Source organism: Salvelinus namaycush, unplaced genomic scaffold, assembly GCF_016432855.1.
Source record: "Salvelinus namaycush isolate Seneca unplaced genomic scaffold, SaNama_1.0 Scaffold1457, whole genome shotgun sequence".
NCBI classification, from domain to species: domain Eukaryota; kingdom Metazoa; phylum Chordata; class Actinopteri; order Salmoniformes; family Salmonidae; genus Salvelinus; species Salvelinus namaycush.
Genome location: NW_024058183.1, coordinates 1 through 64,521, shown reverse-complemented (window position 1 = coordinate 64,521; position 64,521 = coordinate 1). Strand labels below are relative to the sequence as shown.

The window sequence follows — 64,521 nt, the reverse complement described above, 5'->3', positions numbered from 1 at the left end:
TGTTGTTATTACTGCCATCTGAATGTTGTTATACTGCCATCTGAATGATGTTACTACTGCCATCTGAATGTTGTTACTACTGCCGTCTGAATGATGTTACTACTGCCGTCTGAATGAAGTTACTACTGCCGTCTGAATGATGTTACTACTGCCGTCTGAATGATGTTACTACTGCCGTCTGAATGATGTTACTACTGCGTCTGAATGATGTTACTACTGCCGTCTGAATGAAGTTACTACTGCCGTCTGAATGATGTTACTACTGCCGTCTGAATGATGTACTATGCCGTCTGAATGATGTTACTACTGCCGTCTGAACGATGCTACTACTGCACGTCTGAATGTTGTTACTACTGCCATCTGAATGATGTTACTACTGCCATCTGAATATTGTTACTACTGCCATCTGAATGTTGTTACTACTGCCATCTGAATGATGTTACTACTGCCATCTGAATGATGTTCTACTGCCATCTGAATGATGTTACTACTGCCATCTGAAAGATGTTACTACTGCCATTCTGAATGTTTTTTACTACTTGCCATCTGAATGTTGTTACTACTGCCATCTGAAGATGTTACTACTGCCCGTTCTGAATGATGTTACTACTGCCCATCTGAATATGGTTACTACTGCCATCTGAATGTTGTTACTACTGCCATCTGAATGAGGTTACTACTGCCATCTGAATGATGTTACTACTGCCATCTGATGAGGTTACTACTGCCATCTGAATGATGTTACTACTGCCATCTGAATGAGGTTACTACTGCCATCTTGAATGATCTTACTACTGCCATCTGAATGATGCTACTACTGCCATCTGAATGGTGTTACTACTGCCGTCTGAATGATGTTACTACTGCCATCTGAATGATGTTTCTACTGCCATCTGAATGTTGTTTCTACTGCCATCTGAATGATGTTACTACTGCCATCTGAAAGATGTTACTACTGCCATCTGAATGATGTTACTACTGCCATCTGAATGATGTTACTACTGCCATCTGAATGATGTTACTACTGCCGTCTGAATGATGTTACTACTGCCGTCTGAATGATGTTACTACTGCCGTCTGAATGATGTTACTACTGCCGTCTGAATGATGTTACTACTGCCGTCTGAATGATGTTACTACTGCCATCTGAATATGGTTACTACTGCCATCTGAATATGGTTACTACTGCCATCTGAATGATGTTACTACTGCCATCTGAATGATGTTACTACTGCCATCTGAATGATGTTACTACTGCCATCTGAATATGGTTACTACTGCCGTCTGAATGATGTTACTACTGCCGTCTGAATGATGTTACTACTGCCGTCTGAATGATGTTACTACTGCCGTTTGAAAAATGCTACTACTGCCGTCTGAAAGATGTTACTACTGCCGTCTGAAAGATGCTACTACTGCCATCTGAATGATGCTACTACTGCCATCTGAATGATGTTACTACTGCCGTCTGAATGATGTTACTACTGCCGTTTGAAAAATGCTACTACTGCCGTCTGAAAGATGTTACTACTGCCGTCTGAAAGATGCTACTACTGCCATCTGAATGAAGTTACTACTGCCATCTGAATGATGTTACTACTGCCATCTGAATGATGTTACTACTGCCATCTGAATGATGTTACTACTGCCATCTGAATGATGTTACTACTGCCATCTGAATGATGTTACTACTGCCATCTGAATATGGTTACTACTGCCATCTGAATGATGTTACTACTGCCGTCTGAATGATGTTACTACTGCCATCTGAATGATGTTTCTACTGCCATCTGAATGATGTTACTACTGCCATCTGAATGATGTTACTACTGCCATCTGAATGATGTTACTACTGCCATCTGAATGATGTTACTACTGCCATCTGAATGATGTTACTACTGCCATCTGAATGATGTTACTACTGCCATCTGAATGATGTTACTACTGCCATCTGAATGTTGTTACTACTGCCATCTGAATGATGTTACTACTGCCATCTGAATGATGTTACTACTGCCATCTGAATATGGTTACTACTACCATCTGAATGATGTTACTACTGCCATCTGAATATGGTTACTACTGCCATCTGAATATTGTTACTACTGCCATCTGAATGATGTCACTACTGTCATCTGAATATTGTTACTACTGCCATCTGAATGTTGTTACTACTGCCATCTGAATGATGTTACTACTGCCATCTGAATGTTGCTACTACTGCCATCTGAATGTTGTTACTACTGCCATCTGAATGATGTTACTACTGCCATTTGAATGATGTTACTACTGCCATCTGAATGTTGCTACTACTGCCATCTGAATGATGTTTCTACTGCCATCTGAATGATGTTACTACTGCCATCTGAATGATGTTACTACTGCCATCTGAATGATGTTACTACTGCCATCTGAATGTTGTTACTACTGCCATCTGAATGTTGTTACTACTGCCATCTGAATGATGTTACTGCTGCCATCTGAATGTTGTTACTACTGCCATCTGAATGATGCTTCTACTGCCATCTGAATGATGTTACTACTGCCATCTGAATGATGTTACTACTGCCATCTGAATGTTGTTACTACTGCCATCTGAATGATGTTACTACTGCCATCTGAATGATGTTACTACTGCCGTCTGAATGATGTTACTACTGCCATCTGAATGATGTTACTACTGCCATCTGAATGTTGTTACTACTGCCATCTGAATGATGTTACTACTGCCATCTGAATGATGTTACTACTGCCATCTGAATGATGTTACTACTGCCATCTGAATGATGTTACTACTGCCATCTGAATGTTGTTACTACTGCCATCTGAATGTTGTTACTACTGCCATCTGAATGATGTTACTACTGCCATCTGAATGTTGTTACTACTGCCATCTGAATGATGCTTCTACTGCCATCTGAATGATGTTACTACTGCCATCTGAATGATGTTACTACTGCCATCTGAATGTTGTTACTACTGCCATCTGAATGTTGTTACTACTGCCATCTGAATGTTGTTACTACTGCCATCTGAATGATGTTACTACTGCCATCTGAATGTTGTTACTACTGCCATCTGAATGATGCTTCTACTGCCATCTAAATGATGTTACTACTGCCATCTGAATATTGTTACTACTGCCATCTGAATGATGTCACTACTGTCATCAGAATATTGTTACTACTGCCATCTGAATGTTGTTACTACTGCCATCTGAATGATGTTACTACTGCCATCTGAATGTTGCTACTACTGCCATCTGAATGTTGTTACTACTGCCATCTGAATGATGTTACTACTGCCATCTGAATGATGTTACTACTGCCATCTGAATGTTGCTACTACTGCCATCTGAATGATGTTTCTACTGCCATCTGAATGATGTTACTACTGCCATCTGAATGATGTTACTACTGCCATCTGAATGTTGTTACTACTGCCATCTGAATGATGTTACTACTGCCATCTGAATGTTGTTACTACTGCCATCTGAATGATGCTTCTACTGCCATCTAAATGATGTCACTACTGTCATCTGAATATTGTTACTACTGCCATCTGAATGTTGTTACTACTGCCATCTGAATGATGTTACTACTGCCATCTGAATGTTGCTACTACTGCCATCTGAATGTTGTTACTACTGCCATCTGAATGATGTTACTACTGCCATCTGAATGATGTTACTACTGCCATCTGAATGTTGCTACTACTGCCATCTGAATGATGTTTCTACTGCCATCTGAATGATGTTACTACTGCCATCTGAATGATGCTACTACTGCCATCTGAATGATGTTACTACTGCCATCTGAATATTGTTACTACTGCCATCTGAATGATGTTACTACTGTCATCTGAATATTGTTACTACTGCCATCTGAATGTTGTTACTACTGCCATCTGAATGATGTTACTACTGCCATCTGAATATTGTTACTACTGCCATCTGAATGTTGTTACTACTGCCATCTGAATGTTGTTACTACTGCCATCTGAATGATGTTACTACTGCCATCTGAATGTTGTTACTACTGCCGTCTGAATGATGTTACTACTGCCGTCTGAATGAAGTTACTACTGCCGTCTGAATGATGTTACTACTGCCGTCTGAATGATGTTACTACTGCCGTCTGAATGATGTTACTACTGCCGTCTGAATGATGTTACTACTGCCGTCTGAATGATGTTACTACTGCCGTCTGAATGAAGTTACTACTGCCGTCTGAATGATGTTACTACTGCCGTCTGAATGATGTTACTACTGCCGTCTGAATGATGTTACTACTGCCGTCTGAACGATGCTACTACTGCCGTCTGAATGTTGTTACTACTGCCATCTGAATGATGTTACTACTGCCATCTGAATATTGTTACTACTGCCATCTGAATGTTGTTACTACTGCCATCTGAATGATGTTACTACTGCCATCTGAATGATGTTTCTACTGCCATCTGAATGATGTTACTACTGCCATCTGAAAGATGTTACTACTGCCATCTGAATGTTGTTACTACTGCCATCTGAATGTTGTTACTACTGCCATCTGAAAGATGTTACTACTGCCGTCTGAATGATGTTACTACTGCCATCTGAATATGGTTACTACTGCCATCTGAATGTTGTTACTACTGCCATCTGAATGAGGTTACTACTGCCATCTGAATGATGTTACTACTGCCATCTGAATGAGGTTACTACTGCCATCTGAATGATGTTACTACTGCCATCTGAATGAGGTTACTACTGCCATCTGAATGATGTTACTACTGCCATCTGAATGATGCTACTACTGCCATCTGAATGGTGTTACTACTGCCGTCTGAATGATGTTACTACTGCCATCTGAATGATGTTTCTACTGCCATCTGAATGTTGTTTCTACTGCCATCTGAATGATGTTACTACTGCCATCTGAAAGATGTTACTACTGCCATCTGAATGATGTTACTACTGCCATCTGAATGATGTTACTACTGCCATCTGAATGATGTTACTACTGCCGTCTGAATGATGTTACTACTGCCGTCTGAATGATGTTACTACTGCCGTCTGAATGATGTTACTACTGCCGTCTGAATGATGTTACTACTGCCGTCTGAATGATGTTACTACTGCCATCTGAATATGGTTACTACTGCCATCTGAATATGGTTACTACTGCCATCTGAATGATGTTACTACTGCCATCTGAATGATGTTACTACTGCCATCTGAATGATGTTACTACTGCCATCTGAATATGGTTACTACTGCCGTCTGAATGATGTTACTACTGCCGTCTGAATGATGTTACTACTGCCGTCTGAATGATGTTACTACTGCCGTTTGAAAAATGCTACTACTGCCGTCTGAAAGATGTTACTACTGCCGTCTGAAAGATGCTACTACTGCCATCTGAATGATGCTACTACTGCCATCTGAATGATGTTACTACTGCCGTCTGAATGATGTTACTACTGCCGTTTGAAAAATGCTACTACTGCCGTCTGAAAGATGTTACTACTGCCGTCTGAAAGATGCTACTACTGCCATCTGAATGAAGTTACTACTGCCATCTGAATGATGTTACTACTGCCATCTGAATGATGTTACTACTGCCATCTGAATGATGTTACTACTGCCATCTGAATGATGTTACTACTGCCATCTGAATGATGTTACTACTGCCATCTGAATATGGTTACTACTGCCATCTGAATGATGTTACTACTGCCGTCTGAATGATGTTACTACTGCCATCTGAATGATGTTTCTACTGCCATCTGAATGATGTTACTACTGCCATCTGAATGATGTTACTACTGCCATCTGAATGATGTTACTACTGCCATCTGAATGATGTTACTACTGCCATCTGAATGTTGTTACTACTGCCATCTGAATGATGTTACTACTGCCATCTGAATGATGTTACTACTGCCATCTGAATATGGTTACTACTACCATCTGAATGATGTTACTACTGCCATCTGAATATGGTTACTACTGCCATCTGAATGATGTTACTACTGCCATCTGAATGATGTTACTACTGCCATCTGAATATGGTTACTACTGACATCTGAATGATGTTACTACTGCCATCTGAATGATGTTACTACTGCCATCTGAAAGATGCTACTTCTGCCATCTGAAAGTAAATCTGAGCTAGTCTTTAATATGGGGGCTGTGTATCACATCCCAGGTCCCCTAGACAACCCCTTTCGTGAGCTCTGGCCCCTGGCTGGCTGTCTGTCTGTCTGTGTAGAAGTAGATACAAGTGTTCCTTGTTTCCCACACACCCATTGAGCCTAACTTCTCTGACAAAATGATGTCAATGTGTTTACAGAAGAGAAGTAGATGTACCAATCAGGCCCTTCTGTAGGTCTCTTCCAGTCATTTTCCCACTCTTGTCTTTTAGATTGTTTACAGAAGGAAGCGCTTGGCATTCTCTCATCTGGCATTGAGAAACCATGACTTGGCTTGGGTTTGTTAGCAGAGCATCATTCACAGTCCCAGTGCCTGTTTCACTCTAATTCATGCACTACTGAGATCCATTCTTCCCCCAATAAAAGACATTTAGTTGATTGTTCAGTCTGTTTTTGATTACATCCTTGTTGGTGAGCAGAACAGGACCACAGTCCAGCAGCCGTCGCCTGAGGATTGGAGAATGGGGCCGATGCCACATCTACAGGCCAGATTTCAAGCCAGTACAGTAACTGTTGGGGTTTTCACTCAGTTGAACAATTCTCATTGCGTTCTTATGTTTGCCCAGCTGTAATGTAGGGTGCAGAGAGAAAGAGGATATTGATGTCTGAAGTGCAAACAGAAGGTGACACTTGACCTCAGAGAGGGAGGTGGCATGGTGTGAATAGTGCAGAATCTCCTGCGTAACTATTCCAATTGGTCGGTGCTGAAGTGCTAAGCCTATCGGGAGCCTTTGTGCCGTATAAGGCTTGTGTTCCCCTGAGCATGCGCCACCTGTCAACTTGTTTTAAGAAACGCAAGTGTTCTGTGTTCTGTGTTCTGTGTGTGTGTGTGTGTGTGTGTGTGTGTGTGTGTGTGTGTGTGTGTGTGTGTGTGTGTGTGTGTGTGTGTGTGTGTGTGTGTGTGTGTGTGTGTGTGTGTGTGTGTGTGTGTGTGTGTGTGTGTGTGTGTGTGTGTTTAAGTGCTTACAGAGACAGTGTGATGGTAGTCTTGGATGTTAGCAGGAGCTGAAAGTGCAGTATGTCTGAGAGTATTGTTCTAGGAAGGGGGGGGGCAGTATGTCAGAGAGTATTGTTCTAGGAAGGGGGGGGGGGCAGTATGTCAGAGAGTATTGTTCTAGGAAGGGGGGGGGGTTATGTCAGAGAGTATTGTTCTAGGAAGGGGGGGGGGGGGCAGCTGGGCAGTATGTCTGAGAGTATTGTTCTAGGAGGGGGGAGGGGCAGGTGGGCAGTATTTCAGAGAGTATTGTTCTAGGAGGGGGGATGGGCAGCTGGGCAGTATTTCAGAGAGTATTGTTCTAGGAGGGGGGATGGGCAGCTGGGCAGTATTTCAGAGAGTATTGTTCTAGGAGGGGGGCAGTATTTCTGAGAATATTGTTCTAGGAAGAGGAATGGGCAGGTGGGCAGTATTTCGGAGAGTATTGTTCTAGGAGGGGGGGGGGCAGTATTTCTGAGAGTATTGTTCTAGGAGGGGGGGGGGGCAGTATTTCTGAGAGTATTGTTCTAGGAGGGGGAGGGGCATGTGGGCAGTATTTCAGAGAGTATTGTTCTAGGAAGGGGGGGGGGCAGGTGGGCAGTATTTCTGAGAGTATTGTTCTAGGAAGGGGGAGGGGCAGGTGGGCAGATTCAGAACACCCAATAGGACTTTCACTTCTCCACTTACAGTAGTGATCCAAGAAAGGAATGTGTGTGTGCGTGTGTGTGTGTGTGATTACGTGCATGCACATTCACGTGCGTGTGTTTTCGTGTGTGTGTGTGTGTGTTTTCCAAGGGGGCCACCTGATCATATAACATCAAAGGCTGAAGAGCCGTCTGCCTCCTGTAGTCATTAAGCCCCTACGAGGGGCAGTAAATCAGCACTGTGTCTGCAGCAGCTGCTCTGATCACCTATTAACACTTCCAGAACGTGTGTGAGGACAGAGTGCTGTCTTGTAAGCTGATCCTATTGGACAGACCACTGATAAAGGCCATCTTAAACCCAGTACTCCGGCTCTGTGGTTTGGATACCAAAGGAAGTGGGAATCCGGGGGGTAGCGAGGAGGGGGGAAGTGGAGATGGAGAGGCGCTATCATTATGGACAACTGCCCCAGGCAGTTCAAGACAGATATGACGCTGTGGGTGTATTTATCAACTTTAAGCCACTGGACTCTCTGAGCCAAAGCCTCATCCCCCAGGTGGTTGGTGTGTTTAAACGTTAATACATTCAACGTCGTGGTGGGGGACTTCCTAGGCGAATGCCTGCAAGATCTTCAACCAGGAAGACTGAGATATCAGTTTCTCTCACATATGACTGACTATGTTACTCTGTGATAAGGAAAGAGAAGAGGACATGTTGGACATATGAAAGAGGTATTCTGGGATAGGGAAAGAAAAGAGGACATGTTGGACATATGAACGAGGTATTCTGGGATAGGGAAAGAGAAGAGGACATGTTGGACATATGAACGAGGTATTCTGGGATAGGGAAAGAAAAGAGGACATGTTGGACATATGAAAGAGGTATTCTGGGATAGGGAAAGAAACGAGGACATGTTGGACATATGAAAGCGGTATTCTGGGATAGGGAAAGAAACGAGGACATGTTGGACATATGAACGAGGTATTCTGGGATAGGGAAAGAGAAGAGGACATGTTGGACATATGAAAGAGGTATTCTGGGATAGGGAAAGAGAAGAGGACATGTTGGACATATGAAAGAGGTATTCTGGGATAGGGAAAGAGAAGAGGACATGTTGGCCATATCAAAGAGGTATTCTGGGATAGGGAAAGAAACGAGGACATGTTGGCCAAAACACTGCAGATAATACTTGGACTCTCCCTGAATTGACATGAATTGATCCTGTATGTGAATGGACAAAAGGATCAATGACAAATCAAAGAGCACGTTAAGGAAACACTGGCCTCAACCACTCTTCATTGCTGGGTTTTGTGTCCGAGGTGATCTTGACCACAGCCTTGTTTCTGCCGTTGATCTGATCAGACCAGAAGAACATAAACAGTATTCAAATGAATACCAGTCATGAGTTGACGTGAGCAGTCAGACCAGAGAAAATACTCCCCACTCAGGAGGGTCTCCATGGAGACCAAACAGGGCATGAAGTGAATTCTCTGTGTGGATCAGACAGCTGGATTAGACAATTTAAGTTACATTTTCTTTCTTTCTCTCTCTCTTTCTCTCTAAAACCCTTCTCCCCTTCTCTATGTATCACCTCTGTCTCTCTGTCCCGCTCTACTCCTCCGCTTTGGGTGGTCCCATAACCTTTTTTTTCTACACTCAAACCACAATCCCCTTTACTGTACAATTACATACATTGCAAATGGCTAGCTAGTTAGCGGTGCGTGCTACTAGAGTTTCAATCAGTGATGTCACTCGCTCTGAGATCTTGAAGTAGTTGTTAACCTTGCACTGTAAGGACTGTGGCTTGTGTGGAGAGATAGGTAACGATGCTTCGTGGGTGAATTTTGTGGATGTGTTCAGAGGGTCCCTGGTTGGAGCCCAGGTCGGGGCGAGGACAGGGACAGGAGCAACAGTTACATGAGCATGGCTTTACCTTCTGCACCAGGTGCGTTTTGTGCTTTGAGTTTCACCATCACTATAACCCTGTGGATTTGTTTTAAGGAAATGAAAGATGTCTCCAAAATGTCTGATCAAAGGAGTGCTTTGTGGCCTGGGGGCTTTTACTGTGATGATATGTCAGGGTGTCAGTCATAGTGGATGACTCAGTGTTCTGTCAGTATATTTTATTATGCTGAATATAAACAGAGAGTCACACAGTGGAGGATACACACACACACACACACACACACACACACACACACACACACACACACACACACACACACACACACACACACACACACACACACACACACACACACACACACACACACACACACACAGTGGAGGACACACATACACACATACACACACACACACACACACACATACACAGTGGAGGACACACATACACACACACACAGTGGAGGACACACATACACACACACACATACACACACACACACACACACAGTGGAGGACACACATACACACACACACACAGTGGAGGACACACATACACACACACAGTGGAGGACACACACACACACACACACACACACACACACACACACAGTGGAGGACGTGTTTAGGGGCCTTGGCAGCCGGCGCTGGAGGCTTGGCAGCTGGGCAGACTCTTTTATACCCTAGAATGACTGGCAGTTTGACCCACACATTCACACAACTCAGACAGAGGGGTTTGAAAGGAGAGCGCCAATAGATATCTTCTGTGTGTGTGTGTGTGTGTGTGTGTGTGTGTGTGTGTGTGTGTGTGTGTGTGTGTGTGTGTGTGTGTGTGTGTGTGTGTGTGTGTGTGTGTGTGTGTGTGTGTGTGTGTGTGTGTGTGTGTGTATTCAGGGTATTGGGTAGCCTGACTGTGCTAGTCTCTTCTTTGTCTCTGGCCCTGCATGAACAGGTGTGTGTAATAGGACACTAGCAGGCCTCAGATCCTCCTCTCTCGCCTGGCTGACTCATCTCATCTGTTTCTCAGTGCTATAGTGCGTAGTCTGTGTGTGCGTGTCATGTTTTGTCTTTGATCATGTCTTGTCCCTGTGCTTCCCTCTGCTGGTCTTATTAGGTTCTTTCCCTCTTTCTCTCTCTCTCTCTCCTCCTCCCTCTCTCCCTCTCCCGCTCTCTCTCTCTATCGTTCCGTTCCTGCTCCCAGCTGTTTCTCATTCTCCTAACGACCTCATTTACTCTTTCACACCTGTCCCCTATTTTGCCCTCTGATTAGAGTCCCTATTTCTCCCTCTGTTTTCCGCTTCTGTCCTTGTCGGATTCTTGTTTGATGTTTGCTGTTCCTGTGTCCTTGTTCCGCCCTGTCGTGTTCTTTGCCTTCTTCAGATGCTGCGTGTGAGCAGGTGTCTATGTCAGCTACGGCCAGTGCCTTCCTGAAGCGACCTGCAGTCTGTGGTCGCGTCTCCAGTCGTTCCTCTCTATTGACGAGAGGATTTCAGTTTCCTGTTTTGGATTGACCATTGATAATATCCAGGAGAATCATTATTTGTTTAATACTGGAATAAAGACTCTGTTACTATTACGTCGCTTTTGGGTCCTCATTCACCAGCATAACAGAAGAATCCGACCAAGATGGACCCAGCGACTATGGATTCTCTCAACACTGCCGTCGAGTTCCAGGGAGCAATGCTCGGCAGACACGAGCAGGAATTGTTTGCTGCTCGTCATGCCGTTGAGACCCTGGCCGCTCAGGTCTCCGATCTCTCTGGACAGTTTCAGAGTCTTCGTCTCGTGCCACCAGCTACTTCCTGGTCTTCCGAGTCTCCGGAACCTAGGGTTAATAACCCACCATGTTACTCTGGGCAGCCCACTGAGTGTCGCTCTTTTCTCACCCAGTGTGATATTGTGTTCTCTCTCCAGCCCAACACGTACTCTAGTGAGAGAGCTCGGATCGCTTACGTCATATCACTCCTTACTGGTCGGGCTCGGGAGTGGGGCACAGCTATCTGGGAGGCAAGGGCTGAGTGTTCTAACGATTATCAGAACTTTAAAGAGGAGATGATACGGGTTTTTGATCGTTCAGTTTTTGGGAAGGAGGCTTCCAGGGCCCTGGCTTCCCTATGTCAAGGTGATCGATCCATAACGGATTACTCTATAGAGTTTCGCACTCTTGCTGCATCCAGTGACTGGAACGAGCCGGCGTTGCTCGCTCGTTTTCTGGAGGGACTCCACGCTGAGGTTAAGGATGAGATTCTCTCCCGGGAGGTTCCTTCCAGCGTGGACTCTTTGATTGCACTCGCCATCCGCTTAGAACGACGGGTAGATCTTCGTCACCGAGCTCGTGGAAGAGAGCTCACGTTAACGGTGTTTCCCCTCTCCGCATCTCAACCATCTCCTCCCACCGGCTCAGAGACTGAGCCCATGCAGCTGGGAGGTATTCGCATCTCGACAAAGGAGAGGGAACGGAGAATCACCAACCGCCTTTGCCTCTATTGCGGTTCTGCTGGACATTTTGTCATGTCATGTCCAGTAAAAGCCAGAGCTCATCAGTAAGCGGAGGGCTACTGGTGAGCGCTACTACTCAGGTCTCTCCATCAAGATCCTGTACTACCTTGTCGGTCCATCTACGCTGGACCGGTTCGGCTGCTTCCTGCAGTGCCTTGATAGACTCTGGGGCTGAGGGTTGTTTTATGGACGAAGCATGGGCTCGGAAACATGACATTCCTCTCAGACAGTTAGGGAAGCCCACGCCCATGTTCGCCTTAGATGGTAGTCTTCTCCCCAGTATCAGATGTGAGACACTACCTTTAACCCTCACAGTATCTGGTAACCACAGTGAGACCATTTCCTTTTTGATTTTTCGTTCACCTTTTACACCTGTTGTTTTGGGTCATCCCTGGCTAGTATGTCATAATCCTTCTATTAATTGGTCTAGTAATTCTATCCTATCCTGGAACGTTTCTTGTCATGTGAAGTGTTTAATGTCTGCTATCCCTCCTGTGTCTTCTGTCCCCTCTACTCAGGAGGAACCTGGTGATTTGACAGGAGTGCCGGAGGAATATCATGATCTGCGCACGGTCTTCAGTCGGTCCAGAGCCAGCTCCCTTCCTCCTCACCGGTCGTATGATTGTTGTATTGATCTCCTTCCGGGGACCACTCCCCCTCGGGGTAGACTATACTCTCTGTCGGCTCCCGAACGTAAGGCTCTCGAGGATTATCTGTCTGTTTCTCTCGACGCCGGTACCGTGGTGCCTTCTTCCTCTCCCGCCGGAGCGGGATTTTTCTTTGTTAAGAAGAAGGACGGTACTCTGCGCCCCTGCGTGGATTATCGAGGGCTGAATGACATAACGGTTAAGAATCGTTATCCGCTTCCCCTTATGTCGTCAGCCTTCGAGATTTTGCAGGGAGCCAGGTGCTTTACTAAGTTGGACCTTCGTAACGCTTACCATCTCGTACGCATCAGAGAGGGGGACGAGTGGAAAACGGCGTTTAACACTCCGTTAGGGCATTTTGAATACCGGGTTCTGCCGTTCGGTCTCGCTAATGCTCCAGCTGTCTTTCAGGCATTAGTTAATGATGTACTGAGAGACATGCTGAACATTTTTGTTTTCGTTTACCTTGACGATATCCTGATTTTTTCACCGTCACTCGAGATTCATGTTCAGCACGTTCGACGTGTACTCCAGCGCCTTTTAGAGAATTGTCTCTACGTGAAGGCTGAGAAGTGCGCCTTTCATGTCTCCTCTGTCACATTTCTCGGTTCTGTTATTTCCGCTGAAGGCATTCAGATGGATCCCGCTAAGGTCCAGGCTGTCAGCGATTGGCCCGTCCCTAAGTCACGTGTCGAGTTGCAGCGCTTTCTCGGTTTCGCTAATTTCTATCGGCGTTTCATTCGTAATTTCGGTCAAGTGGCTGCCCCTCTCACAGCTCTGACTTCTGTCAAGACTTGCTTTAAGTGGTCCGGTTCCGCCCAGGGAGCTTTTGATCTCCTCAAGAAGCGTTTTACATCCGCCCCTATCCTTGTTACTCCTGACGTCACTAAACAATTCATTGTCGAGGTTGACGCTTCAGAGGTGGGCGTGGGAGCCATTCTGTCTCAGCGCTTCCACTCTGACGATAAGGTCCATCCTTGCGCTTACTTTTCTCATCGCCTGTCGCCATCGGAGCGCAACTATGATGTGGGTAACCGCGAACTGCTCGCCATCCGCTTAGCCATAGGCGAATGGCGACAGTGGTTGGAGGGGGCGACCGTCCCTTTTGTCGTTTGGACTGACCATAAGAACCTTGAGTACATCCGTTCGGCCAAACGACTTAATGCACGTCAAGCTCGTTGGGCGTTGTTTTTCGCTCGTTTCGAGTTCGTGATTTCCTATCGCCCGGGAAATAAGAACACCAAGCCTGATGCCTTATCCCGTCTCTTTAGTTCTTCTGTGGCTTCTACCGACCCCGAGGGGATTCTCCCTGAAGGGCGTGTTGTCGGGTTGACTGTCTGGGGAATTGAGAGACAGGTAAAGCAAGCACTCACTCACACTGCGTCGCCGCGCGCTTGTCCTAGTAACCTTCTGTTCGTTCCTGTCTCTACTCGTCTGGCTGTTCTTCAGTGGGCTCACTCTGCCAAGTTAGCTGGCCACCCCGGCGTTCGGGGTACGCTTGCTTCTATTCGCCAGCGGTTTTGGTGGCCTACTCAGGAGCGGGACACGCGTCGTTTCGTGGCTGCTTGTTCGGACTGCGCGCAGACTAAGTCAGGTAACTCTCCTCCTGCCGGTCGTCTCAGACCGCTTCCCATTCCTTCTCGACCATGGTCTCACATCGCCTTAGACTTTATTACCGGTCTGCCTTCGTCTGCGGGGAAGACTGTGATTCTTACGGTTATCGATAGGTTCTCTAAGGCGGCACATTTCATTCCCCTCGCTAAGCTTCCTTCCGCTAAGGAGACGGCACAAATCATCATTGAGAATGTGTTCAGAATTCATGGCCTCCCGTTAGACGCCGTTTCAGACAGAGGTCCGCAATTCACGTCACAGTTTTGGAGGGAGTTCTGTCGTTTGATTGGTGCTTCCGTCAGTCTCTCTTCCGGGTTTCATCCCCAGTCTAACGGTCAAGCAGAAAGGGCCAATCAGTCGATTGGTCGCATATTACGCAGCCTTTCGTTTCGAAACCCTGCGTCTTGGGCAGAACAGCTCCCCTGGGCTGAGTACGCTCACAACTCGCTTCCTTCGTCTGCTACCGGTCTATCTCCGTTTCAGAGTAGTCTTGGGTACCAGCCTCCTCTGTTCTCGTCCCAGCTCGCCGAGTCCAGCGTTCCCTCCGCTCAGGCTTTTGTCCAACGTTGTGAGCGCACCTGGAGGAGGGTCAGGTCTGCACTTTGCCGTTACAGGGCGCAGACTGTGAGAGCCGCCAATAAACGTAGGATTAAGAGTCCTAGGTATTGTCGCGGTCAGAGAGTGTGGCTTTCCACTCGTAACCTTCCCCTTACGACAGCTTCTCGCAAGTTGACTCCGCGGTTCATTGGTCCGTTCCGTGTCTCTCAGGTCGTCAATCCTGTCGCTGTGCGACTGCTTCTTCCGCAACATCTTCGTCGCGTCCACCCTGTCTTCCATGTCTCTTGTGTCAAGCCTTTTCTTCGCGCCCCCGTTCGTCTTCCCTCCCCCCCCCCCCGTCCTTGTCGAGGGCGCTCCTATTTACAAGGTACGGAAGATCATGGACATGCGTTCTCGGGGACGTGGTCACCAGTACTTAGTGGATTGGGAGGGTTACGGTCCTGAGGAGAGGAGTTGGGTTCCATCTCGGGACGTGCTGGACCGTTCGTTGATTGATGATTTCCTTCGTTGCCGCCAGGGTTCCTCCTCGAGTGCGCCAGGAGGCGCTCGGTGAGTGGGGGGGTACTGTCATGTTTTGTCTTTGATCATGTCTTGTCCCTGTGCTTCCCTCTGCTGGTCTTATTAGGTTCTTTCCCTCTTTCTCTCTCTCTCTCTCCTCCTCCCTCTCTCCCTCTCCCGCTCTCTCTCTCTATCGTTCCGTTCCTGCTCCCAGCTGTTTCTCATTCTCCTAACGACCTCATTTACTCTTTCACACCTGTCCCCTATTTTGCCCTCTGATTAGAGTCCCTATTTCTCCCTCTGTTTTCCGCTTCTGTCCTTGTCGGATTCTTGTTTGATGTTTGCTGTTCCTGTGTCCTTGTTCCGCCCTGTCGTGTTCTTTGCCTTCTTCAGATGCTGCGTGTGAGCAGGTGTCTATGTCAGCTACGGCCAGTGCCTTCCTGAAGCGACCTGCAGTCTGTGGTCGCGTCTCCAGTCGTTCCTCTCTATTGACGAGAGGATTTCAGTTTCCTGTTTTGGATTGACCATTGATAATATCCAGGAGAATCATTATTTGTTTAATACTGGAATAAAGACTCTGTTACTATTACGTCGCTTTTGGGTCCTCATTCACCAGCATAACAGTGCGTGTGTCTGTACGTGCACGTGTGTGTTAAAGGGGGGGGGGGGCGTAGTGTGTGTGTGTGTGTGTAACAGTTTAACTTTAGTCCATCCCCTCGCCCCGACCCGGGCGTGAACCAGGGACCCTCTGCACACATCAACAACTGACACCCACGAAGCATCGTTACCCATCGCTCCACAAAGGCCGCGGCCCTTGCAGAGCAAGGGGAACCACTACTTCAAGGTCTCAGAGCGAGTGACGTCACCGATTGAAAGGCTATTAGCGCGCACCACCGCTAACTAGCTAGCCATTTCACATCCGTTACATGTGCGTGTGAGGCAGTGCATTGTGTGTGTCTGTACGTGTGCGTGTGTGCGCATGTTGCGTGTGTGTGATGAGGAGGAGGAAAAGGGCGGTTGAATACACGGAGGGGGGGGATAACTCCCACACGAAAAGATGGCTATTCATAGTGCAGTATGGTCTGCATGTCCCTGACCCAGTCTGTTACTGTAATAACTTGACATCCGACTCTGTTGACTCAGTGTGGAGACAGTGGCCTTGTTCCTATACCTTCTAGATCAGGGCTCTTCAAACCTGTTCCTGGAGAGCTACCGTCCTGTGGGTTTTCACTCCAAACCTGTTCCTGGAGAGCTACCGTCCTGTGGGTTTTCACTCCAACCCTAATCTAGCACACCTGTGTGTTAAAGCGGGAGGGGGGGGAGTTGTGTGTGTGTGTGTGTGTGTGTGTGAGGCAGTGCGCTGTGCTGCGGTAACAGCACACGCAGGCAGTTATCGGAGGAGCTGAGAGCTGGGAGCTTCATGAGAGCCTCGTGTGGTTTACAGCAGCCCACTCACTCTTAGCTGAACAGCTGTTTGTAGCGAGCTGCACCAGAGAGCTGCACCAGAGAGCTGCACCCGAGAGCTGCACCCGAGAGCTGCACCAGAGAGCTGCACCAGAGAGCTGCACCAGAGAGCTGCACCAGAGAGCTGCACCAGAGAGCTGGACAACACTGTCAATAGAGGAGAAATGCTGTGTAAACAGCCATGGGTTTCAGGAAGCTAGCTGTGTTGGCTGTGAATAAGGGGTAAACTACACTACACTCCCAGGAACAAACCGGGGAGAGGAGAGGGAGAGGTGAGAGCAGGGTAGAGGGAGAGGCGAGGGGAGAGGAGGGTAGAGGGGAGAGGAGAGGGTAGAGGGAGAGGAGGGGAGGGTAGAGGGAGAGGGGAGAGGAGAGGAGGGGGAGGGGAGAGGAGAGAGGGGAGGGTGAGGAGAAGGAGGTTGAGAGGGGAGGGGGAAGAGGAGGAGAGGGGAGGGGGAGGAGAAGGAGGGGAGAGAGCGGAGGAGAAGGAGAGGGGAGGTTGAAAGAGGAGAGGGGAGGAGAAGGAGAAGGAGAGGGGAGAGGGGACAGCTATGCCCAAATATAGGAAACAAGAAAACATGGGACAGAAACATTTAAAAAATGTTGTGCAAAAGAAAATGAAAACGAGTGGTTCTCTTTGGAATTGCTCAGATAGTACCACTATTAATTAATTGTGTTTCATTCCGTTTCTTACTGTTTCCTCAGTTTCTTTCCTAGTGAACAGTACTTAGGAGTTGGCACTTACCTCTCTCATCTTTCTTGATTTCTCAGTTCAGTTCACAATGATAGTTCCTTAGCGATGTGGACACTGAGGAACTTGAAGCTGTCAACCCGCTCCACTACAGCCCCGTCAATGTGAATGGGGGCGTGCTCGGCTCGCCTTTTCCTGTAGTCCACGATCAGCTGCTTTGTCTTGCCCACGTTGAGCGAGAGGTTGTTGTCCTGGCACCACACTGCCAGGTCTCTGACCTCCTCCCTATAGGCTGTCTCATCGTCATTGGTGATCAGGCCCACCACCGCTGTGTCATTGGCAAACTTGATGATGGTGTTGGAGTCGTGCACGGCCACACGGCCATGCATAGCAAGAATAAAAAATGCACGACACGTTTAAGTATCTATGAACAGCCCTAGTCTAATAGGGTGTAGAAGGGTTGCCGTTAATTGCTCCAGTCTCACTGGCCTTGCCGGTTCAGAAGGAAGCCTGTAACAGCCCTAACAGCCACAGGCCCCTCTTCCTTATTTACGAGGTGTGGCTGCTTTTCCAGCTGTCCCACCACTTACACACGGGACAGTACGAGAGGGGGACTCAGGGTGTTTTATGACAGCCCATAACTTCTGGCCATTGTTGGTTCCCACAGGGCCAGGGGCCACTAACAGATTTTGTGCAGGTGACAGCATTGGAGGTTTGGAGGCCACTAGGGCTCATTCTGTCAAGTTTCCTCGGCGCCATTTTGTAACCTGTCGCCGACTGAGTGAAAGGGGGTATCCAAATGAGCGTGATCAAACACAGACCCTGAGAGGTGATAGAGGGCTATTAGGCAGCGTCCGGCAGGCGGATCCCCTTTGTGACTTCCAACAGGAGAGCTACACCCTTGAAGTGGTGTTGTGAGCCATCTCGTAAAGAACAGCTTTATAATTTCCCATGATAGCCTCACAACTCTGACTAGCAGTCGTCCACTATTATTAAAGTCCCGTAGCAGAGCGAAGCTACACAGCACAGCACCCACTGTGGGCCACTTACAGCAGACACAGCCAGGAGGCAAGAGTCCTCCCTCGACATGAGGAGCCTCCCTGGCAGACATCAGAGGCTTCATGATCTCTCACCAACATCCAACGGCTAGCCAATGTCAGTAAGGGACAGACTCTTACAGTGTGCTCTTGTTCTCTCTGTGCTATTTGCTTGGTTGAAGACCATTCCCTCTAGTGTACAAAACATTAAGCACATGTTGACTCCAATGCTTCCCACAGTTATGTCAAGTTGACTGGATGTCCTTTGGGTGGAGGACCATTCTTGATACACATAGGAAATTGTTGCGTGTGAAAAACCCAGCAGCGTTTCAGTTCTGGACACAAACCGGTGCACCTGGCACCTACAAACATACCCTGTTCAAAAATATTTATATATCACCCTCTGAATGGCACATAGTGTTAGTAGCTCCCGAGTGGTGCAGCGGTCTAAGGCACTGCATCTCAGTGCTAGAGGCGTCACTACAGACCCTGGTTTGATTCCAGGCTGTATCACAACTGGCCGAGTACCATAGGGCGGCGCACAATTGACCCAGCGTCGTCCGGGTTAGGGTTTGGCCGGGGTAGGCCGCCATTGTAATTAAGAATTTGTTCTTAACTGACTTGCCTAGTTAAATAAACATAGACAATCCATGTCTCAATAGTCTCCAGGCTTAAACATCCTTCTTTCACCTGTCTCCTCCCCTTCATCTACACTGACTGAAGTGGATTTAAGTGACATCAATAGGGATCATAGCTTTCACCTGGATTTACCTGGTCAGTCTATGTCATGTTTTGTACACCCAGTGTATATATTTTATAGTTCATGTGTGGTTATTTTTATCTAAGAGAGTCACAATTACTGAAATAATCTGTTAATTTGTCATGTTGCTGGTATACAGATGATTGTGTTTACCAGAGATCTAAAATATTTGAGGTCCTAATCAAACCTTCATTCCCAGTATCCAGGCCTAAGGGCAAACTTCAGCTGGGTAGACATAGCATCATCCATAAACAGTACCAAATTTCTGTTTGTTCCCGGCTTTTTGTCCTTTGGTTCCCGTTTTTGGTCCTTCAGCAGCTATTCTCATCCATCTTTCAGCTGGAGTGGCTGAGTCTTAACAGAGGTGTAACAGTGAACAGAGTGGATGAGGGGAGATGGGAGAAGGGAGTCTGAAAAAATAAAAAACAGACCTGTAAACAAAAAGAAAACACGCCAGAGCATACATGTCTTGCAGTTGTTATTGAGTCAACCAGACCTGGATTCAAATACTTGACTATTTCAATATTTGTATGCGAAAATATTATGTAAACATTAAGAGTATTTTCAAATTCATGCCAATACTTTGAAAATGTATATCCAAATACATTCCCATTTTCAACTACTTGTATAACAAAAAAATACATAAACGCTTCCTTAAAATATATTTTAAAGTAATTGAAATACGATTAATCGTATTTGTCAACACAGTGCCATATCATTGAATAAGCATGTAAGCACCAAATGTAGGGGAGAGACAGTAATCCTAACACAACTAACACTATAGACTAACACAACTAACATTATAGAAAAACACAACTAACACTATAGACTAACACTACTAATACTATAGACAAAAAATATAGACTAACACTACTAATAATATAGAGTAACACTACTAATACTATAGACTAAAAATATAGACTAACACTATAGACTAACACTATAGACGAACACAACTAACAGTATAGACTAACACTACTAATACTATAGACTAAAAATATAGACTAACACAACTAACACTATAGACTAACAATACTAACACTGTAGACTAACACTACTAACAATATAGACTAACAATACTAACACTATAGACTAACACTACTAACAATATAGACTAACAATATAGACTAACACTATAGACTAACAATACTAACAATATAGACTAACAATATAGACTAACAATATAGACTAACACTATAGACTAACACTATAGACTAACAATACTAACAATATAGACTAACAATATAGACTAACACTATAGACTAACAATACTAACAATATAGACTAACACTATAGACTAACAATACTAACAATATAGACTAACAATATAGACTAACAATATAGACTAACACGATAGACTAACAATACTAACAATATAGACTAACACAACTAACATTATAGACTAACTCTATAGACTAACACTATAGACTAACACTATAGACTAACACTATAGACTAACAATATTAACACTATAGACTAACACTACTAACACTATAGACTAACACAACTAACACTATAGACTAACACTATAGACTAACACTACTAATACTATAGACTAACACTATAGACTAACACTATAGACTAACACTACTAATACTATAGACTAACACTATAGACTAACACTACTAATACTGTAGAATAAAACAAATACCATTATAGAATAACACAACTAAGACTATAGGCTAACACTATAGACTAACAATACTAACACTATGGACTAACACAACTAACACTACAGACTAACACAACTAACACTATATACTAACACTATAGACTAACACTATAGACTAACACTACTAATACTATAGACTAACACTATAGACTAACACTACTAATACTATAGACTAACACTATAGACTAACACTATAGACTAACACTACTAATACTATAGACTAACACTATAGACTAACACTACTAATACTATAGACTAACACTATAGACTAACACTATAGACTAACACTACTAATACTGTAGAATAAAACAAATACCATTATAGAATAACACAACTAACACTATAGACTAACACTATAGACTAACGATACTAACACTATAGACTAACACAACTAATATTATAGAATAACACAACTAACACTATAGACTAACACTACTACCACTACTACCATTTTAGACTACCGCTAATACCACTACTACCACTTCTACCACTATAGACTACTACTACCACTACTACCACTATAGACTGCCGCTAATACCACTACTACCACTACTACCACTATAGACTACCACTACTAACACTACTACCAATACTACCACTAGTACCACTACTACCACCACTACTATCTTAGACTACCACTAATACCACACCTACCACTACTACCACTTCTACCACTATAGACTACCACTACTACCACTATAGACTTCCACTACTACCACTACCACCCCTATATACTACCACTACTATCACTACCACCACTATAGACTACCACTACTACAACTACTACCACTACTACCAATATAGAATACCACTACTAACACTATAGACTACCACTACCACCACTACTGCCTGTAGACTACCATTACTACATCTACTAACGATATAGACTACCCCTACTACCACTACCAACACTATAGACAACCACTACTACCACTACAACCACTACTAACACTATAGACAACCACAACCACCACTACTACCACTACTAACACTATAGACTACCACTACTAACAATATAGACTACCACTACCACCACTACTACCACTACTAACACTATAGACCACCAAAACTACCACTACTAACACTAAAGACTACCACTACTACCACTACTAACACTACTAACACTATAGACTACCACTACTACCACTACTAACACTATAGACTACCAAAACTACCACTACTAACACTAAAGACTACCACTACCACTACTATTAACACTTTAGACTACCACTACAACCACTACTAACACTACTACCACTAATAACACAATAGACTACCACTACTACCACTATAGACTCCCACTACTACCACTACTACCACTATAGACTACCACTACTAACACTACTACAACTATAGACTACCACTACTAACACTACTACCAATATTACCACTACTACCACCATAGACTACCACTAATACCACTATAGACTCCCACTACTACCACCACTACCACTATAGACTACCACTACTAACACTACCACCACTATAGACTACCACTACTACCACTATAGACTACCACTACTAACACTACTACAACTATAGACTACCACTACTAACACTACTACCAATATTACCACTACTACAACTACTACCACTACTACCACCATAGACTACCACTACTACCACCACTACCATTTTAGACTACCACTACTACCACTATAGACTACCACTACTACCACTACTACCAGTATAGACTTTCACTACTACCACTACTACCACTATAGACTACCACACTACCACTATAGACTACCACTACTAACACTACTACAACTACTACCATTACTAACACTACTACCAATATATACTACCACTACTACCACTATAGACTACCTCTACTACCACTACTAACTCTATAGACTAACAATATTACCACTACTACCACAACTAACCCTGTAGACTACCACTACTACCATTACTAACTCTGTAGACTAACAATACTACCACTACTACCACAGCTAACCCTGTAGACTACCACTACTACCACTACTACCACTACTAAGAGTGTAGACTACCAGTACTACCACTGCTAACACTATAGACTACCACCACTACCACAACCACTAAAGCTATAGACTACCACTAATACCACTACTAACACCATAGACTACCACTACTACCATATCTAACACAATAGACTACCACTACTACCACTACTAACGCTATAGACTACCGCCACTACCACTACTACCACTGCTAAAACTATAGACTACCACTTCTACCACTATAGACTAAAACTATAGACTACAACTACTACCACTACTACCACTATAGACTAACACTATATAGTACCTCTACTACCACTATGTACTACCACTACTACCACTATAGACTACCACTACTACCCCTATAGACTACCACTACTACCTCTACTACCACTATGTACTACCACTACTACCACTATAGACTACCACTACTACCCCTATAGACTACCACTACTAACACTACTAACACTATGCACTACCACTACTAACACTACTAACACTAGTAACGCTATGCACTACCACTACTACCACTACTACCACAACAGACTACCACTAGTAACACTAAGACTAGTAGAACGCAACGACAGTCGTCATTCACTCGTCAAAACCAAAACGAACCTTGAGAATTTAAAAATTATTTTTAAACACTGCCTAGAACTGGAATTGAACCCCCAATGTTCGGAGCCGTACTCAGTGGTCCCCAACCTTTTTCGGTTACTGTTCCACCAACTGAATTCTGCTCTTTCCAGAGTACCCCTGTCGTACCCCCTTGTGCAGTAGACCTATGGTTTCATGAGTCTTCTCAAGTACCTGCAGTGGATAGGCCAAGTTCCCCCAGGGGTCCCACTGTGGGAACCACTGTACTAGATGTTAACAAGCACACGCATTGCCCTAGTGGACAAGTAATTGGCATGTAAATACATAGACTTGCCTTCACATAACTTCATCATCGTAAAAGCGGTAACCCCCCCTCAATCCCCAGCTGGTCAGTGGTCAGACAGGGTCAGGCAGGGGTCGAGACATTTATGGGGTGTGGATATTTGTGCAGTGTAGCATTCCTTCTGTTGACACCCAGCAACGCTCTCTGAGATGAGCCTGCATACAGAGTGAGAAGAGAGGGGAGGAGAAGAGTGGAGGGGAGGAGAGTGAAGGAAGAGGTAGGAGAGAAGATTGGTCTTCAAAATGTTTATCCAAATGCATTCCCATTTTAAATACTTCCTTAAAATGTATTTGAAAGTAATTGAAATACAATAAATAGTATTTCAACCCAGGTCTAGTGTCAATAGAGTGTCAACAGAGTGCTACATCATTGCATAAGCATGTGAACATCATATGTCGCGAGGAGAGACAGTAATCCCATATAATGCTGTGGAAAGCTCAGCTAGCATAGCCGATACAGAATCTGTACAAGCCACTGGTAATGAGCAACAGAGAGATGGATTAGGGGTGCCATGGCTGGATCTAGACCATGGCAGGAGAAACAAGTGTTAGACTAACACTACAGACTAACACTATGAACTAACACTATAGACTAACACTATGGACTAACACTATAGACTAACACCATAGACTAACACTATAGACTAACACTATAGACTAACACCATAGACTAACACTATAGACTAACACTATAGACTAACACTATAAACTAACACTATAGACTAACACTATAGACTAACACTACAGACTAACACTACAGACTAACACTATGGACTAACACTATAGACTAACACCATAGACTAACACTATAGACTAACACTATAGACTAACACTATAAACTAACACTATAGACTAACACTATAGACTAACACTATAAACGAACACTATGGACTATTAGGAGGACGATACTTTATTTGTAGAGTTAAAAAATAACTTGTGGGAGATTTGTCCAAATTTACACACACACACACACACACATATGTTAAGATTCTGTAGGAGTTGTGTGCTTCAGTCTCTCTTGGTTGAATACATTCCCAGTCAGAGTCCGTGTTTGAATGATACATTTGCCACGTTCACTTCCTCCAGCACCTTGCTGAGTCACCCTGTCAAGCAGTAACACTATTCATTTTATTAAAGGAAAGATTCACCCATTTTGAACATTTATATTGTTTTTGTACATCTCTGAGTGATGTTCTATTGATTCCCGGGGTCATTTCAAGTTTTCATGTGTATCTGAGCTGTTGCCGTTAAAGCAGGCAGAAATGTGTCTGGTATGATGTAGCATTGAGATGAAGTCTCCCTCACTACACTGGAAGTTAATAGGAGTACGACTTACGAATAGGAGTAGACTCCTAAATTGATAGTGGAGTTTGTTTAGCCGATTTTACAGCAAACTAGCCACTTCACATGCAGATATTGACTTTGGTATTATTGTGTGTAGCTACGTTTGTTAGCTAGCTATCTAGCCAGCCCATAGAGAGCATTCCATTGTGGGTTTTGTACTTGACTTGAGCCGTAACAGATTTCCACAACGATTTTCACATGTTGCTACCAACCTTATTATAATGACAAAATGAAAAGAAATCACAAAAAATATTGTTCTCACGTATTAGTGTTATTTAACACTGTAAATTATAAGAATTAGTGGTTTTGGGTGGATTTTTTGTTACTCAAGCAAATGGTTTTAATCCCCAAAAATAAGCATATATTTTTACACATTTATTTAAAAGAAATATACGTTTTTGTATGTTTTTCCCGGGTTGAACAGTTATTGTTATCCATTTCATCTATAGCAACAGGAGAAGTTTTTGTTATTCATTCAAAGTGTTTTGTTTCTGTGATACTTAGTCTGAGAAATTGGCGAGTGAGCTCATCTGACATACCGGTACCATGTACGATGGCCACCAATATGGGTCATATAGGCACCATTATTATACAAAAGAGAGATTTTATTTTCGTTCCTCCATATTAACACAGAAGATATGGTAAATTGTGTTTTATGTCGGTAACTAGTTGCTTGACAAAGTCCAGAAAAAGTGTTTAGAAATGGAAGCTTTTGACCACTTGTGGACAAAATGGATCACTCTTTGTGCTTTTAGGGTTGTATAACAAAATGTACTGCAGGCTACTAAGATTTATATTCAAACACATGTTGTCATGAAGTTACCCAAGCCTGTAATGAACTCAAAGGTCTTTGTTTTGATTTTATATCTTTGGAGCACAGAGAGGTGACTTGAGGCGCCTCTCCCACCCCTTTGGTGATTACCCTCCACCCTTCACCCTTCACCCTCCACCCCCACGGTGATTCGGCCAGCCAGATCCTACCACCCCTACAGTGATGACGCAGAGCGAGCCCTGACCTGGACATGGGACAGTGGCCATGGTTAGCACACAAAGGGCTGCTCACAGTAAACAGCAGACAGTGTTTGTGTTCACTGGGGGCCACTGGTGGAGATTGTGATGACTGATGTCTCATTAACCCCGTCTGAGCCAGGGTGGGGGAGGTCTGGGCCAGGGGGGAGTGGAGGAGTTGGGGGGAGGGAAATGTGGCGCTGGACCCCCAGGCCCCTCAGAGAGAAAGGTCAGTGACCCATATTGTGCCCACCCTCCGGTAATGACAGCGAAGTTATCTCACTTGAGTCTGGTGACGGAGATTGTCTTTGTCAAGTTGTCGAGGAAACGCACAAATGTGCAGATATGGTAGATCTATGTATGGCTGGTGGGATGTGGGATGTGGGTGACACCTTAGCTTGGACCTTGAGGCAGTGCTGAGAGCAGAACAGAGGGAAAGCACTGACTGACTGAGTACTGAACAGTTTTAACTCAATTGTTAGAACTGTATGTGCAAATCCACGGGTCTTCAGTGTGGTGATAACTGACTGAGAAAGAGGAATCTCACACAGACACTCCTCCAGGGTTGGGGTTAATTCCACAAATTTGATTCTAATTCAATTCCCTCTCCCTGTAAATTCCATTTAATTCAATTCAAATTCCAGGTCAGATTTGGAATTCAGAGATAATTCAATTCCTCTCAATTCCAATGTTAGGTAAATTCCAATAATTCAATTCCCAATTCAATATTATCCCCAACAATTCCACAAATTCCCATTCCAATTAAATTCCCCCAGGGTTTCAGGCTGATCATGTCACGGTTCAGGCAGCCTAGATACAGTATACTGGAATTATAGAGGTACAAGTTAAAATTATTTAAAATAAAAAGTCCAAGTCCAATTCAATTCCAATTCCAAAACTTGAACATTGTTGAAATTCAAATTGATTTCAACATAAATTCTCCAGTTCATGAGTGAATTGAAGAATTTAATTGGAATTTCAAATTAAATTGGGATTGACCCCAACCTTGCACTCATCATACTGTGAGTACACTATTCACTGCATCCGTGTTAGTCATGGAACGTGGTGCAAGGCACTCCAGATTCCACCATAGAGCACCCTTCTCATTGGTCGAAACAGAGCAGTCTCACCAGCACCAACGATCAAGATTTCTTTGGCCAATAAAGGACAGCACAAGCGGCTAATTCATATTGTTATCAAAGAATTCACCAAGAAAAATTATTAATTATCATGCAGACATAGGTGCCGGACATAGGTGTATAAATTAGCAATACAAATAATACGTCGTTTTAAGTTGTGATATTTATTCATAACCCAGATAAAAAAATCTTGATACTAAAACAGTTTTTACAGATTTATATTATTAAAGTATTTATTTGTAAAACATTTACCCCCAAACTTGCTATACACATCTACATGTCTTTATAACATTGATAGCAGGAGAAAATTCAATTTAACAATATTAAAATAATAACCATAACAAACATAATGTGTCAAAATGATGTTAATATTTACCGTAACAACTCTCTGAGAGACTGCATACCTTTCACACCTTATATTTCCCTTCCCTTATAACCAAAAGTGAGTCGAAAAGGAAGATGCTCCTGCATCCTGATTTTCTTTGGCCCATGAGCCTTTGCAATATTCTGCCCAATCACTGAACTTCAATGCAACTTCTCTGAGCCATCTTAGTATATAGCACCTGGCCTCCAAACAAAATGCTAAGGCTGTCTTTCTCGCTAGACAAGTGAAGACACGGGAGTTCCAAAACTACATTCTAATTTCATCATATCCAGTGGCCTCTAACAGGCATGCAGTATCTTACACGCAAGCACACGCAAACATACATACGCATGCACACGCAAGCACACACAAACATACATACGCATGCACATACAAACATACAAACACACACACACACAAACATCCCAGCCACACAAACACACACATCTCGGCCTTAGACCGTTAAAAAATGTGGCTTGAAACAAATGGGAGGTCAATCTTTCAGGAAGTTAGGGTCACAGACACTGAAGACCCTGAGATGGAGCTTTCCCCTTCTTTTTTGAACCTTTATTTAACTAGGCAAGTCAGTTAAGAACTAATTCTTATTTACAATGACGGCCTACCCCGGCCAAACCCTCCCCTAACCCGGACGACGCTGGGCCAATTGTGCGCCGCCCTATGGGACTCCCAATCACGGCCGGTTGTGATACAGCCCGGGATCTAACCCGGGGTGCAGAGTCATAGGTGGCGTTCCTGCCTGACTAAATTGCAGACACCTGCCAGATCTCAACACTCGTGTAGGTGTTTAACATATCTGCTAACCACATCATATGACATAGCAATCTGATGTCGGACTGTGGCGCATAACTAATGGTTGGTGCAATGAAACGTCTGCGATGTAGTCAGTCGTGCCACCGCAGACAGAGAGCAGGAGGGTCAGGTCCAAACATAGAGTTAATCAGAGACGTTTGTGGATGAGAAGAATCCAGTGTTCCTGTACTCCTTTTTACTGCGTGGCCTCTTCAAAGACCAAACTGTTATTAACTCATCCAAATGTGACATCACATGGAGAAACAACGGCTCGTTGTCATAGAGAGCTCATGGCTTGACGAGCAAACAGCAACATTGACAATAAATAAAGGTTGATGATGAGCAAATAAAAAACTGTAAGAACATAAAAATACAGTCAGGATTGCATATCAAAACGACAGAGACCGAGACAAAATGTATTTGGCACAAAATAAAACATTTAAAAGCAATATTTTGATTAAGTGAGACTTTTAAACTATATCCATTGCTTTGTGAATTTGATTGTCCTTCACCGTTAACATTGAGTGCATGTGTGTTCCTAATTAAGAGGCATGTCTATTAATTCATCAATAAACCCAACTGACGAATCTCCAACAAATTGTCAATATTCAAACTTTTTTTTTTTATGTTGACAGTACCTTGAACTTGGTATGACCTTATCAGCCACCTGTTTCAGGTCACTGATGAATTTTGACCACAGGGACTTTGGACCTCACAGAGCTACAGGTACGTGTGCAAGAAAACCCATTGTCACAAAGCAAAGCCATATATGCACATAGGGGGATGTCTTGTATTCTCAGAGTGAGAAACAGTTTGATTATTAAGTTCCCAGTGATCTCTGAATAACACAGCTGCTTGATGTTCTTCGTAAGTACTACTTCAATAGTACTTCATGAAGATCTTACAGAGTAGAAGCTTTGGTTTTTACAGGTCAAAATGTGTACTTGAAGTATAGCGCTTCTATACACCTGCATATGCAGACCAACTCATTTTGAATTGAATAATGTGGAGAGCATGCCACAATGGCATACTTAAAGTGATGCCAGGGCAGTATTAGAATGTATTTCAATACCAATAAAAATAAATATATGTAAATATCTGTATTTCTCACTTGTTAATAGTATTCTTTTGTAACCCGTGAATGCAGTCCACGTGGATCTGCTATGTAGCGAGGAACAACTGAAAAGTACATAAATAAAGATGGTTATAAAACAAAATAACACATGTGGAAAGTAACACATTTAAGGACACATTTACACTTCAACAGGATGGCTCCTCTCTCTGAGAGACCTCTCCTGTCATATCCTTCTCTCATTTCTGTGCTCTCCCTCTCTCTCTCTCTCTCTCTCTCTCTCTGTCTCTCTCTCTCTCTGTCTGTCTGTCTGTCTGTCTGTCTGTCTGTCTGTCTGTCTGTCTGTCTGTCTGTCTGTCTGTCTGTCTGTCTGTCTGTCTGTCTGTCTGTCTGTCTGTCTGTCTGTCTGTCTGTCTGTCTGTCTGTCTGTCTGTCTGTCTCAGCAGGGCATATGTAGTGCAACACTTTTACATCTTCAGCTCATCGTCCCAAAAAAAACACAAAGAGCCATATTCACCCCTCATAGAAAAATAAATCAATAAAAAAACATGGAAAGATACCTTTCATATATACTTCTATATAAAATAGTTGTTATATACATATAGACAACAACAACAACAAAAATAACAGATAATTGACCTGTACAGTATACACCTGATCCATAAGAGAGACAAGAGGTACTGAAGTGTATGGCTTGACTGGAAAAATTATTCCAAATATTTACATCTTTATCATCGATATCTTATACATATTTTAACATCCCTGGAATCACGAAGACGAACTATGGAGAGTACATCCCATACCTCACTCACTCACGCACTCAGCTGAAATGAGGCAACCACAGGCCTGTTCCGGAGGGACCTAATGGTGCCTTGAACTGTCCAATCCAAGCCTACGTTCAGCTCTAATTTGGTGACCTATGATGGGTGAGTGGTGTAAAGATGAGGTGTGAAACAGTCCCTCAAACATAACATCCTCAGTCTAAACTAAAGAGATGTTAAGTTGGACCAATGGAAAGTCAGTCTGGTCTCATTGACCTCCTGGATCCTGGTTGTTCAGGACCCAGATCTTTGTCTTCAGTTACCCAGTGAGGGTGTGAGCAGAATGGGGTTCACTGCTGTGAATGGCTACCTCCTCCCCTTCTTCTAACTAGACCCCAGTCTAGCAGCCATGTGTGTTGAGATATCCAGTGTAGACAGGGGACAGCCCTGCCTTGGCCCTGACGTCCACCACTAGTCAGCACTGACTAAGGCCAGGGGTCCTTCAGGCAAAGCCACAGGCACCTTGACCTTCACTTCCTCCAGGACTAACCCATCTGGGAACCCTCCTACGGACTGAGTCAGGCCATGGGCACCTTCAGGCAAAGCTGCGGGGACCTTCACCTTCATTTCCCATCAGATGGGTGGTTCAGTAGTATCCTAAGGACAAGATGTCCTCAGCTCAGCAGACGATGGCCACCCCCTCAGCAGTGAGCAGTTGACCGCTGGTAGGGTCGTAGGTGCCAGCCAGATAGTACAGGCCTTGGGTGGTCACGCTGCTGCTGAGTTTCTGGCCGCGGGCCATGTGCTCATACTCCTCGCGGCTCACCACCTGGCACTTGTGGGAGATTGTCTGGACGTCATTCTCGTCCTCGTGGCACGACTGATACAGAGCGTGCTGAGAGAGAGAGCGAGAGAGAGAGAGAGAGCGAGAGAGAGAGAGAGAACAGCAAACGTCAGTATTTTCAATCGACTTCAACTCTGAAACCATAATATGCTGAGATACCAAAAGACTATGACAGCTTGCTATCCCCTGTAATGTTACAGTATGGTCGCGTTTCAAACAGATTAACAACCTGTGCACTACGATTGGTATAATAACAGATGTTTTATTGCTTGTGAAACATCAAGGCACATTCCCAACTAAAATTCCCAAAATTCCCAGGTTTTCCAGAAATCCCAGTTGAAGGATGCCCAGTTCCTAAAACCTGGATTTTGCAGCCCAAATGGCAATAGAGTGGTCTAAACCTGAATGTGGATGTACCTTGCTGTCGCGGTGCCTCTTGCCCAACTTGGTCTCCTCTGGGTGGTAGAACCACTTGACCTTCACCACCATGCTGGAGCTCCACGATTCCCAGAAGTTCTCGATGCGGCCCACGTAGGGTAGGTGGGGCCGGCCGGCAGAGAGGAACATGGCACAGTCGCCCACTCGCACCACGTCCCTTCCCCGTACGATGGCCTTGTAGAACAGCTTCCTGGACTTCCCCTTCAGCCCCCGCCTCTGTGGAGACACAGGAACACTCAGAACACAGTCATGTCTAGGAACTAGGGGGATTCAATCCAACTCAGATAAACGTCCTGTTCAATACGATACACTTCTAAAAGACATTTCCCTGATGTTTTACGGAGATCACGTTGCTGTAAACTACGTGGCTGTCAGCTCAAGGAGAAATCCCCTTTAGAAGTCACCCTCAGTGCACAGGTTTAGAAGTCACCCTCAGTGCACAGGTTTAGAAGTCACCCTCAGTGCACAGGTTTAGAAGTCACCCTCAGTGCACAGGTTTAGAAGTCACCCTCAGTGCACAGGTTTAGAAGTCACCCTCAGTGCACAGGTTTAGAAGTCACCCTCAGTGCACAGGTTTAGAAGTCACCCTCAGTGCACAGGTTTAGAAGTCACCCTCAGTGCACAGGTTGATTGTGTTGGATTGAATACCAGTCTAGGCGTGCTTAAAGTCACCTGAAGTAGTTTGTAGCTCTGGTCAATAGTGCGGCTCTAAAGGTCATGTACCTCTGCTATGGAGGATTGGGAGAGAGTTAGGGTCTCATGTACCTATTGTATGGAGGATTGTGAGAGAGTTAGGGTCTCATGTACCTATTGTATGGAGGATTGTGAGAGAGTTAGGGTCTCATGTACCTATGATATGAAGGATTGGGAGAGAGTTAGGGTCTCATGTACCTCTGCTATGGAGGATTGGGAGAGAGTTAGGGTCTCATGTACCTCTGCTATGGAGGATTGTGAGAGAGTTAGGGTCTCATGTACCTATTGTATGGAGGATTGTGAGAGAGTTAGGGTCTCATGTACCTCTGCTATGGAGGATTGTGAGAGAGTTAGGGTCTCATGTACCTATTGTATGGAGGATTGTGAGAGAGTTAGGGTCTCATGTACCTATTGTATGGAGGATTGTGAGAGAGTTAGGGTCTCATGTACCTATGATATGAAGGATTGGGAGAGAGTTAGGGTCTCATGTACCTCTGCTATGGAGGATTGTGAGAGAGTTAGGGTCTCATGTACCTCTGATATGGAGGATTGTGAGAGAGTTAGGGTCTCATGTACCTATGATATGAAGGATTGGGAGAGAGTTAGGGTCTCATGTACCTATGATATGAAGGATTGGGAGAGAGTTAGGGTCTCATGTACCTATGATATGAAGGATTGGGAGAGAGTTAGGGTCTCATGTACCTCTGCTATGGAGGATTGTGAGAGAGTTAGGGTCTCATGTACCTCTGATATGGAGGATTGTGAGAGAGTTAGGGTCTCATGTACCTCTGCTATGGAGGATTGTGAGAGAGTTAGGGTCTCATGTACCTCTGCTATGGAGGATTGTGAGAGAGTTAGGGTCTCATGTACCTATGATATGAAGGATTGGGAGAGAGTTAGGGTCTCATGTACCTCTGCTATGGAGGATTGTGAGAGAGTTAGGGTCTCATGTACCTCTGATATGGAGGATTGTGAGAGAGTTAGGGTCTCATGTACCTCTGCTATGGAGGATTGTGAGAGAGTTAGGGTCTCATGTACCTCTGCTATGGAGGATTGTGAGAGAGTTAGGGTCTCATGTACCTCTGCTATGGAGGATTGTGAGAGAGTTAGGGTCTCATGTACCGATGATATGGAGGATTGTGAGAGAGTTAGGGTCTCATGTACCTATGATATGGAGGATTGTGAGAGGGTTAGGGTCTCATGTACCTATGATATGGAGGATTGTGAGAGGGTTAGGGTCTCATGTACCTCTGCTATGGAGGATTGTGAGAGAGTTAGGGTCTCATGTACCTCTGCTATGGAGGATTGTGAGAGAGTTAGGGTCTCATGTACCTATTGTATGGAGGATTGTGAGAGGGTTAGGGTCTCATGTACCTATGATATGGAGGATTGTGAGAGGGTTAGGGTCTCATGTACCTATGATATGGAGGATTGTGAGAGAGTTAGGGTCTCATGTACCTCTGCTATGGAGGATTGTGAGAGAGTTAGGGTCTCATGTACCTATTGTATGGAGGATTGTGAGAGGGTTAGGGTCTCATGTACCTATTGTATGGAGGATTGTGAGAGAGTTAGGGTCTCATGTACCTATGATATGGAGGATTGTGAGAGAGTTAGGGTCTCATGTACCTCTGATATGGAGGATTGTGAGAGGTCTCATGTACCTCTGCTATGGAGGATTGTGAGAGGGTTAGGGTCTCATGTACCTATGATATGGAGGATTGTGAGAGAGTTAGGGTCTCATGTACCTCTGCTATGGAGGATTGTGAGAGGGTTAGGGTCTCATGTACCTCTGCTATGGAGGATTGTGAGAGGGTTAGGGTCTCATGCACCTCTGCTATGGAGGATTGTGAGAGGGTTAGGGTCTCATGTACCTATGATATGGAGGATTGTGAGAGAGTTAGGGTCTCATGTACCTCTGCTATGGAGGATTGTGAGAGAGTTAGGGTCTCATGTACCTCTGCTATGGAGGATTGTGAGAGAGTTAGGGTCTCATGTACCTCTGCTATGAAGGATTGTGAGAGAGTTAGGGTCTCATGTACCTATGATATGGAGGATTGTGAGAGGGCTTTAGGGTCTCATGTACCTCTGCTATGGAGGATTGTGAGAGAGTTAGGTTCTCATGTACCTATTGTATGGAGGATTGTGAGAGAGTTAGGGTCTCATGTACCTATTGTATGGAGGATTGTGAGAGAGTTAGGGTCTCATGTACCTATGATATGGAGGATTGTGAGAGAGTTAGGGTCTCATGTACCTATTGTATGGAGGATTGTGAGAGAGTTAGGGTCTCATGTACCTATGATATGAAGGATTGGGAGAGAGTTAGGGTCTCATGTACCTCTGATATGGAGGATTGTGAGAGAGTTAGGGTCTCATGTACCTATTGTATGGAGGATTGTGAGAGAGTTAGGGTCTCATGTACCTATGATATGAAGGATTGGGAGAGAGTTAGGGTCTCATGTACCTCTGCTATGGAGGATTGTGAGAGGGTTAGGGTCTCATGTACCTATGATATGGAGGATTGTGAGAGAGTTAGGGTCTCATGTACCTCTGCTATGGAGGATTGTGAGAGAGTTAGGGTCTCATGTACCTCTGCTATGGAGGATTGTGAGAGAGTTAGGGTCTCATGTACCTATTGTATGGAGGATTGTGAGAGAGTTAGGGTCTCATGTACCTATGATATGGAGGATTGTGAGAGGGTTAGGGTCTCATGTACCTATGATATGAAGGATTGTGAGAGAGTTAGGGTCTCATGTACCTATTGTATGGAGGATTGTGAGAGAGTTAGGGTCTGATTTCAACAGATTTTACTGATGCTATTAGATTGTACTATGTTAGGTAGGAGGATTGTGAGAGAGTTAGGGTCTCATGTACCTATGATATGGAGGATTGTGAGAGGTCTCATGTACCTCTGCTATGGAGGATTGTGAGAGAGTTAGGGTCTCATGTACCTATGATATGGAGGATTGTGAGAGGGTTAGGGTCTCATGTACCTATGATATGGAGGATTGTGAGAGAGTTAGGGTCTCATGTACCTATTGTATGGAGGATTGTGAGAGAGTTAGGGTCTCATGTACCTATGATATGGAGGATTGTGAGAGGGCTATTAGGGTCTCATGTACCTCTGCTATGGAGGATTGTGAGAGAGTTAGGGTCTCATGTACCTATTGTATGGAGGACTGTGAGAGGGTTAGGGTCTCATGTACCTCTGCTATGGAGGATTGTGAGAGAGTTAGGGTCTCATGTACCTATGATATGGAGGATTGTGAGAGAGTTAGGGTCTCATGTACCTATGATATGGAGGATTGTGAGAGAGTTAGGGTCTCATGTACCTCTGCTATGGAGGATTGTGAGAGGGTTAGGGTCTCATGTACCTATTGTATGGAGGATTGTGAGAGAGTTAGGGTCTCATGTACCTATGATATGGAGGATTGTGAGAGAGTTAGGGTCTCATGTACCTATGATATGGAGGATTGTGAGAGGATTAGGGTCTCATGTACCTATTGTATGGAGGATTGTGAGAGAGTTAGGGTCTCATGTACCTCTGCTATGGAGGATTGTGAGAGAGTTAGGGTCTCATGTACCTATGATATGGAGGATTGTGAGAGGGTTAGGGTCTCATGTACCTCTGCTATGGAGGATTGTGAGAGAGTTAGGGTCTCATGTACCTATTGTATGGAGGATTGTGAGAGAGTTAGGGTCTCATGTACCTATGATATGGAGGATTGTGAGAGGGTTAGGGTCTCATGTACCTCTGCTATGGAGGATTGTGAGAGAGTTAGGGTCTCATGTACCTATTGTATGGAGGATTGTGAGAGGGTTAGGGTCTCATGTACCTCTGCTATGGAGGATTGTGAGAGAGTTAGGGTCTCATGTACCTCTGCTATGGAGGATTGGGAGAGAGTTAGGGTCTCATGTACCTCTGCTATGGAGGATTGTGAGAGAGTTAGGGTCTCATGTACCTATGATATGGAGGATTGTGAGAGAGTTAGGGTCTCATGTACCTATGATATGGAGGATTGTGAGAGAGTTAGGGTCTCATGTACCTCTGCTATGGAGGATTGTGAGAGGGTTAGGGTCTCATGTACCTATTGTATGGAGGATTGTGAGAGAGTTAGGGTCTCATGTACCTATGATATGGAGGATTGTGAGAGAGTTAGGGTCTCATGTACCTATGATATGGAGGATTGTGAGAGGGTTAGGGCAGGAATAGATTGGCATAACCTTAATGACCACAGAATTGTTCCGTTTAAAAAAAGATCAACCCCTGTCTCACCTGAGTGGGGTTCCCCGACCACCTCCACATCTGTCTTCCCGGTAGGAACGTGTTCATCTTGGGTCTTGGTCCTGCATCATCGGGGATAATCCTCTGCCTCTTCACCAGGTCTCTGGGGGGTTTGGAGGGGGACGAGCTGCCGCACTCCTTCCTTTTGAGAAGCTTGTTGTTGGCACTGTGGTCGTTGGTGGCTCCTCCTCCCTTGGTGTTGGATACGGCCACGGCCTTGGCCACGAAGGACTGTTGGCCCTGGTGGGGTCCGGCTGGGGCCGGGGGCTCAGGGGACTGCAGCAGGCCATGGTGGGAGGACAGGCAGCTCTGTAGCAGCAGCGTGGAGCTCTCCTCATCCTCCGAGCTGTAGGACGAGTCGTTATCCGAGGAGCACAGGCTGGAACTGGACATGGAGCCTGAGCTGGATGAACTTGAGGAACCAGAGGAAGAGGATGAGACGGAGAGGCGCGAGAGAAAGCTTCCCGCCGTCCTCAGGCCTCCAGAGGCTGCTGTGGCCAGCGCAGCCGCCCTTCTCCTCCTCCTCTCCTCCTCCTCTTCGTCGTCCAGGTCCGAGTAGGAGCTGTGGCAGTCCCGATGGCAGCTGAGACCCAGCTCGCCGACACCGTACTCCCCCATAGACAGGGAGGGAGAAGCCTTCCTCTGTGGAGGAGGGGCACCCTTAAGGAGGAGCTCAGCCCTCGAGGCAGAACCTGCCTTCCTGTTGTCCTTGACCAGCAGGACTGGGTGGGAGTAGGCCTCAGGCCTGGGGAGGCCGCCCACGCCTTTGGCCCCGAACCCAGAACCACCGCCCAGCAGCAGCAGGGCCTTGCTGTTCTTCGTCTTGGGTGAAGTCACCCCCTCGTGATCCAGTTTGACCAGGAACTCCTGACCGCTCTTCCTGCTGCTCCGTGGAACCTCGCCGGGCCTCCGTCTCTGGACATAGGGCCCGGTCCTGGAACCCAGGGACATGCCGGTGGGCTGGGTGCTACAGAAGGAGGAGTAGCCGTTAGCGATGCTGCTGAAGGAGTCAACCTCGAAGGAGCTGCTGCTGAACAGGCCCTTGGTTGGGGCAGAGACAGGGGCCGGGGGCAGGGGGAACAGGTGGGCCTCCCTCGTCCCCCTCAGGGCCTTCCTGGGAGTCCCGTTGAGCTGGAACAGATTTTCACAGGCTCTCTTCCTGGGGACGGCCACAGCCGGCCAGCTGAGCAGAGGGGCTGCGTTCTTATTGCTGCTGTCTGACAGGTTCTTCTTCTTCCCTGAACCTTTGGGTCTCCCTGCAATTCAAACCAATTGAATGTCTGGTAAGTCACCAATCAGTTCACACTACATATACCTTTACAAGATCAAGAGGTTACAAGAAATGAATAACACACTTTTTCTGCGTCCCATCAGGCTAAATATACTATCATTTGTTTTTCAAATAGAGAGGATATAAAGCATGTATGAGGATGATCTTGTCTGACCTGGTCGTCTCCTGACAGGCTCTGTGCTGGCCTGTCTTTCCGAGACTCTCTCACTCAGCGGGGCTTTTTCCAGACTGAAGCTCCTCCGAGCCGCCCGGCCGCTAGACACCAGGTGGGCAGGGGACGACTCCGCACCTACAGAGGGACAGGAAGGGGAGGGTGAATACATCTCTATCATACACCTGCATAATCACTGTCATAAGTAATACGTATAAGTAAGTAGCTTTGCACAAGCCTTGGCTAGTGTGAGCCGGAATGGCTCATAGGAGTAGGGGCCTATCTCCTGTTTCTGTGGCGTGAGGCAGCTTGAAGTACAAGTAACCTCCTGGACAGGATGTTAGTCTATCTCCTGTTTCTGTAGCGTGAGGCAGCTTGATGTACAAGTACACCCCCTGGACAGGATGTTAGCCTATCTCCTGTTTCTGTAGCGCGAGGCAGCTTGATGTACAAGTACACCCCCTGGACAGGATGTTAGTCTATCTCCTGTTTCTGTAGCGCGAGGCAGCTTGATGTACAAGTACACCCCCTGGACAGGATGCTAGTCTATCTCCTGTTTCTGTAGCACGAGGCAGCTTGATGTACAAGTACACCCCCTGGACAGGATGTTAGTCTATCGTAGGGCCTTACCCCCAAATCTATCTCCTTAATGCTCAGTGCCACGCAGAGGCGCATTGGGGCCCATTTTTTCGGTCTTTGTTATGCCTTGGCTAGGGATCGAACTCCCAACCTTCCAATTACAGGGCAGACACTAACGTCAGGGCCACTGAGTTGGTCAATAAAGTCATAGTAATGTCTCAAATGCAGCAAGATATTGTTCATGATTCATAATGTGACTGGAAGGTCTCTTATAAGGTCTCCTAATAATTGTAATTAGAAGGTCTAGTATAGTTAGTAACCCTGTAAGCATACAAGGTGGATGACAGAGTGAAACAAAAGAGACACTCACAGTGGATCTGGTAGCCCGGGGGGAGGAGGCGGATGTTTAGGAGGGAGATCCTCCCCCTGTCTCCATCATCAAACTCCACCATTACACCTCCCTGCTTCCCCTCCTCCCCAGAACCACCTGCAGAAAGTAGAGACACATTTAAACAGGAACCACAGGAATTGTTAGTGAAATAGTCAAAGTGAATAAATTGCTAAATGAATCAAATAAATAATAACACAAATGGAGGAATGCAGACACAGAGAAAGTGATCCAGTATCTCTCACCTTGGCGTATGTTGCCTGGGTATAGGCAGCGAGAGCGTTCGCTCCAGTAGGCACACACCCTCGTCCCCTCAGAGAGCACCGACTCTGTCTCTGGACGCACATCCAGGACCTGAAAGTCAAACAGACACTGAGTCAAGCAAGATTCATTACAGACAGACAGCAAAGACACACACACACACGTGCGCGGCTGGTCACTGTGCCACACCGCCAAGCAGCACTATCTCATGCCAATGTGCCAGTCACAGCTGAAAGGAGCGGAAGCTGTGATGCAGTAGATCCTGACTGAAGTAATAGTAAGGAGGAGATGAATGGGGGGACTGTGATTGCAGGTTGCCAGATTCTCCTCCCTGACAATGCAGCCAGGGGCCAGCATCCGCCACTCACTGGAGCCCCTTTCAGGATGTTTTCATTTACAGTTGCCATGGAGAGGGGTCCCTTGACTGGTGATGTGTGGGGTATAGGCGGGCGGGCGTGTGTATTTGTGTGTTTTGGTGGTGTGTTTGTGTGACTGCGTGTTTGTGTGTTCATTGTTGTGTGTGTTTCTGTGCACACACACACGTGAATACATATATGTGTGAGTGGGACCTCAGGCTCTGCTCAGGGGATATGGGGTCTTGGTGTAGGAGGTATTCATGAAAGGCTGTTGAACATGGGGTCTTGGTGTAGGATGTATTCATGAAAGGCTGTTGAACATGGGGTCTTGGTGTAGGAGGTATTCATGAAAGGCTGTTGGACATGGGGTCTTGGTGTAGGATGTATTCATGAAAGGCTGTTGAACATGGGGTCTTGGTGTAGGAGGTATTCATGAAAGGCTGTTGGACATGGGGTCTTGGTGTAGGAGGTATTCATGAAAGGCTGTTGAACATGGGGTCTTGGTGTAGGAGGTATTCATGAAAGGCTGTTGAACATGGGGTCTTGGTGTAGGAGGTATTCATGAACGGCTGTTGAACATGGGGTCTTGGTGTAGGAGGTATTCATGAAAGGCTGTTGAACATGGGGTCTTGGTGTAGGAGGTATTCATGAAAGGCTGTTGAACATGGGGTCTTGGTGTAGGAGGTATTCATGAAAGGCTGTTGGACATGGGGTCTTGGTGTAGGAGGTATTCATGAAAGGCTGTTGGACATGGGGTCTTGGTGTAGGAGGTATTCATGAAAGGCTGTTGAACATGGGGTCTTGGTGTAGGAGGTATTCATGAAAGGCTGTTGGACATGGGGTCTTGGTGTAGGAGGTATTCATGAAAGGCTGTTGAACATGGGGTCTTGGTGTAGGAGGTATTCATGAAAGGCTGTTGGACATGGGGTCTTGGTGTAGGATGTATTCATGAAAGGCTGTTGGACATGGGGTCTTGGTGTAGGAGGTATTCATGAAAGGCTGTTGGACATGGGGTCTTGGTGTAGGAGGTATTCATGAAAGGCTGTTGGACATGGGGTCCTGGTGTAGGAGGTATTCATGAAAGGCTGTTGGACATGGGGTCTTGGTGTAGGAGGTATTCATGAAAGGCTGTTGGACATGGGGTCTTGGTGTAGGAGGTATTCATGAATGGCTGTTGAACATGGGGTCTTGGTGTAGGAGGTATTCATGAAAGGCTGTTGGACATGGGGTCTTGGTGTAGGAGGTATTCATGAAAGGCTGTTGGACATGGGGTCTTGGTGTAGGAGGTATTCATGAAAGGCTGTTGAACATGGGGTCTTGGTGTAGGAGGTATTCATGAAAGGCTGTTGGACATGGGGTCTTGGTGTAGGAGGTATTCATGAAAGGCTGTTGGACATGGGGTCTTGGTGTAGGAGGTATTCATGAATGGCTGCTGGAAGAATTGAAAGACAAGAAAGTGGAAGTATGGTGTAATCATGAACAGCTGCTATCTGACGGCTGTTTACACAGCGGACATGCACACACACGTTACATAGCGGACACACACACACACACACACACACACACTACACAGCGGAAGGCACATACATACACGTTACAAAGTGGACGACACAGCTGCCAAAGGTAGGGCACTGATGGACTGACTATGCAACTGGGCTTAGGGGAAACCCCCACTTTAACACCAGTTGAGAAATGCTTATGTGTCAGGGAGAGAAAGATTGTTAGGATTTTGACTAAAGGATACTTGTGTGCTTGTGAGAGATCTTTGTGCACTGTGTGTGTGTGTGTGTGTGTGTGTGTGTGTGTGTGTGTGTGTGTGTGTGTGTGTGTGTGTGTGTGTGTGTGTGTGTGTGGTGTTGTCCTGGCAGCCACGATGCCAAGAATGACAGTCATGACCACGCTACTTCCCCACTGGAGATCAATAAAGTTTATTAATGTGGTGACTTGGCGAGGATCCTCCTAGTTACTAAAGTATATGAAGTAGAAGTGAGAGGATCCTCCTAGTTACTAAAGTATGTCAATGAGCAGTGAGAGGAACCTCCTAGTTACTTAAGTATTTCAATGAGCAGTGAGATGATCCTCCTAGTTACTCAAGTATGTCAAGGAGCAGTGAGAGGATCCTCCTAGTTACTAAAGTATGTCAAGGATCAGTGAGAGGATCCTCCTAGTTACTAAAGTATGTCAAGGATCAGTGAGAGGAACCTCCTAGTTACTTAAGTATTTCAATGAGCAGTGAGATGATCCTCCTAGTTACTCAAGTATGTCAAGGAGCAGTGAGAGGATCCTCCTAGTTACTAAAGTATGTCAAGGATCAGTGAGAGGATCCTCCTAGTTACTAAAGTATATAAAGTAGAAGTGAGAGGATCCTCCTAGTTACTAAAGTATGTCAAGGATCAGTGAGAGGATCCTCCTAGTTACGAAAGTATATAAAGTAGAAGTGAGAGGATCCTCCTAGTTACTGAAGTATGTCAATGAGCAGTGAGAGGAACCTCCTAGTTACTAAAGTATTTCAATGAGCAGTGAGATGATCCTCCTAGTTACTGAAGTATGTCAAGGATCAGTGAGAGGATCCTCCTAGTTACTAAAGTATATAAAGTAGAGGTGAGAGGATCCTCCTAGTTACTAAAGTATTTAAATCAGCAGTGAGAGGATCCTCCTAGTTACTAAAGTATTTCAATGAGCAGTGAGAGGATCCTCCTAGTTACTAAAGTATTTCAATGAGCAGTGAGATGATCCTCCTAGTTACTAAAGTATGTCAAGGATCAGTGAGAGGATCCTCCTAGTTACTAAAGTATATAAAGTAGAAGTGAGAGGATCCTCCTAGTTACTAAAGTATTTCAATGAGCAGTGAGAGGATCCTCCTAGTTACTAAAGTATTTCAATGAGCAGTGAGATGATCCTCCTAGTTACTAAAGTATGTCAAGGATCAGTGAGAGGATCCTCCTAGTTACTAAAGTATATAAAGTAGAAGTGAGAGGATCCTCCTAGTTACTAAAGTATGTCAAGGATCAGTGAGAGGATCCTCCTAGTTACTAAAGTATATAAAGTAGAAGTGAGAGGATCCTCCTAGTTACTAAAGTATTTCAATGAGCAGTGAGAGGATCCTCCTAGTTACTAAAGTATTTCAATGAGAAGTGAGAGGATCCTCCTAGTTACTAAAGTATTTCAATGAGCAGTGAGAGGATCCTCCTAGTTACTAAAGTATTTCAATGAGCAGTGAGATGATCCTCCTTGTTACTAAAGTATTTCAATGAGCAGTGAGATGATCCTCCTAGTTACTAAAGTATTTCAATGAGCAGTGAGATGATCCTCCTAGTTACTAAAGTATTTCAATGAGCAGTGAGATGATCCTCCTAGTTACTAAAGTATGTCAAGGATCAGTGAGAGGATCCTCCTAGTTACTAAAGTATATAAAGTAGAAGTGAGAGGATCCTCCTAGTTACTAAAGTATTTCAATGAGCAGTGAGAGGATCCTCCTAGTTACTAAAGTATTTCAATGAGCAGTGAGAGGATCCTCCTTGTTACTAAAGTATTTCAATGAGCAGTGAGATGATCCTCCTAGTTACTAAAGTATGTCAAGGAGCAGTGAGAGGATCCTCCTAGTTACTAAAGTATGTCAAGGAGCAGTGAGAGGATCCTCCTGGTTACTAAAGTATATAAAGTAGCAGTGAGATGATCCTCCTAGTTACTAAAGTATGTCAATGAGCAGTGAGAGGATCCTCCTAGTTACTAAAGTATGTCAAGGAGCAGTGAGAGGATCCTCCTAGTTACTAAAGTATGTCAAGGAGCAGTGAGAGGATCCTCCTAGTTACTAAAGTATGTCAAGGAGCAGTGAGAGGATCCTCCTAGTTACTAAAGTATGTCAAGGATCAGTGAGAGGATCCTCCTAGTTACTAAAGTATGTCAAGGATCAGTGAGAGGATCCTCCTAGTTACTAAAGTATATCAAGTAGAAGTGAGAGGATCCTCCTAGTTACTAAAGTATTTCAATGAGCAGTGAGAGGATCCTCCTAGTTACTAAAGTATGTCAAGGATCAGTGAGAGGATCCTCCTAGTTACTAAAGTATATAAAGTAGAAGTGAGAGGATCCTCCTAGTTACTAAAGAATATAAAGTAGAAGTGAGAGGATCCTCCTAGTTACTAAAGTATTTCAATGAGCAGTGAGAGGATCCTCCTAGTTACTAAAGTATTTCAATGAGCAGTGAGATGATCCTCCTAGTTACTAAAGTATGTCAAGGATCAGTGAGAGGATCCTCCTAGTTACTAAAGTATTTCAATGAGCAGTGAGATGATCCTCCTAGTTACTAAAGTATGTCAAGGAGCAGTGAGAGGATCCTCCTAGTTACTAAAGTATATAAAGTAGAAGTGAGAGGATCCTCCTAGTTACTAAAGTATTTAAATCAGCAGTGAGAGGATCCTCCTAGTTACTAAAGTATTTCAATGAGCAATGAGATGATCCTCCTAGTTACTGAAGTATGTCAAGGATCAGTGAGAGGATCCTCCTAGTTACTAAAGTATATAAAGTAGAAGTGAGAGGATCCTCCTAGTTACTAAAGTATTTCAATGAGCAGTGAGATGATCCTCCTAGTTACTAAAGTATTTCAATGAGCAGTGAGATGATCCTCGTAGTTACTAAAGTATGTCAAGGATCAGTGAGAGGATCCTCCTAGTTACTAAAGTATATAAAGTAGAAGTGAGAGGATCCTCCTAGTTACTAAAGTATTTCAATGAGCAGTGAGAGGATCCTCCTAGTTACTAAAGTATTTCAATGAGCAGTGAGAGGATCCTCCTAGTTACTAAAGTATTTCAATGAGCAGTGAGAGGATCCTCCTAGTTACTAAAGTATTTCAATGAGCAGTGAGAGGATCCTCCTTGTTACTAAAGTATTTCAATGAGCAGTGAGATGATCCTCCTAGTTACTAAAGTATTTCAATGAGCAGTGAGATGATCCTCCTAGTTACTAAAGTATGTCAAGGATCAGTGAGAGGATCCTCCTAGTTACTAAAGTATATAAAGTAGAAGTGAGAGGATCCTCCTAGTTACTAAAGTATTTCAATGAGCAGTGAGAGGATCCTCCTAGTTACTAAAGTATTTCAATGAGCAGTGAGAGGATCCTCCTTGTTACTAAAGTATGTCAAGGATCAGTGAGAGGATCCTCCTAGTTACTAAAGTATATAAAGTAGCAGTGAGAGGATCCTCCTAGTTACTAAAGTATTTCAATGAGCAGTGAGAGGATCCTCCTAGTTACTAAAGTATATAAAGTAGAAGTGAGAGGATCCTCCTAGTTACTAAAGTATTTCAATGAGCAGTGAGAGGATCCTCCTAGTTACTAAAGTATTTCAATGAGCAGTGAGAGGATCCTCCTTGTTACTAAAGTATTTCAATGAGCAGTGAGATGATCCTCCTAGTTACTAAAGTATGTCAAGGAGCAGTGAGAGGATCCTCCTAGTTACTAAAGTATGTCAAGGAGCAGTGAGAGGATCCTCCTAGTTACTAAAGTATGTCAAGGATCAGTGAGAGGATCCTCCTAGTTACTAAAGTATGTCAAGGATCATTGAGAGGATCCTCCTAGTTACTAAAGTATATAAAGTAGCAGTGAGAGGATCCTCCTAGTTACTAAAGTATTTCAATGAGCAGTGAGAGGATCCTCCTAGTTACTAAAGTATATAAAGTAGAAGTGAGAGGATCCTCCTAGTTACTAAAGTATTTCAATGAGCAGTGAGAGGATCCTCCTAGTTACTAAAGTATTTCAATGAGCAGTGAGAGGATCCTCCTTGTTACTAAAGTATTTCAATGAGCAGTGAGATGATCCTCCTTGTTACTAAAGTATGTCAATGAGCAGTGAGATGATCCTCCTAGTTACTAAAGTATGTCAAGGAGCAGTGAGAGGATCCTCCTAGTTACTAAAGTATGTCAAGGAGCAGTGAGAGGATCCTCCTGGTTACTAAAGTATATAAAGTAGCAGTGCGAGGATCCTCCTAGTTACTAAAGTATGTCAAGGAGCAGTGAGAGGATCCTCCTAGTTACTAAAGTATGTCAAGGAGCAGTGAGAGGATCCTCCTAGTTACTAAAGTATGTCAAGGATCAGTGAGAGGATCCTCCTAGTTACTAAAGTATGTCAAGGATCAGTGAGAGGATCCTCCTAGTTACTAAAGTATGTCAAGGATCAGTGAGAGGATCCTCCTAGTTACTAAAGTATGTCAAGGAGCAGTGAGAGGATCCTCCTAGTTACTAAAGTATGTCAAGGATCAGTGAGAGGATCCTCCTAGTTACTAAAGTATGTCAAGGATCAGTGAGAGGATCCTCCTAGTTACTAAGGTATGTCAAGTATCAGTGAGAGGATCCTCCTAGTTACTAAAGTATATAAAGTATCAGTGAGAGGATCCTCCTGGTTACTAAAGTATGTCAAGGAGCAGTGAGAGGATCCTCCTAGTTACTAAAGTATATAAAGTATCAGTGAGAGGATCCTCCTAGTTACTAAAGTATGTCAAGTATCAGTGAGAGGATCCTCCTAGTTACTAAAGTATATAAAGTATCAGTGAGAGGATCCTCCTAGTTACTAAAGTATGTCAAGGAGCAGTGAGAGGATCCTCCTAGTTACTAAAGTATGTCAAGGAGCAGTGAGAGGATCCTCCTAGTTACTAAAGTATGTCAAGTATCAGTGAGAGGATCCTCCTAGTTACTAAAGTATATAAAGTATCAGTGAGAGGATCCTCCTGGTTACTAAAGTATGTCAAGGAGCAGTGAGAGGATCCTCCTAGTTACTAAAGTATGTCAAGGAGCAGTGAGAGGATCCTCCTAGTTACTAAAGTATATAAAGTATCAGTGAGAGGATCCTCCTGGTTACTAAAGTATGTCAAGGATCAGTGAGAGGATCCTCCTAGTTACTAAAGTATGTCAAGGATCAGTGAGAGGATCCTCCTAGTTACTAAAGTATGTCAAGTATCAGTGAGAGGATCCTCCTAGTTACTAAAGTATATAAAGTATCAGTGAGAGGATCCTCCTGGTTACTAAAGTATGTCAAGGAGCAGTGAGAGGATCCTCCTAGTTACTAAAGTATATAAAGTATCAGTGAGAGGATCCTCCTGGTTACTAAAGTATGTCAAGGATCAGTGAGAGGATCCTCCTAGTTACTAAAGTATGTCAAGGAGCAGTGAGAGGATCCTCCTAGTTACTAAAGTATATAAAGTATCAGTGAGAGGATCCTCCTGGTTACTAAAGTATGTCAAGGAGCAGTGAGAGGATCCTCCTGGTTACTAAAGTATGTCAAGGATCAGTGAGAGGATCCTCCTGGTTACTAAAGTATATAAAGTATCAGTGAGAGGATCCTCCTGGTTACTAAAGTATGTCAAGGAGCAGTGAGAGGATCCTCCTGGTTACTAAAGTATGTCAAGGATCAGTGAGAGGATCCTCCTGGTTACTAAAGTATATAAAGTATCAGTGAGAGGATCCTCCTAGTTACTAAAGTATATAAAGTATCAGTGAGAGGATCCTCCTGGTTACTAAAGTATGTCAAGGAGCAGTGAGAGGATCCTCCTAGTTACTAAAGTATGTCAAGGAGCAGTGAGGAATGATGCAAAAAAAACATTGAGGAACCACCAGGTTGTCCTCTACACACAATCCTCTCCTGTCTCCCTGGAGGAAGGTGTGTGTGTGTGTGTGTGTGTGTGTGTGTGTGTGTGTGTGTGTGTGTGTGTGTGTGTGTGTGTGTGTGTGTGTGTGTGTGTGTGTGTGTGTGTGTTGTGGGTCTGAGGTCTCTGTTATGAGATGACCCAGCTGCCACTGAGCCGTAGCACCAGGATGTCATCAGAATGTGGGGCAAAAGTCACCAGTTCGGTTTACAATAAACACCAGCAGAGCTTTCCTCTCAGGAAAAACACACAAACACACACACACAGGAATGAGAAAGCTTGCTTGAACAAGTTACACAGCGAAACGCAAATGAATGCCCGCCAAGAATGCCCTGTGGTTTACAGTGTATAATTAGGCTTCATTTCACTGATGTCTTAGATAAACTGTAGCGTTAGCTTAGCCTGGAGCACCATCAGAAACCTCAGACAGCAAACACACACACTCCGCTACTCAAACCCAGGTGCAAAAGAGAAAATCTAACTGAGGGTTGAGATCGTCCGTTTTATTGAAGTAATAACTGGTATCTGCTATGTATTTTCTCTGGCTAAGGCTGCTATCCTACCCTGCTCATCATTAGCAGGGTCGTGTTCATTAGCGAACGCAACATATTTGTTTTTTAAGCGCTTCGCAAATGAGCGTTTGTTCTTGCACATGTCCAGGTAATCCCTCCCTGTTTCAGTGTGGTTTCTTCCCGTTGGTGCCTAATGAACATGACCCTGAACTGTCCTTTATATGTTCTGCTAGATCTACAGGTAACTCTTAATTGGGCGTTGGGCCACCAGAACAGCGTCTGAAACTCTATTGGAGGGATGCGACACCATTCATCCACAAGAAAATCCATAATTGGGTGGAAAACGCTGTCTCAGGTACCGCTCCAGAACCGCCCATAAGTGTTCAACTGGATTGAGATCTGGTGACTGAGACACACACACATACACACACACACACACACACACACACACACACACACACACACACACACACACACACACACACACACACACACACACACACACACACAGACACACACACACACACACACACACACACACACACACACACCTTTTAAACCCCCTGTGCTCCTTTGAGACCCCTATTTCAAAGTCACTGAGATCTCTTCTAGCCATGGTAGCCAAAATAATGGGCAACGTGTCATTTTTATACATGACCCTAAGCATGATGGGATGTTAATTGCTTCATTAACTCAGGAACCACCACTGTGTTCCCTTTATGCTGGCAGTTACAGTTTGTCTACAGTATGAGCCTGTGTCTCCATCAGTATGAGCCTGTGTGTCCATCAGTATGGGCAGCCTGTGTGTCCATCAGTATGGGCAGCCTGTGTCTCCATCAGTATGAGCCTGTGTGTCCATCAGTATGGGCAGACTATGTCTCCATCAGTATGGGCAGCCTGTGTCTCCATCAGTATGAGCCTGTGTCTCCATCAGTATGGGCAGCCTGTGTGTCCATCAGTATGGGCAGCCTGTGTCTCCATCAGTATGAGCCTGTGTGTCCATCAGTATGGGCAGACTATGTCTCCATCAGTATGGGCAGCCTGTGTCTCCATCAGTATGAGCCTGTGTGTCCATCAGTATGGGCAGCCTGTGTCTCCATCAGTATGGGCAGACTGTGTCTCCATCAGTATGGGCAGCCTGTGTCTCCATCAGTATGGGCAGCCCGTGTCTCCATCAGTATGGGCAGCCTGTGTCTCCATCAGTATGGGCAGCCTGTGTCTCCATCAGTATGGGCAGACTGTGTCTCCATCAGTATGGGCAGACTGTGTCTCCATCAGTATGGGCAGACTGTGTCTCCATCAGTATGGGCAGCCTGTGTCTCCATCAGTATGAGCCTGTGTCTCCATCAGTATGGGCAGACTGTGTCTCAGCCTGTGTCTCCATCAGTATGGGCAGACTGTGTCTCCATCAGTATGGGCAGCCTGTGTCTCCATCAGTATAGGCAGCCTGTGTGTCCATCAGTATGGGCAGCCTGTGTCTCCATCAGTATGGGCAGCCTGTGTCTCCATCAGTATGGGCAGACTGTGTCTCCATCAGTATGGGCAGCCTGTGTCTCCATCAGTATGGGCAGCCTGTGTCTCCATCAGTATGGGCAGCCTGTGTCTCCATCAGTATGGGCAGACTGTGTCTCCATCAGTATGGGCAGCCTGTGTCTCCATCAGTATGGGCAGCCTGTGTCTCCATCAGTATGAGCCTGTGTGTCCATCAGTATGGGCAGACTATGTCTCCATCAGTATGGGCAGCCTGTGTCTCCATCAGTATGAGCCTATGTGTCCATCAGTATGGGCAGACTATGTCTCCATCAGTATGGGCAGCCTGTGTCTCCATCACTATGGGCAGCCTGTGTCTCCATCAGTATAGGCAGCCTGTGTCTCCATCAGTATGGGCAGACTGTGTCTCCATCAGTATGGGCAGCCTGTGTCTCCATCAGTATGGGCAGACTGTGTCTCCATCAGTATGGGCAGACTGTGTCTCCATCAGTATGGGCAGCCTGTGTCTCCATCAGTATGGGCAGACTGTGTCTCCATCAGTATGGGCAGACTGTGTCTCCATCAGTATGGGCAGACTGTGTCTCCATCAGTATGGGCAGACTGTGTCTCCATCAGTATGGGCAGCCTGTGTCTCCATCAGTATGGGCAGACTGTGTCTCCATCAGTATGGGCAGCCTGTGTTTCCATCAGTATGCGCAGCCTGTGTTTCCATCAGTATGGGCAGACTGTGTCTCCATCAGTATGAGCCTGTGTCTCCATCAGTATGGGCAGACTGTGTCTCCATCAGTATGGGCAGACTGTGTCTCCATCAGTATGGGCAGCCTGTGTCTCCATCAGTATGGGCAGCCTGTGTCTCCATCAGTATGGGCAGACTGTGTCTCCATCAGTATGGGCAGCCTGTGTCTCCATCAGTATGGGCAGCCTGTGTTTCCATCAGTATGGGCAGACTGTGTCTCCATCAGTATGGGCAGCCTGTGTTTCCATCAGTATGGGCAGCCTGTGTCTCCATCAGTATGAGCCTGTGTCTCCATCAGTATGGGCAGACTGTGTCTCCATCAGTATGGGCAGCCTGTGTCTCCATCAGTATGGGCAGCCTGTGTTTCCATCAGTATGGGCAGACTGTGTCTCCATCAGTATGGGCAGCCTGTGTTTCCATCAGTATGGGCAGACTGTGTCTCCATCAGTATGGGCAGCCTGTGTTTCCATCAGTATAGGCAGCCTGTGTCTCCATCAGTATGGGCAGCCTGTGTCTCCATCAGTATGGGCAGCCTGTGTCTCCATCAGTATGGGCAGACTGTGTCTCCATCAGTATGGGCAGCCTGTGTCTCCATCAGTATGGGCAGCCTGTGTCTCCATCAGTATGGGCAGACTGTGTCTCCATCAGTATGGGCAGCCTGTGTCTCCATCAGTATGGGCAGACTGTGTGTCCATCAGTATGGGCAGACTGTGTGTCCATCAGTATGGGCAGCCTGTGTCTCCATCAGTATGGGCAGCCTGTGTCTCCATCAGTATGGGCAGACTGTGTCTCCATCAGTATGGGCAGACTGTGTCTCCATCAGTATGGGCAGACTGTGTCTCCATCAGTATGGGCAGACTGTGTCTCCATCAGTATGGGCAGACTGTGTCTCCATCAGTATAGGCAGCCTGTGTCTCCATCAGTATAGGCAGCCTGTGTCTCCATCAGTATGGGCAGACTGTGTCTCCATCAGTATGGGCAGACTGTGTCTCCATCAGTATGGGCAGACTGTGTCTCCATCAGTATAGGCAGCCTGTGTCTCCATCAGTATGGGCAGACTGTGTCTCCATCAGTATAGGCAGCCTGTGTCTCCATCAGTATGGGCAGACTGTGTCTCCATCAGTATGGGCAGACTGTGTCTCCATCAGTATAGGCAGCCTGTGTCTCCATCAGTATGGGCAGACTGTGTCTCCATCAGTATGGGCAGACTGTGTCTCCATCAGTATAGGCAGCCTGTGTCTCCATCAGTATGGGCAGACTGTGTCTCCATCAGTATGGGCAGACTGTGTCTCCATCAGTATGGGCAGACTGTGTCTCCATCAGTATGGGCAGCCTGTGTCTCCATCAGTATAGGCAGCCTGTGTCTCCATCAGTATGGGCAGCCTGTGTCTTCATCAGTATGGGCAGCCTGTGTCTCCATCAGTATGGGCAGCCTGTGTCTCCATCAGTATGGGCAGCCTGTGTCTCCATCAGTATGGGCAGCCTGTGTCTCCATCAGTATGGGCAGCCTGTGTCTCCATCAGTATGGGCAGCCTGTGTCTCCATCAGTATGGGCAGCCTGTGTTTCCATCAGTATGAGCCTGTGTGTCCATCAGTATGGGCAGCCTGTGTCTCCATCAGTATGGGCAGACTGTGTCTCCATCAGTATGGGCAGCCTGTGTTACCAGGAGGGGAAGTCTGCGTCGTCTCCCATTACGACACAAAACATGTATGGAGCAGGTGCTAGAGGGATTATCCCTACACAGTGACTTGGTTTAACGTACACACACACGGGCACAGAAACTCAAAGAGGGTAGAGGACAGTAGAGGGGAGGACAGTAGAGGGGAGGACAGTAGAGGGGAGGACAGTAGAGGAGAGGACAGTAAAGGAGAGGACAGTAGAGGACAGTAGAGGAGAGGACAGTAGAGGAGAGGACAGTAAAGGAGAGGACAGTAGAGGACAGTAGAGGAGAGGACAGTAGAGGGGAGGACAGTAGAGGAGAGGACAGTAGAGGACAGTAGAGGAGAGGACAGTAGAGGAGAGGACAGTAGAGGACAGTAGAGGAGAGGACAGTAGAGGACAGTAGAGGACAGTAGAGGAGAGGACAGTAGAGAAGAGGACAGTAGAGGACAGTAGAGGAGAGGACAGTAGAGGAGAGGACAGTAGAGGAGAGGACAGTAGAGGACAGTAGAGGAGAGGACAGTAGAGGATAGTAGAGGAGAGGACAGTAGAGGAGAGGACAGTAGAGGACAGTAGAGGAGAGGACAGTAGAGGAGAGGACAGCAGAGGACAGGATAGTAGAGGACAGTAGAGGAGAGGACAGTAGAGGAGAGGACAGCAGAGGACAGGATAGTAGAGGACACTAGAGAAGAGGAGAGGACAGCAGAGGACAGGATAGTAGAGGACAGTAGAGGACAGTAGAGGAGAGGACAGTAGAGGAGAGGACAGCAGAGGACAGGATAGTAGAGGACACTAGAGAAGAGGAGAGGACAGTAGAGGAGAGTAGAGGAGAGGAGAGAACAGCAGAGGATAGGATAGTAGAGGACAGTAGAGGAGAGGAGAGGAGAGGACAGTAGAGTAGAGACGAGGAGAGGACAGTAGAGGAGAGGAGGGAAGGGAGAGGGATTGAGGAGGATCCAGAGCGGGTTAGTCCAGCGTGGCCACATCCCAGAGGTCTGGGTGTGGGGGGAACTATTGTTTTCTAAAGAGGGGGTAGGAACTGAACTCACCGCTTCCTGCAGCAGTTGCTCCAGTGAGTAGATTCTGGGGCGGTTTCCTCTCTCCCCGTCAATAACAATGCTGTAGCTGGAGATTGAGAAAGAGGAGAAAGAGGAGAGAGAGAGAGAGAGAGAGAGAGAGAGAGAGAGAGAGAGAGAGAGAGAGAGAGAGAGAGAGAGAGAGAGAGAGAGAGAGAGAGAGAGAGAGAGAGAGAGAGAGAGAGAGAGAGAGAGAGAGAGAGAGAGAGAGAGAGAGAGAGAGAGAGAGAGAGAGAGAGAGAGAGAGAGAGAGGGGAATGGAGATAGAGGGGAAGAGGAAGAGAGAGAGGAAGAGAGAGAGAGAGGAAGAGGAAGGGAGAGAGAAAGGAATGGAGATAGAGAGGGGAAGAGGAAGAGAGGGAGGAAGAGGAAGGGAGAGGGAGAGAAAGAGAGGAAGAGCAGAGAGAGAAAACTATTTTCAGCTGTTTGGGTATTATGCCTGGTTTCACGTGTCACTGTCCCACTCCTCCGTTCCACTTTTTATTGCCTGCTGCCGGAGCAGCATTATCGACACTCTTCTGCTCAGTGTGAGCTGGGTGAGAGAAGACATGGAGTTATGTAACAGAGAGAGAGGAGGAGGAGAGAGAGGGAGGAGGAGGAGGAGAGAGAGGAGGAGGAGGAGGAGGAGAGAGAGGGAGAAAGAATGAGAGTGTAAGGAAGAGAGAGAGCTCTGCAGGGGGTGTGTGGACTCCTTCTGGAGTGAGAGGCTAAGATGCCAACACTGAGTCACTCACTGCAGAGAAGACCAACCATGGCTCCCAGCCACTGAGGTAGTAGTGGCTGATACTGTATATAGTGTGTGTGTGTGTGTGTATGTGTGTGTGTGTGTGTGTGTGTGTGTGTGTGTGTGCACTCACTAGTGTAAGTTGCTCTGGATAAGAGTGTCTGCTAAATGACTGAAATGTAAAGGTATAGTTACATGTCAGGCAGCTCCAGTGTGTGGACCCGGGCTGCGTACAGAAGTTCATCCTCCTTGGAGATCAGCACCCTGAGTCCATCTGTCAGCAGCTGTTGGGTCAGGACACAGCTGGGGGCTGCTGGGTAAGGCGTACACAATCATTTAATGAAAGACAGCACACATCAACAGTGTGTATGGAAGTGCATATTTGTTCCCTTCTATCTTGTTTGTGTGTGTGTGTGTGTGTGTGTGTGTGTGTGTGTGTGTGTGTGTGTGTGTGTGTGTGTGTGTGTGTGTGTGTGTGTGTGTGTGTGTGTGTGTGTGTGTGTGTGTGTGTGTTTAACTTATGTTGTGGTAATCAGAAGTCCTCACAAGGATAGTAAAACGAGGAAAATTCAGACAAGTGGGTAGATTTTCCGGTCCCCACGAGGAAAAATGCTATTTTAGCCTTAGGGGTTACGTTTAGGGTTAGAATTCAGATTAGAGGTTTGTAGTTAAGGTTACATTTAGGGTTACAGTTAGGGTTAAGTTAAGGTTATGGTTAGAGGTTAGGGAAATAGGATTTTGGATGGGAATCAATTATTTGGTCCCCACAAGGATAGTAACACAAAACTGTGAGTGACTGTGTTCCCTCCTCACCTAGTGGACTCCTGGGGTTGTGAGGGTATGACGGGTTACTGTCCTCATCCCCCTCGGAGAAGCTGCTATCATCCTCGTCCATCTGAAAGCCCTCGTCCGCCGCCATGCTCTCTAGTAGACGGCTCACTGCACGGCCCTTGGGCTGGGGGGGGGGAGAGAGAGAGAGTTAGTTAGTTAGCATGTAACTCAGAGATTGACACTAAACACTACATGTACAGTTTGTCCCCTGGAGGTAGTCATTTTCCCTGACATAGTTTCACTCTTCCACATAAGAAGGTGCGATCCACACTCCCCCAATCCCCCCATTTCCTGCCCCCCAACCCCCTTCACACAGTTACTCAGCAGGGAGGGAGTGGGATGTGGCCTGGTACTATATCCATGGTGATAGAGCACATCACTTTGAATTCCAGGCTGTCAGATGCTAAATGCTTTGACATACCGGTACATACATATAGCGTCATATAGCCTACGAATGTAGGACCTACCAATGGCAAATCAGATCAGCCAAATGAAAGGTTAGAGGTTAGAGTTGAGCAATGAGGGCTGATTGAGTGATTCTGATTACCTGTTTGTTTCGGATCCTCCTCCCCCTGCAAGTGTTGTCGTCACTCTGAGGTGATTGGACACCGCCTGACCAGCAACTTCTCCTCTGTGACATGTGACCAGGAAGAGAGGTGTGAGTGAGTGAGTAAATGAGTGTGCGAGTGTGTGTGTGTGCGTGTGAGCATGTGTGCGTGTGTGTGTGTGGATCTCTCCATGGCTAGTTAGCGCTACAGTATGAATCATCCCAGTGTGAGGAGAGAAAGGCGTCAGGTTATGTCATGGTTATGTGAGAGATCGAGTTACAGATTGAAGTTGTGTAATTGTCTAAATTCTAAATTCTAGTTTTTTTTGGCTGTCCCCATAGGAGAACCCTTTGAAGAACCCTTTTTGGTTCCAGATAGACCCTTTTGGGTTCTATGTAGAACCCCTGCCACAGAGCGTTCTACATGGAACCCCAGAGGGTTCTTCTATGGGGACAGCCGAAGAACCCTTTTGGAACCCTTTTTTCTAAGAGTATATCACACTCTTGGTTAACTTCAACAAGAGGTTGACGTTGTGTCATTGTAACTTGGTTCAGTTTTGCATTTTCCTCCACTGGTTAAGGTTAGGATTTGGATAAGGGAAGCTGATCCTAGATCTGTACCTAGGAATTGGTGTAAAGTACTTAAGTTGTTTTTTGGGGTATCTTTACTTTACTATTTATATTTTTGACAACTTTTACTTTTAATTCACTACATTCCTAAAGAAAATTATGTATTTTTTACTCCATACATTTTCCCTGACACCCAAAACAACCACATTTTGAATGCTTAGCAGGACAGGAAAATGGTCGAATTCACACACTTATGAAGAGAACATCCCTGGTCATCCCTACTGCCTCTGATCTGGTGGACTCACTAAACACACATGCTTAGTTTGTAAATGATGTCTGAGTATTGGAGTGTGCCCCTGGCTATCCGTACATTTTAAAAACAGAAGATTGTGCCGGATGATTTTCTTAATATTAGGAATTTTAAACGATTTAGACTTTTACTTTTGATACTTAAATATATATATATTAGCAATTCCAGTTACTTTTGATACTCAAGTACATTTAAAACCAAATACTTTTTGACTTTTACTCAAGTAGTATTCTACTGGGTGACTTTCACTTTAACTTGAGTCATTTTCTATTAAGGTATCTTTACTTTTACTCAAGTATGACAATTGAGGACTTTTTCCACCACTGTACTTGGGGAAACTTCACCTGGACTGATTCCATACATCACATACAAACCACTCAGGTGCATATCAATGACTGAATAATCCTGATCTCTAGGACCCTGTGAATAGCTAGCTTTTCTCTGGAGCGACTGGGTAAGACGCTTCAGGAGGGCGGTCAGGTGTGTTTGTGAGGCAGAGGTCCTGGGTTAGAGCCTTAGTATGAGCCGAAACAGGAGGAAGCTGTACTCGCCAAGCAACACTAACCTTGTTAATGGGTCCCCTCAGCATGGTGCTCTTGCGTGTGGCCCTCTTCAGCCTCTCACTGGTGGTGGGGAAGGTGACCGGCCCCATGGTCCTCCGGTAGAGGCTGCCCCTGGTCCCTAGGCTCTCCCGGCGAGGCTCCTGGGGCCTGGGTCCACCGGCCCTCCTCACCCCCTCTGACTGGTCCTGGTACTCTGGGTGCTTCTTGGCTGCAGTGACCATGCCAAGCCTACAGGGGGCCCTCTTCCTCACCTTCACCTCTCCCTCTGCCCCGGACAGACTCTGGGAACCTGCATGGTTCAATCGAGAATTATATTTAGTAATACTACATTTAGTATTTTAGTCATTTAGCATTCTAATTCAGTGTGACTTACAATCCAATTAGTGCTTCAACTAAAGGTAAAATAACCTCATATTACAGTCGTTGCAAGTTCCTCAAAACAACCACAATCTGTAAAATCAGTGCCAGGAAGAAAAGACAGGTATGAGTATAGAGGGTCAGTGGTAGACAGGTACGAGTGTAGAGGGGCAGTGGTAGACAGGTATGAGTGTAGAGGGTCAGTGGTAGACAGGTATGAGTGTAGAGGGGCAGTGGTAGACAGGTACGAGTGTAGAGGGTCAGTGGTAGACAGGTATGAGTGTACAGGGTCAGTGGTAGACAGGTATGAGTGTAGAGGGTCAGTGGTAGACAGGTATGAGTGTACAGGGTCAGTGGTAGACAGGTATGAGTGTAGAGGGTCAGTGGTAGACAGGTATGAGTGTACAGGGTCAGTGGTAGACAGGTATGAGTGTAGAGGGTCAGTGGTAGACAGGTATGAGTGTAGAGGGTCAGTGGTAGACAGGTATGAGTGTAGAGGGTCAGTGGTAGACAGGTATGAGTGTAGATGGTCAGTGGTAGACAGGTACGAGTGTAGAGGGGCAGTGGTAGACAGGTACGAGTGTAGAGGGGCAGCGGTAGACAGGTATGAGTGTAGATGGTTAGTGGTAGACAGGTACGAGTGTAGAGGGTCAGTGGTAGACAGGTATGAGTGTACAGGGTCAGTGGTAGACAGGTATGAGTGTAGAGGGTCAGTGGTAGACAGGTATGAGTGTAGAGGGTCAGTGGTAGACAGGTATGAGTGTAGAGGGTCAGTGGTAGACAGGTATGAGTGTAGATGGTCAGTGGTAGACAGGTATGAGTGTAGATGGTTAGTGGTAGACAGGTACGAGTGTAGAGGGTCAGTGGTAGACAGGTATGAGTGTAGAGGGGCAGTGGTAGACAGGTACGAGTGTAGAGGGGCAGCGGTAGACAGGTATGAGTGTAGATGGTTAGTGGTAGACAGGTACGAGTGTAGAGGGGCAGTGGTAGACTGGTACGAGTGTAGAGGGGCAGTGGTAGACAGGTACGAGTGTAGAGGGGCAGTGGTAGACAGGTACGAGTGTAGAGGGTCAGTGGTAGACAGGTACGAGTGTAGAGGTGCAGTGGTAGACAGGTACGAGTGTAGAGGGTCAGTGGTAGACAGGTATGAGTGTAGAGGGGCAGTGGTAGACAGGTACGAGTGTAGAGGGGCAGTGGTAGACAGGTATGAGTGTAGAGGGGCAGTGGTGCAGTGGTAGACAGGTACGAGTGTAGAGGGGCAGTGGTAGACAGGTATGAGTGTAGAGGGGCAGTGGTAGACAGGTACGAGTGTAGAGGGGCAGTGGTGCAGTGGTAGACAGGTACGAGTGTAGAGGGGCAGTGGTAGACAGGTATGAGTGTAGAGGGGCAGTGGTAGACAGGTATGAGTGTAGAGGTGCAGTGGTAGACAGGTATGAGTGTAGAGGTGCAGTGGTAGACAGGTATGAGTGTAGAGGGGCAGTGGTAGACAGGTACGAGTGTAGATGGTTAATGGTAGACAGGTACGAGTGTAGAGGGTCAGTGGTAGACAGGTATGAGTGTAGAGGGGCAGTGGTAGGCAGGTATGAGTGTAGATGGTCAGTGGTAGACAGGTATGAGTGTAGATGGTTAATGGTAGACAGGTACGAGTGTAGAGGGTCAGTGGTAGACAGGTATGAGTGTAGAGGGTCAGTGGTAGACAGGTATGAGTGTAGATGGTCAGTGGTAGACAGGTATGAGTGTAGATGGTTAGTGGTAGACAGGTACGAGTGTAGAGGGTCAGTGGTAGACAGGTATGAGTGTAGAGGGGCAGTGGTAGACAGGTACGAGTGTAGAGGGGCAGCGGTAGACAGGTATGAGTGTAGATGGTTAGTGGTAGACAGGTACGAGTGTAGAGGGGCAGTGGTAGACTGGTACGAGTGTAGAGGGGCAGTGGTAGACAGGTATGAGTGTAGAGGGTCAGTGGTAGACAGGTACGAGTGTAGAGGGGCAGTGGTAGACAGGTATGAGTGTAGAGGTGCAGTGGTAGACAGGTACGAGTGTAGAGGGTCAGTGGTAGACAGGTATGAGTGTAGATGGTTAGTGGTAGACAGGTACGAGTGTAGAGGGGCAGTGGTAGACAGGTATGAGTGTAGAGGGGCAGTGGTAGACAGGTACGAGTGTAGAGGGGCAGTGGTAGACTGGTACGAGTGTAGAGGTGCAGTGGTAGACAGGTACGAGTGTAGAGGTGCAGTGGTAGACAGGTATGAGTGTAGAGGTGCAGTGGTAGACAGGTATGAGTGTAGAGGGTCAGTGGTAGACAGGTATGAGTGTAGAGGTACAGTGGTAGACAGGTACGAGTGTAGAGGTGCAGTGGTAGACAGGTATGAGTGTAGAGGGGTAGTGGTAGACAGGTATGAGTGTAGAGGGTCAGTGGTAGACAGGTATGAGTGTAGAGGGTCAGTGGTAGACAGGTACGAGTGTAGAGGTGCAGTGGTAGACAGGTACGAGTGTAGAGGTGCAGTGGTAGACAGGTATGAGTGTAGAGGTGCAGTGGTAGACAGGTATGAGTGTAGAGGGTCAGTGGTAGACAGGTACGAGTGTAGAGGTACAGTGGTAGACAGGTACGAGTGTAGAGGTGCAGTGGTAGACAGGTATGAGTGTAGAGGGGTAGTGGTAGACAGGTATGAGTGTAGAGGGTCAGTGGTAGACAGGTATGAGTGTAGAGGGTCAGTGGTAGACAGGTATGAGTGTAGAGGGGCAGTGGTAGACAGGTATGAGTGTAGAGGGGCAGTGGTAGACAGGTATGAGTGTAGAGGGTCAGTGGTAGACAGGTATGAGTGTAGAGGGTCAGTGGTAGACAGGTATGAGTGTAGAGGGTCAGTGGTAGACAGGTATGAGTGTAGAGGGTCAGTGGTAGACAGGTACGAGTGTAGAGGGGCAGTGGTAGACAGGTACGAGTGTAGAGGGGCAGTGGTAGACAGGTACGAGTGTAGAGGGGCAGTGGTAGACAGGTATGAGTGTAGAGGGTCAGTGGTAGACAGGTATGAGTGTAGAGGGTCAGTGGTAGACAGGTATGAGTGTAGAGGGGCAGTGGTAGACAGGTATGAGTGTAGAGGGTCAGTGGTAGACAGGTATGAGTGTAGAGGGGCAGTGGTAGACAGGTATGAGTGTAGATGGTCAGTGGTAGACAGGTATGAGTGTAGAGGGTCAGTGGTAGACAGGTATGAGTGTAGAGGGTCAGTGGTAGACAGGTATGAGTGTAGAGGGTCAGTGGTAGACAGGTATGAGTGTAGAGGGTCAGTGATAGACAGGTATGAGTGTAGAGGGTCAGTGGTAGACAGGTATGAGTGTAGAGGGCAGTGGTAGACAGGTATGAGTGTAGAGGGTCAGTGGTAGACAGGTACGAGTGTAGAGGTGCAGTGGTAGACAGGTATGAGTGTAGAGGGGCAGTGGTAGACAGGTACGAGTGTAGAGGGTCAGTGGTAGACAGGTATGAGTGTAGAGGGCAGTGGTAGACAGGTATGAGTGTAGAGGGTCAGTGGTAGACAGGTACGAGTGTAGAGGTGCAGTGGTAGACAGGTATGAGTGTAGAGGGTCAGTGGTAGACAGGTACGAGTGTAGAGAGTCAGTGATAGGGGAGTCAATGTGCTCTCTGAATTTGTAAGGTAGGAACTAAAAGTTGATGTGGTACCGACTAACAGATATTGTATATTATCAGTCCTGAACCAGTGGTCCTTTCTCTTTTCTCTCTTTTCTCTCAATCAGGAATTAGAGAAGATTGTAGACCAGTAACGACCCCACAGACTAAAACAAAACAGATGCTTCTCCTGGAGATGATTATAATTATAATATATATATATTTTAGGGGATATAGATGTTTATAGTACCATGTACCTTGTGAGCATCAGTATTTGTGTATGACAAATATTTAGTAAACATTGTAAACATGTCAAAGCTGACCAATGTTATTGAGATTCTTAATTTTGGTGACAGAAATTAAGTAGCGTAACTCTCTCTCTCACACACACACACACACACACACACACACAGACACACACACACACACACACACACCCACCCACACACACACACACACACACACACACACACACACACACACACACACACACACACACACACACACACACACACACACACACACACACACACACACACACACACACACACACACACCAAGCCTGTCTTCTTACCGTAAAGCTCCTGCCTCTCTTTTTTGTTCCGGGCTTTCTGATTGGCCTCCAGCTTGACGACAGACGAGGGGGATGGACCAGTCACAGTGGAGCATGAAGAGACGTCTCGGGAGGGTTGTGCTTTGATGTCTTGTCCTTCGTCACTGTCATAACTTCCTTCCTCTTCTTCGTCTTCTAAAGAGAGAACAACAGACATAGCACTGTGTCTAAATCCAGCCTGTCTACTTCCTCCAACAGACTTCCTCTGCTTATCATTAGAAAGCATTTAGAGGCTTGTATTTCCCCAAAACTTGTTTTCTACATTCTAACATTTAGCAATGACCTCGTTATCTTGTTGTCTTCCTGGAGGAAAACAAATAACCATCATAATGATGAGATACCAGGAGCTTCTGACTGTTGTTCTCTGGGGCTGGGACCTGAAGTGTGTCTGGAGTACTGAGCTCTGACTGTTGTTCTCTGGGGCTGGGACCTGAAGTGTGTCTGGAGTACTGAGCTCTGACTGATTGTCTGTGTGTGTGTGTGTGTGTGTGTGTGTGTGTGTGTGTGTGTGTGTGTGTGTGTGTGTGTGGGTTTTGCATGCATATGTGTGTGTGCACGTGGTGTGTGTGTGTGTCTCTGTAGCCTGTAACTGCACTGTGGTCCAGCCTGCTTGTCTCCATGGCTTGTCAGAGCCTCTCACAGGCAGCTGTACGCAGCTGTGGCCTAGCTTCTTACACACACACACACACACACACACACACACACACACACACACACACACACACACACACACACACACACACACACACACACACACACACACACACACACACACAGCAGAGGTGTCGGGTGTCCGCGCGCTGCCGAACCCACTCGTCATTTAGGAGGCGTTCATCAACACGTTCTCACTCACCTCTGAACACTGACAGGGATCACTTTCAGATGGATTAACAAATTAACAAAACTCACACGGGGGTGCACGTGTGTGTGTGTGTGTGTGTGTGTGTGTGTGTGTGTGTGTGTGTGTGTGTGTGTGTGTGTGTGTGTGTGTGTGTGTGTGTGTGTGTGTTTTATTCCCTAACTTGTGTATAGACTGCATGAGACAATGTGATATGACTGTAAATGCATCCTCTATAGAAGTAGTTGTGATATGTGATATGACTGTAAATGCATCCTGTGCTCTATAGAAGTAGTTGACTAATGAAGAAGGTATGTGATATGACTGTAAATGCATCCTGTGCTCTATAGAAGTAGTTGACTAATGAAGAAGGTTGTTTACAAGCTTGATGACAGGTCAGAGGTGCCTTCCACACTTAGTGAAGGGTACAGTGTGCTGAGTGGAGGGTACAGTGTGCTGAGTGAAGGGTACAGTGTGCTGAGTGGAGGGTACAGTGTGCTGAGTGGAGGGTACAGTGTGCTGAGTGGAGGGTACAGTGTGCTGAGTGGAGGGTACAGTGTGCTGAGTGAAGGGTACAGTGTGCTGAGTGGAGGGTACAGTGTGCTGAGTGGAGGGTACAGTGTGCTGAGTAAAGGGTACAGTTGTGCTGAGTGGAGGGTACAGTGTGCTGAGTGGAGGGTACAGTGTGCTGAGTGAAAGGGTACAGTGTGCTGAGTGGAGGGTACAGTGTGCTGAGTGGAGGGTACAGTGTGCTGAGTGAAGGGTACAGTGTGCTGAGTGGAGGGTACAGTGTGCTGAGTGGAGGGTACAGTGTGCTGAGTGGAGGGTACAGTGTGCTGAGTGGAGGGTACAGTGTGCTGAGTGGAGGGTACAGTGTGCTGAGTGGAGGGTACAGTGTGCTGAGTGGAGGGTACAGTGTGCTGGGTGGAGGGTACAGTGTGCTGAGTGGAGGGTACAGTGTGCTGAGTGGAGGGTACAGTGTGCTGAGTAAAGGGTACAGTGTGCTGAGTGGAGGGTACAGTGTGCTGAGTGGAGGGTACAGTGTGCTGAGTGACGGGTACAGTGTGCTGAGTGGAGGGTACAGTGTGCTGAGTGGAGGGTACAGTGTGCTGAGTGGAGGGTACAGTGTGCTGAGTGGAGGGTACAGTGTGCTGAGTGGAGGGTACAGTGTGCTGGGTGGAGGGTACAGTGTGCTGAGTGGAGGGTACAGTGTGCTGGGTGGAGGGTACAGTGTGCTGAGTGGAGGGTACAGTGTGCTGAGTGGAGGGTACAGTGTGCTGAGTGGAGGGTACAGTGTGCTGGGTGGAGGGTACAGTGTGCTGAGTGGAGGGTACAGTGTGCTGAGTGGAGGGTACAGTGTGCTGAGTGAAGGGTACAGTGTGCTGGGTGGAGGGTACAGTGTGCTGGGTGGAGGGTACAGTGTGCTGAGTGGAGGGTACAGTGTGCTGGGTGGAGGGCACAGTGTGCTGGGTGGAGGGTACAGTGTGCTGGGTGGAGGGTACAGTGTGCTGGGTGGAGGGTACAGTGTGCTGGGTACAGTGTGCTGAGTGAAGGGTACAGTGTGCTGAGTGGAGGGTACAGTGTGCTGAGTGAAGGGTACAGTGTGCTGGGTGGAGGGTACAGTGTGCTGAGTGGAGGGTACAGTGTGCTGAGTGAAGGGTACAGTGTGCTGAGTGGAGGGTACATTGTGCTGAGTGAAGGGTACAGTGTGCTGGGTGGAGGGTACAGTGTGCTGGGTGGAGGGTACAGTGTGCTGAGTGGAGGGTACAGTGTGCTGGGTGGAGGGTACAGTGTGCTGGGTGGAGGGTACAGTGTGCTGGGTGGAGGGTACAGTGTGCTGAGTGGAGGGTACAGTGTGCTGGGTGGAGGGTACAGTGTGCTGAGTGGAGGGTACAGTGTGATGAGTGGAGGGTACAGTGTGCTGAGTGAAAGGTACAGTGTGCTGAGTGGAGGGTACAGTGTGCTGAGTGGAGGGTACAGTGTGCTGAGTGGAGGGTACAGTGTGCTGGTGGAGGGTACAGTGTGCTGAGTGGAGGGGTACAGTGGTGCTGAGTGGAGGGTACGGTGTGCTGAGTGAAGGGTACAGTGTGCTGAGTGGAGGGTACGTGTGCTGAGTAAGGGTACAGTGTGCTGAGTGAAGGGTACAGTGTGCTGAGTGGAGGGTACAGTGTGCTGAGTGAAGGGTACAGTGTGCTGAGTAAAGGGTACAGTGTGCTGAGTGGAGGGTACAGTGCCTGAGTGAGGGTACATGTGTGCTGAGTGGAGGGTACAGTGTGCTGAGTGGAGGGTACAGTGTGCTGAGTAAAGGTACAGTGTGCTGAGTGAAGGGTACAGTGTGCTGAGTGGAGGGACAGTGTGCTGAGTGAGAGGGTACAGTGTGCTGAGTTGGAGGGTACAGTGTGCTGAAGTGGAGGGTACAGTGTGGCTGAGTGGAGGGTAACCAGGTGTTGCCTGAGTAAAAGGGTACAGTGGTGCTGGAGTGGAGGGTACAGTGTGTCTTGAGTGGAGGGGGTACAGTGTGCTGAGTGGAGGGTACAGTGTGCATGAAGTGGAGGGTACAGTGTGCCTGAGTGGAGGGGTACCAGTGTGCTGATGA

The 64,521-nt window shown here is 46.1% G+C and overlaps 2 protein-coding genes across 2 annotated transcripts; one reads left to right on the top strand and one right to left on the bottom strand.

Annotated features, from left to right (window-relative positions):
* Positions 1-30,157: 30,157 nt before the first annotated feature.
* On the bottom strand, positions 30,158-61,907 carry LOC120036735 (BAH and coiled-coil domain-containing protein 1-like). The gene is made up of 13 exons (XM_038983106.1): positions 61,901-61,907; positions 61,049-61,222; positions 56,504-56,790; positions 55,059-55,142; positions 54,494-54,635; positions 53,876-53,993; positions 52,930-53,005; positions 39,480-39,588; positions 39,217-39,333; positions 38,271-38,405; positions 36,817-38,081; positions 31,830-32,066; positions 30,158-31,463 (listed from the first exon to the last, which is right to left on the bottom strand). Exons 1-13 carry the CDS (start codon positions 61,905-61,907, stop codon positions 31,248-31,250), a joined length of 2,967 nt encoding a protein of 988 aa, XP_038839034.1. The 3' UTR covers positions 30,158-31,247.
* Positions 61,908-62,288: 381 nt separating this feature from the next.
* Positions 62,289-63,940, top strand: LOC120036734 (shematrin-like protein 2; the record flags this gene model as incomplete). The annotated part of the gene is made up of 3 exons (XM_038983105.1): positions 62,289-62,539; positions 62,632-63,423; positions 63,465-63,940. Coding segments are annotated over exons 1-3 (1,519 nt in total), but the record flags the coding sequence as incomplete, so codon positions are not given.
* Between the last annotated feature and the right edge of the window lie 581 nt (positions 63,941-64,521).

What these genes read in the sequence shown, in the direction of transcription:
- LOC120036735 (XM_038983106.1), bottom strand. An exon ending in AGAGAGGCAGGAGCTTTACG is followed by an intron (nt 56,791 to 61,048) that starts GTAAGAAGACAG and finishes TGAACCATGCAG; the next exon opens with GTTCCCAGAGTCTGTCCGGG. An exon ending in AGAGGCACCGCGACAGCAAG is followed by an intron (nt 31,464 to 31,829) that starts GTACATCCACAT and finishes TCTCTCTCTCAG; the next exon opens with CACGCTCTGTATCAGTCGTG.